Here is a 72,089-nt window from a genome sequence, read left to right on the forward strand (position 1 = left end):
AGGGCATGATGAGACAGAGGAGAGAAGGAGAGCAGGGTAGCAGGGGATCAATCAATCATCGCTCCTGTTGGTTCATATTGACTCTGCAGTCCCACTGGGCTACCATGGTCAATGTTCTTTCAGGCATTTTGCGTGGGTCGATGAAGAAGCGTGCCTGGCTTAACACTCACCTTTTATAGGGATACGTGCGTGTGTGTTTGTGTAATATATTAGATGTTTTTATGTGGAGTGTATTGACAGGTTTTCATAAATGTATTTCATGTGGAAAGTGTGGCCATTTGTGTATTATAAGTGAATACATGTTTTAGAAATTACACATAAATCTGAAGTATCAATAAGTAAGTAAAGCATCCACATAACCTTGCTACCGAGCTGCATTGTGCCCAGTGGCAGCCTCCCAAAAACCAACAGCATCAAGGCTGGCTTTAGCCCATCGACTGTGCTTGGCATTCATTGTGCCACATAAATGGCTGAGGAAAAACTGTCTACCCCACATGGTACAAAAATCTGTGTAGGCTACAGTGATGTCAATCTACAACAATGACTCAGTCATTCAGTCAGTTTGAACTACAATGATTGCAAAGATTAAAATAAAGATTTATTGTTCCATGTGGCTTGATCAGTTAATTGGATGTCAGCAGATTTAATGAACAGGGACTTCATTTTTTTAGCCATGATGGCAACACTTTTTTCAAATGACTCAAATAATGCATATTGCCTAAATTATGGTCATAGTTGTAATGGCTTGTGTCTTTTTTGTGTTTTCAAGAAGGGGTGGGTAATATGGATAAAATCTTTTATCATGGTATAAATAAATTAATATTGAGATATTGATATATATATTGTGGTACAGTCTGTTTTCTGGAAATTCAACCGAGAAACCATTTGTAAATAAAATAATAGGATGTTATTGTCAGTTTTGGGGTAATCCAATGAAATACATAAATGTATGCCAAATCTGGGTTATCATACAATATAAAAAATCCCCATCCTTCCATCTCCTAGGTGATTACACAGGTTTAATTAGTGGCTAATTGTGTTACAGGGGTGTGTAATAGTAGGATATATTGTGTAACTACAGTATTTAATTTTCATGTACGAGTGTATATGCATGTTTGCATGAAATCCACAGTATTTGTTATTTGTAGAAATTGCTTGTAAGACTGCTATTTTTTTTTAACCCATCTGGTCATCAATCATCTAAATGATGTGATGCCATGAGCATGTACAGACAGGCCAGTGATGGATGATTGACAATTGATGATTACCTGAGGTGAGGGGTGGTTCCGGTCCCAAGGGTAAACCTCTCTGGGGCTTTTACCTTGCTGGTTCAGATTGCAGGATGACTTGAGATGGACTGAGAGGAAAATAAATGTATACTTAATAAATCTAAATCAGCTGTCAAAAATGATCAACTGTGTCCATCACTATTGACTAGATACATTTGCAAACAACAACAACATTCATGGCTTTTATTCGGTCACATTATTAACTGTTAAATCTTACAGAGCATGTGGCAGTTCAGTCTTGATGTAGAAGTTAGAAACCATTCTCAACCACAGTATGGTATGATAATGCATATTTCTTCATTCTGAAAAGCCAAATACATCTTAAAAGGATATTAGCAGGGTACTGAGAAAAGGTGGTTACCTACTATTTGTATCTGAAGTTCTGTGCACGCATGAATTGGACAAAACTGACAGCCTTTGCACAATGTTCACAGTAGGTTTTCTCACATTTTAACTGAAAGCTAATTGAACACATTTTAGAGTCACTATGAATGCTGAACTTACAATGGTAAATTTATTTTCACACTGCCATTAAAACCACATTTTTGTTTTCACAGTACTCTGTCGTTAAGGTAGATTTAAGACAAATATTTACTAAAAATGTGACGAGCATAAGTACTTAAAAGATTTGCCTATATTACCTTGATTTTCCCAAAAGAAGGACCTTTACAGCTTTGATTTACTGTTAACACCGTCAGTCCTTTCAGAGCCCAGACAATCAATTTTAAAATGACAAAATGTCTTCAGTTCACAAAATCAAAAGCCAGCAGTGCAGCAAATGTTTGTAGGAAGTGGCACACTTGAGACGGGCAGACTGGAGGGTTGGTTTTACGTTCATACTCTGTAATGTGTGATTTCTTCACCACTCAATTTGCTGAGCATCTCTGACACCGTGACCCTTCTTTTATTAAGAGTCTGAGCAGTGTAAGAGGGGACAACGTTTCTTTGAGCTGGCAGGTCCACTCAATAGACTCAAGGTGATAAAACCAGTTTGAGAGAAAGTCTGAAAACAAGGCGAGAGCTGGATTGAGTTGAGTTGAGCAGTAGCGGGTGGACTGGCCAAAAAAGGCTTTCTATCTGACAGGTTATTGATTTTCTAAAAGTTCTCAAAGGGATCCTGGAAGACCTGAGCGGATCTACTCGCTCAAGCGACCTCTCCTCTCCAATCTCGCCTTCTTCCAATTTCCTCTCAACACTTGACATTGTTTGAAATCTTGGTGACATCTGAGATTCTTATAAGTGGTATTAACAAGAATAGCAAACTGGCACTGTAAGACAACACAGTTTTCTGCTAATACATCTCAATATTATTTACAATATTAAGGGGCTGTGCAGCAACAATTTTGTAACAGTTTAATACTGACCAATAAGGTACTTCTAATGTGTGCCTCCAATACATCATAATGACACTAGACAAAACTATTGTCCTCTGCATATGGAAGTGCACATGAACCATGGCACATGTGAAAGTTGTAACTACCCTCCCCTACTTTCCCAAAAAGTCAGACTACCCTGACTACCCTACCAAATGGTGAATTATATTTAACCTTTTTGGGTGTGTCTTTGTTGTGCTTCTTCAACCTTCTCCCGTTAGGCAGCTCTCGCCTTCACTCGTCTGTATTGAACCACCTTTTTTACAATGTATACAAAAAAACATACACTTCAATATTCACGCACTCAGATTCAGGACCACAGTCACAAGTATCTTCTTAATGCATTCTAAATGATCTTTTTAAATAAATTACCTTATGAAATGTGAATTGTTTTAACCAAAGTTATTACTAAATTACATTTTAATACTCCTTTTTAACTGAGTTCTCATATAACACTTAAATGAATTGTACTTTTAACATTATTCATTGTCTCAGCATGACATGAACTCACCCTTATAGTAATAAATATACAAGAAACCTTACAGCAAAAATATGTGGACTAACAGCAGCTAGCTTAAACACCAACGACAAAGTAAACACTTGTGTATGGCGGGACTCGGACATGATGGAGCCATGAGGTCTCTGGTTGCTAGCATTCTCATCTTCTCAGTTAGCACCAAACTCTTCAAACAACATACACGTTTCTCAAAAACATCTCTTTAACTCATATAACACCACAGTAATGTAACGAAGTGTCCTTTCAACATGTGTTTAGGTTTACAGCGCTATGTGAGTGGCAATTACCTTAAAAAGGGGAAAAATAACGGGAGAAGGTTGAAGAAACACACACGCCGCTCTCGCCTTCACTCATCTGTATTGAATGAGGAAGAGAAGGGCAATCCCCCTACTGGAGCCCCGAGGCATTACCAACACATCGACAAGCAATTAACCCAGACAGACAAGGATCAGCATTATCTGCATTCCACTTCTTAATATTATTCGCTGTATAGTTTTAAACAGTCACCAACTTCATATAACTCTATTATAAACATTAGCTATTATAAATGAAATGAAATTACATGTCCCAAAAATGAAATACTGTAGTACTGGAATAAACTTCAAAAGGAGATTAACCTTTCAAACAGATTACTTGGTATCAAAATAAGATATGAATGGAATCCTCAATGAAATGATCAAATACTCAGACCATAAAATCAGATTGGCTATACTAAAACTATTCAATACTATTCTATCAACTGGGACTTTTCCAGAAATCTGGAACAAAGGTTTAATAACCACAATTCATAAATCCGGAGATAAATATGACCCAAATAACTACAGAGGAATATTTGTATCCAGTAACCTGGGAAAAATATTCTGCAACATCATTAATAAACGACTTGTCAACTTTCTTGATGACCACAATATTCTGCATAAATGCCAAATTGTTTTTTTGCCTAATTGCTGCACAACGGACCATATATTTACCCTCCAGACTCTAATTGATCAAGAATCAAACATTAAGAAAAGAAAGGTATACGCCTGTTTTGTTGACTTCCAAAAAGCCTTTGATTCCATCTGGCACGAGGGCCTTTTCTATAGGCTACTTGAAAGTGGCATTGGAGGAAAAACGTATGATTTGATTAAGAACATGTATACAAAAAGTGAATGTGCGATAAAGATTGGAAACAAACAAACATCGAGTGAGGCAGGGATGCAATCTCAGTCCAATTCTCTTCAATCTATATATCAATGAATTAGCGAACCAATTAGAGAGTTCCACGGCACCTGGCCTCATCCTGAACGCCACAGAGAGGTCTGCTGTATGCAGGTGACTTAGTGTTGCTTTCACCTACTAAAGAAGGTTTGCAGCAGCACCTTAATCTCCTGCAGAGATTCTGTCAGACCTGGGCCCTAACAGTAAACACAGCAGAGACTAAGATAATGATCTTTTAGAAACAATATAGAAATCAGGTTACACACAATTTCTATTTAGATGAATTTGACAAATCAAACAAAACAATCATAGAATCTTTCCATACCGAGTTCTGTAAGAGCATCCTGCAGGTGCAGAGAAAAACACCAAATAACCTGTGCAGAGCAGAGCTCGGCCAGTCCCCCCCCTTACTAAAAATACAGAAAAGATCAATTAAATTTTACAATCACTTAAAATCTGTTAACCCCCAGACATACCATCACAAAGCCCTAACATACCAGGAGCGGAAACCAGATAAGAGTCCCCTCAGCCAGCTGGGCCTGAGGCTCTCTGCAGTAACAAGTCCCCAACAGCCTCAGGATAGCAACACCGACTCAAGCAGACCAAACCACAAAAAATATATTGAATACTGGAAAGAAACAACCAAACCAAAAGTAAATTACAATGTTATCTGGGCGGCTGTGGCTCAGGAGGTAGAGCGGGTTGGCCGTTAACCGGCGGTTCAATCCCCGGCTCCCCCGGGCTGCATGTCGAAGTGTCCTTGGGCAAGATACTGAACCCCGAATTGCCCCTGGCGGCTGTTCCGCCAGTGTATAAATGTGTGTGAATGTCAGTTTCTGTTTGAGCACTTAGGCTCAGTGTATGAATGTGTTTGACTGGTGAATGCAGATGTAGCGTAAAAGCGCTTTGAGTGGTCGGAAAGGCGCTATACAAATATGGAGCATTTACATTCTAAAAAGAGAATTCACACTGGCAAATTACCTGAGCACAATAAAATATCCTAAAACACCTAAAAAAGGTTGACAACATACAGACGAGTGAACACATAGAAAATGGTCGCCACAGACAGAGCTGGCTACCACAAGAGGAGAGACTCTGCTCCCAGTGTGACACAGGATAGGTAGAGACAGAGCTGCACTTTCTAACCTCATGCCCTAAATATAAAATACTAAGACAAAAACACTTTGCAAACATTTCCCAAATATACCCCGAATTCAAATTTTTATCAGACACACGGAAACTCCCCTATTTACTGGGAGAAATGCCCAAATGTGCTGCAATATATGTCTGCTCATGCCATGAAGTGAAGACAACCAGTGGAAACTCAGACTGATAAATAATTGTACAACTTTTCAAATTATTATTATTTTGATTGTTTGATATTTCAGTAATTGTTTTGTTTTTACATTTGATACTGATTTCTTTTTATTTATTTATTTATTTATTATTATTATTATTATTATTGTTGTTGTTGTTTTAATCAATTAATTATTTCTTTAAATTTTTTGTCTATTAATACACACACACACACACACGTTTATGGTATTATCTATTTTAATTATTTAAATTTTTTATATATTTTTATTTTTTTAACACACACACACACGCTTACTGTTTTATTTATTTTATTTTTAATATCTTTTATTTTTTTAACACACACACACAAACACACATACGCTTTAATTACTTGATGCTGTAATTACTTGTTTAATGAAATGTATGGGGTTGATTGTTCTTATGTACTTTGTATGATGCTTTGGCAATATTGTTGTTATACATTCATGCCATCCATCCATCCATCCATCGTCAACCGCTTATCCTGCGTACAGGGTCGCGGGGGGGCTGGAGCCAATCCCAGCTGACATCGGGCGCAAGGCAGGGTACACCCTGGACAGGTCACCAGTCCATCGCAGGGCACATTCATGCCAATAAAGCTAATTTGAATTGAATTGAATTGAGAAGCGTGATCCCCGTACTGGGGCCCCGAGGCATTACCAAAACATCGACAAGCAATTAACCCACACAGACAAGGATCAGCATTATCTGCATTCCACTTCTTAATATTATTCCCAGTATAGTTTTAAACAGTCACCAACTTCATATAACTCTATTATAAACATTAGCTATTATAAATGAAATGAAATTACATGTCCCAAAAATGAAATACTGTAGTACTGGAATAAACTTCAAAAGGAGATTAACCTTTCAAACAGATTACTTGGTATCAAATAAGATATGAACAATACTTTCATATACCACTTGTCACATCTTCAAGTTCTGTTTAGATCTCGGTGTATTTTGAATAGCATGTACAAAGTCATTAGATAGGAAAGGCTTGTGTAATTTCAAAGCTCGAAGGCTGCTGAGTGTGGCATCTGAAAAGATTGATGAGAATGACCATTGTTGACCTTTAGGATTTTGACAGAGTCATGAAACTTAATTTAAGAAGAACAGATATGATTCTAAACTGACACAAGCTATAGTTTGTCTTCATAGTGATGACTTAATAAGCTATTTGTAAAACATACATACATACAAACGTATACAATGAATTCCTGTTAAAATGCATTAACGCATGCATGTAAATGGGCAACAATACAGACACACTGTACATGCTGTGAGTCCTTTACAATTCTATTATAATGTTTCCTGCAGTCCCCATTGCATTTTCATAAATCCATTTTCCTCATGAGATATTTCAATTAATCTGGCAACAACATAATTATAGATGTGTTAGTGCGTGTTTTTGTGTATAAGCATGCACACTGTATATTTTACAATTTTTTAAATTAGAAACAGCAAGAAATTAAGTTTTAAGTTGATTGGCTTTTCATTTTATGTTTGAAAGGGGCTATATGTAGTTTTCAGTTGCCACTAGTGGTGCGGTTTTTAGATTGTAACTTTGTGTGTGTTTGTACGCATGTTCAAACTCATGAGCGAGCAAAATCCACTATTGAGCTTCACACAAAGTGCAGGAAACGCAGGTAAACTCCCACTGCAACATTACAGTAATATTTTTATCAGCTCGAGGTTGGGTTAAACTAGTCCATGCTCCTTATATGATTGCATTTAGCCGCGTCATCAGTGTTAGCTCCACGACTTTCAGCATCTGCTGTTGTACTGACTACACAACTTGTCGTCTTTGTCGTTGTGGCATTCACCCTACGTGAATGATCGGTGAAGGAGGGGAGGTCACACACTACAGGAGCAGACAGCAGCTCTATCACCCAACGCTGGTTTCCAAACCACGTTTAGACGTTTTGTCTAGAAACCACGTGTGAAATGTGAAACGGGAAATGAGCGATCCTGAACACGAAACAGCTGTTGTCTGTTATTATAAATATAGCAATTATAAAGACAAAGACTATGGCTGAAAGAATGGATTAGCACAAGCAGGTAGCAGGGATCGTCTGAGCTACAGAGAGAGCAGGAGGTGAGTAAAAAGTGTTTTGCGGTTAAAAACTAGCTGCCTGCTCTGCCAGCTGCCTGCTCTCATTGGCTGGATGTGGATGTCAAGTCGGCTGACTTCTCCAGATATTTGGCATGCTAGATATCTGGCAGACGTCGGCGATGTGGCAGTGATGTGTCGTGGAGCCGTTTTGATGCATCGTTGAGTAGTTCACACATAATGACTGCCGACCGCCGATCAACAGCTGATTTGCCGAGCGGCAAATCGGGCTAAAAATCATGTAGTGTGAACTAGGCTTTACGTTGCATTGTTGTATATTATGTGGGATTTACAGTGACTGAGATGGTGGTGAAGCTGTTTACCTAAGTATTGTTACATACACCGGCAGACATGGCTAACAATTGCTGACTGCTCCTGCCTTGCATCAGTATAGCTAATCTAACTTGAGCTAAATAAATAAAAGCTATAACTCTAATAACTAATAAAAGCCAACTCTGTGTCGGTTTTTATCCGCAGAAGTCTCTCCCTGGCTCAAACCTTTCTGATTTTAGCTGTTTTCACCCGACGTCAATCTCATTTGGCCTGACTAGCTCCAGGGCAGAAAACTGTTTTCTTGTTTTTTATCCATTTGTGAAGCTTGTGCTGGAGTCTGTGTTTTTCTGGGAGGTGGTAATTCTTTGGTTTTAGAGAACGCCATCTCGCTAGCTGTTATATCTTCTATCTATATGTTATATCTTATGTGAGATTACAACCCCTTCACACACAGGCCTGGAATCTGACCCATTTCATAATTCAGATCTGACCACGACGTGAAAGTGACCCGCATGCGCAAAAGAGAATTGTGACGACAGCTGCTCTAGAGTGAGGTCAGTGTTGCATGAATTATGATCTGACAGTCCAGACTAAGGTCGCATTTCAAAAAAGCAATTCCTGTCTTCCCTTATCCTAAAATATTGTATTCTTTTATATTTTTGATGGTTTTACATTAAAATAACAGACACGTAAGTAAGATTAAAGTAATGACTTTTGAAGTTTAGTTGTGGTTACTACTTTATAATATATGATAATTCATAATGTACATGCAAAACACTGAAAGTGGTTATCAGCAGGAATAGACGAAGGGAGCCATTCAATGTAAAATAAATTTTAGCTCAGTACATCCACATGATAAAATGAAGGCTGGGAATAGCAGCCACTCAAGTTTCAAAGTGTTAGTTTCAAAGTGTCAATCTCAACGCTCTTCCTCAGACAAAATCTAGAGGTTTTCTAGTGTCTCTAGAGATAAGGAGAAGTAGGAAGCGACGTCATTGTTACATCATACCCATGTCTTTTTTTTTGGCACAACTCGAGTATAGAGTAATATATAAAAGGTTTATCACTGAATACGTGAAATGTGAAGACCAGAAGGTTCTTTTTGAGACTGAGCAGTCTGTTGGCGCAACTCCCTGACCACTGAGGTACTTATTCTTGAGACCTCAGATACAAGTCCCAGCTCTTGTTTATTATTGTGCTACACTACAGTATATGATTAAACATACAATTTGTGATGAAACTCAATTTTCGAGCTGCTGAGTGGACCTTTTTAAGTCAAAAAGGTTAGCCTTCACTTGATTAATGGTGCAGTTTGGTTTCTGAACAGCTAACAGGACCAACAGAAAGTTGAAAAGTATCGGATGAAATTATGTTAAGGAAGCCTGTATAGATAGTTGGTAGCGGTATAATGTAGTTTTGAGAGTATAATGTACTTTTTATTGATGCTAAAAGTGGGTGTGCAGTGGCTTGTTTTTGAGGCTCCTGTCAAAGGCATAAATCAATAAAACATTTGTAAATTTCCCAGTTGAAAATACAGCATCCCACCCCCCACTTGAGGGAAATGCGTGATAAGAATGACACAGAGACAGAACAAGTACAATAAGTAAGATATCTACATGAGCCTACATTCTCACAATATATACATATAAAAACATGCACTCACACTATCATTCACAGGAAGCAGTGCTATGACACATATCTTCGTACTAGTAATGTTAACAAATCTTAATAATCTTAAATCTTACATACAAACACATACATGCATTACTACAACTAGTTACAACCAGCTGCAATTCAATATTGATACATTCATATATGTACTTCTGAAGTCCACTTTGTAATGCATCTTTAAAACTTTGTATGACAGGCTGTCAGGTATACAGGAATTGGTCCAATCTGTTTTTGGTTATGTATGATGACCTTTCAAGTGGATATATGTTCAGGAATTTTCCAGTCAAAGTGAAACATAATGAGTTTCAGTGTTTCCCACAGGATTTTAAGAGACTATGGTGGGTGGGCCTCGGTGCATGCTCACCCAGAAGAAAATTTTGTACATTTTAAAGTTAAATGCATTAGTTTGGTGCACAATTAAGAGGCTATCTAATAACTTTGTGAAAAGAATGTTGTGCTCTAATAAACTATTTAATCATAAACCCGTTGTAGAGCTATAAATGGTGATGAAACAGCAAAACAAATCATCAGATTTATTTAATTTAGTTTTTCCCGAAACCCCAAATCAAAGAATAGAAAACATCATAAGTAATTTCTTTAACATTTTATTGTTTTTTTTTACTTTTATTGGACACATGTAATATGTTTTATACTTTCTGTGAATATAATCCAATTAATCTTATTTTCATCCTGTATAGAAGCCTTATTTTGAAAACGATGTTGTCACATGTGTATCCCCCTCGCGCTAAATTCATTAAGTCCAACCCAGTTTGACAAATAATGTTGTATGGCGAGTACGGCGTAACATGAAGACTTCACAGCCTCTCTTCAGGTAGGACTCTCATACAACACTTGTCTGTGTAAAGAGACAAACTGACAGGATAAAGTCGCTATCCTGCCTGTCAGCTCGCTCTGGGCCATTTCACTTACCATAAAGGCTTGAATACGTGTACACTCCAAATGTAGGTGCGGCTAGCTTAATCACCTTCTCACAGACGAGTGACAGAAACAGTTAACTTTACCGTAGTTGCCTCAAAAGTAAAGTCTGGCTGAGCTCACAACAGCGCGGAGCAGTGCCCAAAAAACATAATATTAGAGGTCTGAAATGTTATTATGAGATGTGTAAAAATATTTTTGGTTCACTATGGCGGAGCAAATTAGATTGCAGTGTACCAACACATTCTCAATATGTCTTTATACTTAAAGGTTCAGTGTGTGAGACTCTATTGACAGAAATGCAATATATGATCTTTAAATATGTTTTCAGTGGTGTGTAAAGACCTTACATAATGAACCATTATGTTTTTATTACCTTAGATGATGACGTTTATAGCTACATAACCGCGGGCACCCCCTGCTGTGGAGGTCGCTGTATTTTGTTGTCATGTTTCTATCGTAGCCGTCAATGAACAAACAGTGCTACAGAGTGCGTTTCATCATCATGGCGTTCTTCTTCTGCTTGTGTAATTCTGGTAGTATAGACGCCCGTCACTACATTGAATACTTACAAAGAAGAAGAAGAGGAAATAATAATAATATTAATAATAATATACAGTCTCCGAGTAGTCTTCTGGTTTATTAGAAGTAAGAAGATAAGTGACATTTGGACAAATGAAGGAGCACACAAGTGTTATTTAGCACGAGAGCCGACAGCGTGTGGATCTTTTAACATGAAGCCAGACAGTCGGGACAGATACAAACAGCTGACGGCAGAAATCACGGATTTTGTGGATTTTCCCATATGGAAGGCTATAATGTGGGACAGATGTTTTCAAAGCGGTGCTGAAGTGGTCTGTTTTCTGCTGGACAGGTAATTAACTTAAGTTTATCAGACTTTAGCGATGCAAATGAAAACCGTTGTTTGATAGCTTTAGCTTGAAGCTGGCCATAATCACTGAGAGACGTGAGCTGTTTCCCCGGTCAATATGTGGTTGCATTAATGTCATGTCGCCTACTTATTCTTCAGCCCGTGGGTTGGCTTTGCCGGTTACCTTAGCGAGACAATCAGCTGATCAGTAATGTTAATTGGCAATAAAACCGGAACAATGGCTTAGCGCATGGAAGCTTCAGCCAGCTAAACTTTTACTGCTCTGGTAGAAAAATCATGTACGGTTAGTTGGATTGGTTTATTCTCCAGTGCTGTGCTTTGGCTTGTGGTGCAAAATATGTTGTTGGATTAGTTTCATGTAGTTACTCTCTTTCCGGCACTCTGATTTGGCTTTGTCAGTTAAGTTCATGAGACAATCAGCTGATCACTAATTGGCAATAAAATGGTAGCTTACAGCTGGAAGCTCAGATCAGACAGCTGAACCTTTACTGCCCTGGTAGAAAAAATAGGTTGTTGGATTAGTTTTATGTAGTTAATCTCTCTCCCCAGAGCTCTTTTTTGGTTTTGTTAAGTTGGTGAGACAATCAGCTGATCGCTAATTGGCAATAAAACGCAGCTTCCAGCATCAAAGCTCAGATTAGCAGGTAAACTTTTACTGCGCTGGTAGAAGAAATATGTAGTTGGATTGTAATTTCATGTAGTTATTCTCCAGCCTCTGTTATGGCTTTGTTACGTGGACAGAAATGTGCCCTTACCTTCGTGAGTCAAACAGCTGATGAATATTTTTGGCAATAAAACGGTAACAGCAGGGAAGCTCAGATCAGCAGCTAAACTTCACATTTTACTTCCCTGGTGGAAAACATGTATTTGTTTTTACTGCTAATGGTGATATATAACAGGACCGTGTGCCTGTCAAGTGACCAATAATGAATACTTTCCGAATTTGCATTAAAAAAACTTGTTTTTTTTGGATATTGCTTCCCCACTGTGCACACAAATGTGTAATTTGTACTTTCACATGCTAAATGCCCATTAAAAATGTTGCACCATTTTACCATAAGGTGAAATTACGGCAATTAATACTACTTTGTGTTTCTGTTGTATTTTTAAAAATTAAAAAATACATTTTGCTGAGATCTGCAGATCAAATTAAGCTAAGTGAGAGGGGCCTTGATCCTCATCAGCCAATGCCTTTGTAAACTTCATGTATTATGTGGTTTATAATGGACGGTGGTGCAGAAACAGTGAGGCTTACATTGTCCTGTTATCTGTCAGTGGTCTAGATACGATAGCTTTTGAGATGTTCTTCATTTACTTTGGTATGTTAGTCCAGATGAACCAATCCTCCCAAGTTGTAAAATACTGTATTACAGGAGTATGAGACATCATGTAGCACTTTTTTAATGTGGCTGTTATTTATTAATGAACAAGTAACAATAATATTAAAAAAAAACATATGGTTTTATTGGGGGTGCAATTTGCAACCCTCACCACTAGATGTCACTAAAACTTACACACTGAACCTTTAATACTTTGATAGCGGCTGGTGCCGAAACAGATCTCAGTCAGGACAGCATCACATAATCACTTCCTCTTTAGTGGTTTTGCCTACAAAATAAAAGCACATGGTTTTTTGCAGAAATGCTTTCTTTCGAGTTAAATTGAGAACTTTTACTTGAAAAGTTATGAAAGAAATTCAGAGTCTTTGGCGTGCTTAACACACCTCTGAAATAGCCATCGGAAAACATGAGATTGGATTTCCCTGACTGAGAAGCACTGGAATTTCCTCTGCCTGGAGACGCTGTGGAAATGAAAAAAAGCGTCCATAGGCTGATATATGTGGATCAGTAGCTGGGACGCATACACTTGAGCACATGCTTTATTGTGAGCATAGTTAATTTGTTGAAGAGAAAAAACTGACTGAGCTAACATAATTGCCGACCTCTGACCTTCAGCATTAATAACACTGAAACAACACAACAATGGTGTGGATACTGCTAGATTTTCAGCACTTCTTTAGAATTTAACATAAAACTCTTACAGCTCCCTTTCAACACATTTGTGTCTAACAAATGTAACCTGTGTGATGACCCAGCTCTTGCTGTTACAGAAGTGAGCAGCATAAGCACTGCCCGCGTGAGCAGCTCTGCTGTGCCCCCATGAGTGTTCCCCATTTTCAGACAGACACACACACACACAAACACACACACACAGATTCCTTCTTTTATTAGAGAGATAACCTGAAAAACATGCACCCTTTTCTTGTACCTCTGTTCATATAACTTTTGATGAGTCTGTATAAAGTAAGGTCTGTGTAAGCTTGCACTTTTGCTAATATTTTCACATCTGTGTTGTGATTTGATATAGATCGAAATGAGGATTTATTTTCTTTTGGAGTGATTGTCATTGTAGCTAACTGTATTAGGAATACTTTTTTTTCTAAAAGAGAGTATTTAAACATATTCAATAGGGGACAGGTATGTTCTAAAACATTTTATCTATCTCTACTAGCAGGCCATCTGGACAGCTTGCCTCTTTTTTTAACAGTTGTAAATGTGGTTGTTTTAGCATACTTTATGAGTATCCTATTTGATTGCTCATAAAAAGATTGTGCTAAAACATCATCCATCTCCTCTGATTAATGCTTTGTGTGGCAGACGTGCATGCATGGCGTGTGCGCACACACAACTCACTCTCACAAACACACACACGAAAATACCCTCACACTCATACACACCCGATTCTTTCCACCTCACAAAAACATGTCCTAACTCAACTTATCTCACAACTCATCCATAATCAAAACTGACACTCCTTGCCTCCACCTCCCCCATCCTCAACCCCCCACTATCCCACCTACCCCCCTTCTGCTCTCACATCCCAAAATACCAGGCTGCTGAACACCAGACTCTTCCTGTAAGCCCCAGGCCAATTAGTATGGTGTTGCAGCATTGTTATCTGCCTGTCATGGTGGGTTTCTCCTGCCTGGTCTGTGTTTGTGGCAACACAAACTGCTGCTGCTGGGCCACAGGAGGCGTGTGAGCTGGAGAGGAGATGGATGAGGAGGAGAGAAGGAAAAGAAAGGGGTGTGTGAGGAGTGGGAAAAATCATATTTAAGAAGGGGTGATTTTCGAAAATTACTCAAGTTTTTGACTTATATTGTGCACAGTGTTGTATCCAGTTGCCATACATATAATCAGAAAACACAACACCGAGGAAATGAAAAGGTTCCTTCCCAGATAAGGGGCTGAAAACAAACACCAAGCCTTTAAAATAGTGACTCTGTCATCTTCACATTACAAAAGATAGATAATCATCCTGCTGTGCGATGGTGAGGAGGAGGAGGGAGGTTAAGGTTGGGGGTTGTGGACTGAGTCAGTTTTAGTAAGAGCTTTGAACCCAGGACTGTAGTGGTTTTTAAAAAAAGGTTGCGTAAGCCTTTACCTTAGCTTCCCTATTGCTCTATGGATGCAAAGATGACCCTCACTATCTCAAAAACTGAGTAATGGGGGATTTATTAGTTAGCTGACAGAAGCATGACATTGTTATTACTCTGTTAGAAGGCTTCCACATATCTCTGTTACACTGTTGTGTGACAGACTGTTACAATGTTGTGTGTGCATTAATTGTGCTTGTCTGTGAGCCATAAATCCATTTTATGTATTTCTACCATGTTTGGATCACTCTTTTGCTCACTGAATGACAGGATGTTGCTCTGAAACAGTGGGAATTACATGTATTGCAGATTTCAGTACAATGTATTGGACATGGAGTAACTTCCAGCAAAGTTATGTCGTCAGTGTCTGAATACCAATACAGTGTTTTCCCTCGGAGACAAAACTTATACCACACTATGAGATGCTTCCCTTGTTTCATATTCTTGTGGTTGTCTTCAGAGTAGAAGTTGAAGTAAAAGTTATTACAATGGCAAACACACATGCATCATTATTATTATTGCTCCTGATCGCTGATGCCATTGGTAAGCAGTTGTGAGTTGTCAGCACAACACTCACAAGGGGTGGCTTCATCGGTAAAATAAGCTACTGAAGCTCTACCTCATGGCTGGCTCGAAGCAACTTTCTGAGCTGAGGTAAAATAGTTGAGGAGAACATTTTTACTTGGCTCTGCTGCCATTGCCACTGAACTCTTGTCTTCTCTCCTCACTGTTTGACAGCCTCTGCTTTGGCCTAGCCGGGAATAACACAAGTACTTTTGCAACAACTATGTAGCAGTTAAATAATTTGTTTGTGCTGCAGTGCACTTTCTCAATTTAAAGCTGTGTGAGACATGACATTGCTTGCTGGGGTACACTTGATTAAAGCAATGAATCAAACTGGTCAAATATGTGAAGTACAGGGACACACAGGGCTGTAGCGGAGGGTAAAGACACCAGCATGTAAATACCTTTTATTCACCTCTATGAAATTGCATTTATACCTAAATAAGCCTGTTAATTATGTTAGTTTTAATTAAAACTCCTTGTTTATATTCCCACAACATTATGCCTTTTTGTCTTTAATCCACAATTACTGTAATTAACACCATGTGAGTTTATATTACACTACTTAGTGCAGATTTTTTAAATGGATATTCCAGAGAGTGAAGGAAGAGATGGTGACTAACATGGAGAAAGTAAATAAGATACAACTGAATGACAATTTAAAGGAGGGAAGACATAGAAACTGATTCATAAGCAACTCGTGGATTCAGCTGATGAAGAGACATGGATTCTGAGAAGGTAATGACGTATGGTCTAAGTTATAGCTGTTTCTGATTCATCTTTGGTAAATATCTTTAGAGACAACTTGTACCTGTAATCCAAAGGTAAGTAACTACCAACTAAATTCAAAACACAAGATGTGAGCCATCTGTAAAACAATGGGCATATCTTTTAACTACTGTACCTTAAGGTGAACAAAAATGCTGTCAATGAATTATCAATCTAAATCGTGTGCTGTAGCAGTTGATGTAAAGAAATGGCATTTGGTTGTTATGTAAAAATGGGGAACAATGTTTACAGTATATATTATGGATGCCACATGACTTCATTCTCAGCCTTTCTTTATTGTAAAGATGAATTGCTATATATTTTGTCAATTGTAGGGCGCTAACATAACGACAGAAACATGGCAGGAGATGGCAAGAGCCAAATGAAATGCAATGCTCCTCACTTCTTGATGCCATTAATTTGCAATTAATGTTTTCCTCTTAAAATCAGTACTTGAGAATGAAAAACAATGAAAACAATGTGACCTTCGGGGCGATAGTCCTCTTTAACAAAGGTTGAATCACAAGAAAAGAAAATAATATAGCCCGACAACTCTCTAGAATGTAATTCTGGAAAAAAGTGAGTCCCACAGCTTTCACTTGAACTTTGCTTTGTTGAGAGACATTTATGCTGCTTAAATTTCACATCCAGGCATTTTTGCAACATGCACAGAGGGTAGAGAGGAAGAATACAGATGATCATATGCCAGTGCACATGGATCTGATCTGACTATCTGTTGTTGCATTTAGGACAAGTGACTGTTGAGGAAACTTTCTTTAATGTTTGGAGATGGGATGAGGGTTGATAAATGACTGCTGGGACCCTCTATTGTCATTGGTGTTATCATTAAAACCCTAACCCTTTCATCTTCTGTATTTTTCTTTTTAAGCATATCCCATGCAAACTCCAAGAGACTTTGTTAAACAGAGTCCCACGTCTTCACATCGTCACAGTCAATGCTTATCAGAATTGTAATCACCAACAATAAAGGCTGACATTAAATCAAAATCCTGCAGGACACATTGCCGCGGACAGGAGTGTTGCTCTGTTGGGATTTGGACAAGACAAGGCCTAGTTTGAGTCTGGGTAGTGGATAAAAGAACATTTGCATATATGTAATGTAGATATATCAGCTATGTCAGCCCACAGTCACAATGCGTAATCATTTGCTCAACATATATTCAGAAAATCTATTACACATTTGCCTATTTTCATAAATTGCAGCATGATCAGGTCACAGTTCTAATGAAGATGCCACAACATAATCAGTTCAACCTGGGTTCGGGACCAAAAGTTAAAGGACTGAGATAGGACAAGAAGATCTGGGCAAGGCAAGATGGAAGAAAAACTGATCTCTGCATTACCTTTTAATCCACAACCCACAAATTTCACCCAATACTATAATGTCACTATCCATATCATATAGCAACACCTGTTACTGGATTATTGGACCAGCAAACACTGAACTTTATAAAACAGAAGCTGATAAAAGTCTATGTCAAATTGTATGATGACCTGCCAGTCTGTCACCATAACTTTCCCTTTGCAACACTAAATCCTAACATACTGTATGTCCTGGTGGTGACATTCATTTCCATACTTTTCACTCCAACTTGTATTTTTTCCTGTCAGACAGAGTCACTGGTTGCCCTTTCTGGCCCTGTCCACAAATCCCTAAACTCATATACATGTGGCCTACAAATCCACAAAGGGTACTCTGCCCTCATCTACCATTCCTCTCATACCAGGGTGAGCTCCACCAAGTAAACAGAGGGCTGAGTGTTGGACTGTAATTCAGATTCAGACCTTAGACTGCTGCTCACAATTTCTGTTGGGACTGCAAGTTGCTTTCATTTGTCTGCTTGAATCCTCCGGTCCCTTCTCCCCCTCAGCTGTCTTAACATGCACCTACTCTAAAAAATTTCTTCCTGACTTCAGCATAAGTTTCAACTCCTACCACTGGTCCCTGCTTTATACTGTCCACTATTATGACTAATAGCTACAGAAACTCATTTGTGCTGATGCCTATTAGTCTCCTGAACACAAGGTTGTGAATTGGTGTTCCCCATAATGGGACCTAGGGTTGTATTGCCCACTGTTGCTTGTTATTGGAGCATTATGTGTGCATTTTTATGTGCTATGTATGTGTCCTCATGCTTGATGTTTTCAATGTGCCAAGTTCCTATGCGTTGTGTTTTTTAAATTAATGTTTTTTAGGTGCCATATGCTCTTTTTATTTTCTGTATTTTTAAGTGCTACCCTTTTGCACCTCAAATTACCCTCTTGGGCAAAAATGAACTTAATAATTTGTTCATATTGTTCTCTAAGATAAAAAGCTTTTAGCCAAAGTTCAGGCAGGGAGACAATTATTGTTCTAATTTCCTCATCACGCCTGGTCTCCACCTCTTAATTATTATCCAGTCGACTTAGTGGGTTATGTGCACAAGCTTTTCTGTCAACCAGTCGCTAGCTGAGGGGTACTTGTGCTAGATTAAATGTCAGTGTCTCTTTGCCGTCACTGCAGTTTACAATGCTATGACCTTCTACCTTGCCGCCTCCTCTTATATCAAGGGCCCATCAATAGCTCCACAAGAGGATGCTTTGATGCAAACATTGTTTTTTATTGTTATGAGTCCCAACAGATTTCTGTTTACTGTCATCTGTTGCGGTGCCATGGAAAAAGTGCATCCTAGAAGGATATGTCAGAGACGTAATGGATACAGGTGGGATCTTAGCTCTTTCAGGTAATACTGATCTTCTTCCTCTGTGCTTTCCCTGCTCATTTACTGGGCCTGCACAGCTTGCAAATCTCCTTTGGTACACCTGGTTGCTTCCCTCAGGTTATGTATTTACTCTACTACCTCTTTTCTATGGGGGCTGTTTTGTTACACACAGATGTGCTTGTGTGGTGACCAAGACTGTTGCTCCTGCCCCGCAAGACAGGTGGTTCCTTAAGGGCTCATTGCGCCTTATAAGAGCGCTACATTGCAGTTCAGTCCAGTTTGATATAGTGCTACAGGAATTCTCCGACTAAGGTTGAGCCAAAGTCAACAAAAAACTTATCTTCGCTGTATGTAAGAGAAAGTGGGGGAGCATTCAGCTTTTTAAAAAGAAGGAGTAAGAGATCCATGAATAGTAGTAAGCCTCATTACTTTGGTAAATGGGTAAATGCCCCATGGCCTGTACCTCCTACAGTATGCCAGCTGCAGGAGCAAATTGGTCTCCAGAGATTCATAGACAGCTGTGTGTGCGTGTCAGAGAGAGTGAGAGAGTGAGAGAAATAACGATTGGCACGGAAAGCAACTACAAAAGACTGGTCACATAGACAAACAAATGTATTAACTTGCTAACGACAAATCAAAGGAACACAGACTGCCTGTGTGACTCCTTTCTATCTCTATATAGAACAAACAGCAGCTTCGTCTAAAAATGTAAAAAAGTGATCAGCTCCTTTACCTTCAAACTTCTTTGAAATCCCTCAAACTTTCTGCAGCACTGTCAGGAACAGTTGTGGGGGAGGAGAAATGTAACTCTGCTGCTATTTAATTAACTTAACGTTATCAGCATTAATGTAGCAATGTTGAGTTAGTTAATGTGTTGACTTTCTCCCTTAACTTCTGCAGACACATCATACAGTAGCTATTAGATATTATGGGTCATTAAACCGTATGCTGGCTTCAGTCTTGCATACACGGCAATGCAGTGCAGTTGAAACAATATCTAAGCAGTCCCCTTTTAGCTCCATTCAACTTTGAGGGAGGTAAATACAGCAATATGAAGTGACAAGAAAGGCATTCCTGTATTATGTTAAATAGGTAATTACCTGCACCATTGTGAAAAGTGCTCAACTCTGTCAGTTTGTTTTCACCAACTTAAAGATTTTAGTTTAGAAGTTTAAAATAAAATTTTTTGTCAAGGGAGTCTGGTGGCTTTGACGAAAGCGATATAGCGACTGTTTCTGGTTAAACAAAAATGATCTTAATCTTTAAAAAAAGATCTGTCTCTCTAACAATACCTTCCGTTATGTTGCCAGGCACTTATAATAACAATCGGATCCAGTCAGTGGCAAAAACAAGCACTTTAGTGGATGTACATTGACGGGGAGCAATTGCCCACAAGGATTATTTTTCATCCCTGAGTCTCTGCTGCCAACTGTAGCTCGCTCACTCAATACTGGACCAATTTCAAAAAATGCTGTCCCAACTAGCCACATAGACACAACAATATTAGAAAATAGGCTGAAAAATACAGAAGTTACCTTTTAACATTTACAATAATGACGAGATAAATAAGTATGGTTGTAGGTTTCTTCCTCCTGGGAGCATCAATGTTCATAGCAAATTTCTGTTTTTTGGACTAGAGAGTCATTTGACAAATTGGTTCTGCCAGAGATCATTGAGTCATTAGTGGTTTTTTTGTGATAGGACAAAGAATGTGTATAATGTGCTTGCAAATTAAGCAATTAGTGTATTCAATATGCTGGTCAGACGCAAACAGACAATTGTTGCTACTACTTGGAACTTATCTACATCTCAGTTGACATGAAAAACATCTTAATAAAGATCAAACTGTCAATATTTAGTCACACTTTCTTTCCAAATGGTACTTGTAATTAGAAATCACTGTGTGGGAAAAAATATCCTAAAATATCTCCCTTTCATGGTCAAGAAGAGATTGCAAAGTGCTAAATGGTGCTTGAGTTACGCTTTTATCATTTTAATAGCTGCTTTATCTATGGCAACATCACACTGGTCATTCTGATGAGCCCCTGTGCCTACAGGCTATTATTGAAACAGCATCATTTGCATAGAAAGTTAATCCAGTCTGAATGGAACATTGTTAATTGGTCCTCTAACAATCTGACACAATGTAGCATTCATGTTGGTATCATGTTGTCAATTTCTCTTTATATTTGTAATGAAACACAGATGACAAAGTATGGACTTGGCATGCCATTGTCATTTACAAGGTTTATCTTTCACAAGCAGTAAGCACTGCCATTGTTTACTGGAGCTCTAGTTTAGATCATAGCTGTCAAAGTGTATGTTCCTGCCTCTAAGCAAATCTTTTTTATATATTATATTTGTGCTTTGTGTGCTGTATTAAGCGCTTGTTGGATTATTGCAGAGAGCACCTGGGGAAAAAAAAATTCACTTGCCCTGGTTAAATGTGTTCAGCTCAGTATTCAGCTGCTTTTTTGCTTCCCTTTTTCTACAGCCACCTCTAACTCTCATGGAGTGCTGGAGAGTTCACCATCAAGGTCAGGAAGGTACAGTCAGACTGTGCAGATATTTACAGAGACCAACAAAAAGGATGTGAGAGAGATAGGGAGAAGGAGAGAGAGAGAGAGAGCTTGAACCAAAGAGAACGTTTTTTTGTTTGTGTTTAAGGAGACCTCGGTACAGACATCATTTCCAGAAAAAAAAAAGAAACCTTTTCACTCCTGTGAGCCAGACAGATCAGACACACAAATACAAAGCAGAACCACCCAAACAGACACACCAAGTCTGGGCTTTTGTAAGCTATGAAAGGTGGAAGTAGCCACACAAAGAAACGCACAAATAAATACTTCCCCACCAGGCCTCAAACATAAACAGACACACGCACACACACACACACACACACACACACACACAAATTCTGACTTACCCATGAGGCTGAGGTAGCCTTCCCCTCCTGAAGTGTGTGTGATGAGTCGAATCATCTTGTGAAGCTGAAGGCCCCAGTCAATGGCAGGAGGCTGTGAGATCAGACAGCTCAGGTTTGTGTACATTTCTTTATCAGTCCTCCAAAAGGCTTAGGCCTACACATTATGTGGTTCGATTTCCAAGATGTCATTAATGGCAAACATTTGCTAATCTCAAAATGCTCCTTTAGTTAAATACTTATTCTATATACTGATACTGCTTCTTCATTGAATAGATGATTGAAATGTCCTATGACTAGATTAGAGGCATCTTATTAAGTGAACATTTCTGATGTTTATCTTGATGATATCTGATAATTTCTTGCGTTAATTATGATAAGTATGCTTCTAAATTTATGTAGTAATGAGGAATTTTATTATCAGGGTTATCATTTCCTCCAGTGGTGATTACATCTATCAACAGCAGTCAAGCATGAATGAATAAATGGTGTGTTTATGAACTCAGAACTTTTAGTAACTGTTGACAAATAATGTGCACTTCTTTGAAAACACCACAACTGCATATCAATCCAAGCATTGGTAAAGATAGTATAGAGCAATATAAAACGTACGTGTGTGTGTTTATTGACCATGGCTCTTGGTCTACCGTTCGTCTCCTGTTGGTGCTTTATATACAGCATGCTTTTACAGTCTATGCACAAGCTGGGGATGGGGTTGTCAAGGGTGGGAAATTAATAATTTGAGAGAAATTAAACTTTACTACAGCATTCCCCCCAAAAATAGACAGCATACAGTATTATAAATGAAGATGTATAGTCTTGACAGTGAGTTGCCTTTGTTTAAAAAACAGATCACTTTGTCTCTGTTTCTGCAACATTTCACAGGTTACCATGGCTTTATATTGCTACTATTGGTAGAAAACTGTATGTGAACTTTATTGATCTGTTGATGCTGGGGATAAAGAGTGGTTGCCTTAGGGCAGTGGTCAACAACATTTTCCAAGCCAAGATCTCAGCCACTTGTCATGTCCAAATTTAGGCCAAGGTCGATTGTTCAGAAACATAAGAAGAAAATAAAATACACCTGCCGATGTTTAAATGCTGAATAATACTGTCTCCTTTCTTCTTTTTTTTTTATACAACCCGTCCATTTGAACAATTTTAATTCAGACTATTGTATGCTTTGTCAAAGCACAGTATGAACTGAAATACCCTCACTTTCTCTCATATCAGCCCAGACATTAATGACTCTAATACATTCAATACAGTTTCATTTAACAAGGTAAAGAAAGCAACATAAATCGTCCCACTGAACCATATGCCACATGGCAACAAAGGTGAAATAAACAAGCAGTAAGGTGCTATACTGTATTTCACTCCACACTATGGAAAACGTCCCCAAAGTCAGTGTGATGGCTGTGACTGCACAGTGTATCAGTTAGTGCTCTGTAGTTGGGCTCAAAGTTAGAGACACCTAGTCTCACACAGTCAGCGGCCTGTCAGTCAGGCGGACCCTGTGCTTAGCTTTGATTATTTTGTAATGTGAAAAGGCCTTCTCAGAGAGATAAGTGGAGCCAAAGTAGACTTTTACTTTCAGTGCACAGGAGAGGACATTTTCACCTGCTCACAAATCCCCAAAAGTTGCTGTCCTTTGCCCTGGCTTGCATTTCAGTATCACTTTGTACTTCTATTGTTTCCATGTCCACTCCATTTGGTAAGGAAAATGCATCCTGCAACTTGACAGATACAGTGTCCATGTCAATGGGAAGGCATGGACTTGTAATAAAATTGACAATGTTCTCCATGACATGCATTTCCTGAAAACACCTGTCAAATTCAGCTGCCACTTTATCCAAATGGGCACAGAACTGTTTAGTTTCTCTCACATTCTGTGCCAGTCTTTCCAGGTTTAGGAAATGTGTCAGTCTCCCATTTCTCAACTCACTTTGGCTTTGCATGCACTGACATGTTAATCATGTATGTCAGCTCTTTTTATTTACCCTGCAGTTCAGAGTTGAGCTCATTCAGCTTCAGCCATCAGGTCTGTAAGAAATCCTACATCAAGAAGTCGTAGTCGTGTGACAGTTCTTTGTGCTGCTCATTCAGTGCCTCCAAAAAGGAGCAGATCTCGGCTCTGTCGGTCAATAAATCGCTGTTGCACTTTCCTGTAACTTAACCAACAAACTTCAACATGCAGGATCAAGTAACCATAAGCAGTCTTTTTGCTGGTATGAAGATAAGAATCCTTACAACTAGCGTCATTACATGTGAATAATCCTTTGCAACTTTGTTAACAAGTGTGTTGATGGATCAAACAGTGATAACTCTGGAATTCAGGAATCTTTAGGTCTTTGCAGAACAAAAGCAAAAAAATCAGAGTGTGTGCCTCACTTAGCTGGTGCGCCGTCACTTGTAATTGCCACTAATTTATGAATGGGGATGTTGTTGTCATGCACTTACCGTTTGAACTTGTAGGTGTCCTCACCTCTCGTCCTCTCCATTAATGGCAAAAGTGTGAGTCCTCAAAATCAATCAAACACCATTAGCTGTTCAGTGTCTGTCATGTCCGCAGATTTGTCAAATTGCAGTAAGAAGTATTCGCATAAATCCCTGAGCACTTTTTGAGACATGTCAACGACTATATCCGTCTGGCCACAATTTCTGGGCCAAGTGGCACACTCGCGATTGCATTTTTAATAACATCTTTGTTTTTAGTCTTTGAATAAAGTGTCAGCAGTGGCAAACATTTGCTCCTTGATTAACTCTCCATCTGTAAATGTTTTTTGTGTTTAGCCAAAAGGTTACTCACAAGAAAGGAGGCCTCTGTTGCAGCCTTTCTTTTGTCTGTGAACTCGGTAAACAGCAGCTGTTAGGCCTTCAATGCTGACTTCAACTAGGTCACTTGGAGCGCAGGGGGCTTATGGGTGGCAAGTCATCGTTAAATTTCAGGTGGTTAGTGACGTGATGAGGTTCCAATTTACCTTTTTTCTTGCCTGAGCAAGTGCTTGGTTGCAAATTAGGAAGATTGGTCTGTCGCTGACCAAAGCCAACAATGTACGTTCTCTTCCATCTTAACTTGCATGCTCGTTGCTAAGACAACTGACAGTAGCTTCACCACAGTTTCATGATCTAGCCAATCAGACAGGAGAGCAGGACAGCGTCATGTCCCAACATTTCCGGAAAAAGACATAACATGCCACAAACAATAATCTAAACATAAAACAGGACATTGTATGAGTGGGGTACAATTTAACAATTAACACAAACCGGACGATATTTAACGACTATAGAATGACACTTAAGATAGTGACAATAAACCATGAGTAAAGTGAACTAAAGTTATCACATGTCTAAATGGGGGCTACCAAAGATAACAAAAGGATATAAAACTTCCTCTTCTGACCACAACATGGGAGAGAGGACATACACGTACAAATTGTAACGTGTTCTCGCCACAAGGGCTCACTGTATTTTATGGCAAGGTATTTCATTAAATTTTGTATTGTAATAACAGAAAACAATGAGAAATGTCTGCATCTGGTATTTCATCTGGTAAACTCATACACCCTTCATGAAGAGGATTATTCAAACATCATATCATAATAATGAAGGGAGAGTGTTGCTGCAATACCTCCAGATTAATTTAGTTTATTTTCTGCAGATCCCTCCCCCAGCCTGCCCTTCTTTCTCAGGCTGTGTTTGTTCATCATCAGGGCTGAAAAAAAAGTCTAGTGGTGAAGTACGTCGGAGACACACGAGGATGTGAAAATGTGGAACTGAATCCCTGCAGAGTCAAGAGGAGTCAAACACATAAAAGGAGGAATCTAAAACTCACAAGGAGGAATGAAAGAGGTGTCTAACACACAAGGATGTGTTGAATTAAGTGATGGAATCATGGGAAACCTGGTATTAGATTGTGAGAAATGTACTGAATCTCTGTAGAGACAAAACTTATCGAGCACACAAAAAGTGAATGCATTTATAGGAGTGATGAATGATTGATAAAACACAGGTCGATGATAAGTAAATGTGTCTGGTTTCATACAAACACCAACTCAAAGTAGATGTTGTCAGAACAACCAACTGTCTCAAACATTGTCTGATTCTGGATTTGTCTTGTGGTGAGGTACTATACACCAAGATAAATTCTTCCAGTTGGCAGTGAAACCATTTTTCAGACATGAGGCAGCTGTGTAAGAGCTATAACACTGCAGAACCATGTCCGGAGCTGACCTGCTGATATACTGCATGATCTGAAGGGTGCAGGTAAGTTTGACTTTGTAATTGTAGATGGGTCGTGTTTGTTTTACTTAGACCAGGAAGAAAATGACACTCGCACAGTGCAGCTTTGTTGAGTTTAAAAGCCCAGATAGAGGGATCTGCAGCTTACTGTATCTCAGTGAGTTAGGTTGTGTCTGAGAGGTTTGCTGTGTCAGGAGTGAGTGTGACTTGAGGTGAAGAACTTTTCACTTCTTTAAACAGTCTGAATGGAAAGTTCGCGTTGGTCTGCACTAGTTTAATATGATCAGCAAGCAGGGAGCAGTTCTATAATGGGAACAATTAAGGAGCAAGATTTCCCCAAGCAGTAAACTCAACCCAGATCAATAGCCAAAGCCCAAGGTACAGCTGCCCCGTTTCTTTAATTCTCGCAGAATTCGTTGGGGTTTTTTTTCATTGGCCTTTCTGTTTGTTAACGTCTTATTGCAGAGGCCTCTTTGGACTGACTAAATTCAACACAGTTTAAGTCTGAATTTAAGTCCAACGCAAACAAATGTACATTACTGTCTTTTTGAGAATATAGTTGATTATATTAGTGTGATTATAACTGAATCATTTTAATTTGCTTTACCTTGGACTGCTGACACCAGTGGGTTTGTTGTTGTGTTTGCCAGCTGACAAGATTTTTGCAATTTGTAATGCCAAGCGGGAGATATCGGAGCCAACAAAAATTCCCACACATCCTGCTTGTAATTAGCACTAGGAGGCTGACATGCCCATTTTTTCCCAGTTGGCTGCTCATATTTATGGTAAATTCGATATGACGTGAAGGCGGTATTAACATCAGAGTGAAAATGTCAGCAGAGGCTAGTCTTATGCCAGGTCCCTTCAATTCTATTCAATTCAGTTCTTAATGGGATTTTTAGGCTGTAATTTGCTTCAGAATTCTTGAGTACTGACATACCCCTGTCAGTTATGGATATCATTTTAGTCTGCTCCTTGGGGTTTAAAAATAACTTCCCCCTTGCATCATAATATTCAAAGTTAAAAGAGAATAATTTATATGGTGTCTCTATCCAGCTTCTCCTTTAACTTTTGGCAATTACAAGTTTTAATCAATCATTACCTTTATTGTGTATAAACTTCTAAGATAAGAACAGTATATCATGTAGGTCTGTCAAAAAATGGTATTTTAAATTACTTGAGGGCAAGTGATTGAAAGTGGGTGTTATTTTTTGTCCCTCCACAGGGGTTTGATACTGTGCAACTGTCACTTAAACTTGGTGTGTGCAAGAACATTTCTGAATGCTGAACCTGTAAGTACCACGAATTCAAATACATTTAATGCTGTGATGGCAAAAATAATACAGATTACATAGCAATTAATTTAATATATACTTCAACAAGCACAACCAACAGTCCAGTGAAGCAATTTAAAGGACAAATATTTGAAAAATCTAGTCAAGTAGCTGGAACGGAGTAATGGTGGCATGTCTCTGCCTACCTCTGCAAATGATGCATTTCAGTGTTTATGCGTATTCATCTGGGTGATTTAACAGGTGTGGCCTTTGTTACAGTGCAATAGATGGTGGCCCCTCGCTCCCTCCCTTTCTCCCTCTCTCACACAATCTCCCCTCACACACACGCACACACACACGCACACACACACGCACGCACACACGCACACACACACTCACACACACAGACACACACACACACACACACACACACACACACACACACACACACACACACACACACTTTACTAGCTAGTTGTCCTTGATGTGTCTCATAAAGACAGGCTGAGGAGGCCAGGATAGTTTCAGGCAGTAAAAGCAGCCTGTGAAATCACATTGCATGTGAAGTCAGAACAGATGGCTACTGCTACGTCCTCACTGAATATGAAAGACACAATGAACATGAGCAGCACATTCTGCAGCTACGCTCCTCTGAATGAGGACATGAAATGTTGTTAAAGACAAGGTTGCATATTGAAAGCTATACTCAACAGCTGCTTATTGTGCTATAAAGTGAAACATTAGAATAACATTAAATAAATAAAAAAATGACTACACCCAGTAGGGGGCAGAATTAGTCCAGAAAAAGAAGTGGAGGGAAGAGAAAGGGATGGGTGGAAAAGAAATGTACCTGGCTACATAAAAAGGCGTTCTTAAGCAAGGAAGGAATGTCACATGATATGCTACAACACACTGTCATGATTACAGGACATATGGGTGCTATGCAGTTTGTGCAGCTTTTATCTCCAGGGTAACCTCAGAAGTTTTCTTCAGACATTCAAAAAGTGACTAAAACATGCTTCCTAATGAAGAGGTAAGGAGGGGAGATGAGGGGGAGGATGCTGTCTGTATTGTTCAATGGATCACCAGCCTAATTGCTCCTCTGGAAGGTTACGCCAAAAAAAGCAAAGGATGGAATAGCGGAAATGACACAACAAATCCACTTCACTTAATTATCTTAAGTGAATTAGCTCAGTCATCGCTATTCTGTCGCTGAATATGCATCAGGCAAATAATGGTTGTGGAGACGATGAAAGCACCTTAATGGCCCTGTCTGTTTCCAAGTGCCAGTGTCTTTCAACAGTCTCTACATGGCCACAGAAGGAGCTGCACTTAAATCCTCCAACTAAATAGGCGTACAAGTAGATCATTTCGACAAAACACAGAATCATCTGCCTTCTCTGCCTCTTTGCATATGCAAGTCTGACTAAATAATGTCTTCAGATTTCATTAAATTGAATGTAGGGAATGGGCACCAATACAGTATATAGGATTAATGAAAAAGGAGGCAATGTAATTGTCTGATCTTCAACATTCCTAATGGTAGGGTTTGAACAGTGGTAATCACAACTGTGTTTTGCTAAAGGAGGCAGTTCTTTCATACAAACGCACACACATTGGTAGTCAAAATCCATTGATTTACACCTCAAAATTAGGCGGTAAAAAGCAAAAAAAGAACAGCAATTGTGCTTTGAACACTACAGTTGTTATTTGCTATAAGAGACTTTGCTTGCCTGAGTACATTTTTGGACTTGATGAAAAGTCTACAGGAGACAGAGGCTATTAAAAAAATCAGATTTTCACTTATTTAGTAGCCATGAGCTATTTGGTGAGTGCATTTACGGCTCAAGTTTGACAGCAGGGAGATTGAGACAGGGACACAGTGGTAATGGGGGAACCTGGAATAGTACACTTGCTTTAATGAAATGTTTGTAATAACCCAATTCACATCACTGCTCTAAAGGTCTCTTACACAATGCCATTACCATCCTCTCTTGTGTTTGCTTTCCTTCTGCTGACTTTGTGTCTCATAGTTCTGCACTATACCTTGTTACCTACCCATGCCATCACAGTAATATAGGATGGAGGTGACCCTTTCAAATCTGAAGCCATCGAAGCGATATGCTTCAAAACACCACTGCAGGCTTGACAGAACGAAGCGCAACTCCCTGAAAAAAGAAAAAAAAGAGAGCGACAAGAAGACACAGAGGGGAAACATTACCTTTACACTTTGTCAGGAAGCATTCACCCGGCTAAAGTGTCCTTGAGCTAAACACTACATGCCCACCTCTCCCCCAATGTGTTGCTTTATTGTAGACAATCCATGTTGCCATTTACCCTAGAGGAAAAATAATTAACTAATAATTAACTAATAAACTATGCAAGTATTATAATTAGATAGCAATGGCATAAGATATTTTTGCTTATTCAGTAAGTTGCCTACCTTGACACCTTTCCATTGTGGAAAGTCACCATGTGACCATTTTAGAAACATATGGGCATCATTACTGTAAAAGCAACTAAATCCTTTTGGGATATGGATCCTAAAGTCCACATGTGTTTTTTTTTTGTATGTTTGTTTGATTTTTGCTGGTGAGAGTGTTTTTATGCAGTTTATGCATTTTGGTTTCAGTTGTTCTTTCTTATTAGCTGTGAACCTGAAAATGAAACTGGCACAATGTATCAACAAACAGATAAGCTTGTTTTGATGGAGCTAAACAGTAGCAGGATTGTTACTTTGAGATGGGAAGCGCGGACACAAAGTACATACTGTACATACTATGCTGTGTTCACTCTGGATTGACTTTTAATTTTTTACATTTCCTTGCTTTAAACCCCCACTGAAGTTGGAGGACATCACACTTAACAGTCTGAATCAACCCTAGAAATCTAAGAGTTGTGGATCTCTATAAATAAATAATGTAAAATTACTAAGAGTACAGTCTAGTCACAGCAAGAAGGTCGCTGGGGTTCAAACCCCAGTTGCCCCGGGCCTTTCTGTGTGGAGTTTGCATGTTCTCCCCGTGTCTGCGTGGGTTCTCTCCGGGTGCTCCGGCTTTCTGCCACCATCCAAAGACATTCGGCCTAGGTTGATTGGTGACCCTAAATTCACCCTTAGGTGTGAGTGTGACTGGTTGTTTGTCTATGTGTGGCCCTGCAATGGACTAGCAACCTGTCCAGGGTGTACCTTGCCTTTCGCCCGATGTCAGCTGGGATAGGCTCTAACCCCCTCGCAACCCTGTATGCAGGATAAGCGGTTGATGATGGATGGCTGGATGGATGGATAGAGAGTACAGTCTAGACATGCTTTATATGAAAAGTGCAATGAGATAACTGTTGTTGTGTATTGGCACTATATAAATAAAATTGAATTGAACTATTCATTGGTTCATCTTGCCTTAATTCATGCATGGCCTAATCACAACTAATAGTTTTACACCACTTGGTTCTATGTAGATAAAATCAGCAGTAGTCATTTTAATGTCACACAGCGAGAAGGTAATTTAACTAGAATATTTATTTGAATCAAATATAGGGCTGATCACACTATGCTACCTTTCTATCTCTGTCACTCTTGAAGCTGCGAACTACTGTGAACCCCAAAAGAAGAAGGCATGCGCATGTGATTTAGATGGTGGCCTTGCTGCAAAGTGTCTTCAAGTTCCTCTTGTTTACAAAACCTTTTTGTGTGAGAAATATCTATCAACCAGTATATTACACTGCAGCTACAAGACAAACACTGATATGCATGCCCACAAACACACACACAAATATAGAGAGAGAAAGACAGACAGAAAGAGAGAGAGGCACCAAAGGCTCATTTCACAGACTTGCTACTGCCTGTTGGGATTCAATTAAAGAAACTTAAATGATACTGAGATGACTTCTTCATAGCCTAAAAGGCTGAGCTTTACACATCTCTTCTTCCTTATTATATTTCATTACAGTAATACCTCATTGCCTGAAGAGGGTGGACGCGGCGGCACAAAGCAACAACGGAAACAGAAAGTGTGTGTGTGTGTGTGTGTGTGTGTGTGTGTGTGTGTATGAGTGTGTGTGTTGGGAGTGGGATTGGACAAATGTGCTGAAAATGAATGTTGGAGGGGATGAATAACTAGCTAGTAAACAAAAAGACTTGAAGTAAGTTGCTGGTTGCATCATGAGCCACTCATGCTTCCTTGAGGCAACTGAGCCTGCCATCATTGCAAAAATACAGAGGAAAGAAGGTAAAATATCAAAGGCAAACATGAGTACAGGCTCATTCTCAGCTTTCCTTTGTCTCTTTCTCTCTCTCATCATGACAAAAAAGCTCCTGGAATTAAACTGTGAAAAAGACATACCATCTCAGTCACATTGTTAGGGACATGAAAATCTCTTTCACCCTCCACAGAATAAGCATCCCCTCCTGGCTGGATACGCTGCCAAAAAGAAACGAACCAACAACAATTCAATAAAACAATATTACCATAAAACTTCAATTAATAGCCGAGTCCCAAATAGCTGCCTATCGCTTTTTATGGCCTGGTGTGGGAACACATTTTGACAAATAAACGCAGATCTCCATTAAACACCTGGTCTGGTTTTTATGTAAGTTTTTTGGATGTATAAACCTTTTAAACCCCGCGGGGTCGCCCGCTTTAGCTGCTTCTAAGCTGCTTAGATTGTTAATACAAATATTAATGTTTAAATGTATGATCAGTATGTCAGTAGAGAGATGCTACATTGTTAGATCGGTTAGATTCTTCACAATTCAATAGTTCAGTTCATTTAATGGAAACAACAAGCCCCAAAGTCTAATTCTTACAGATTTACTGGTGTAATCGGCATGATCAGACCGTTCTCATCTCAGGGTGTCCAATATCGAGTCTTTCAGAAAAAGTGACAAAGTTATTATAATATAATATAATTATTTAACGCTAAGGTACCCTTTAGCGTCTGTCACATTCATGTTACATACACTAAGACAATAATTTTTAATCCAATTTAGGTTAGTTCGGTAACATTTATCCGGATCAGTGTCCTTCAATCGCTCTCCTCCTCAGCGTCATACGTGCATCCAGTTCATGTAGTGATTTCGACATTTCTTCTAATTTCATTGTCAGACCAGTGGTTACTCTCAGCAGCTCACCAGACTGCGCCCCGATGGTGTCAGTCCTCCCCTGCGCTTCCACAGACCGGTCTGAGATCTTACGAAACAGTTCACCGTTCTGATCAGCCCTTTGATGTAAAACCTTCAGCTTTTCGTTCACCCCATTTAAGCACTCTTAAAGTTCCCCAGACAGCTTTTGGGTAAATTTGCTGGCGGCTGTCTTACCAATTTTACGATATATTAGGGAGATTCCAAGCCCGATAATCAGGAAGCCCACTAACAAAATTCCAATTATCCATAAATCTTCAATGTCCTCCACAGATAAAACATCCAAGCAAACCGTTTACCAGGTCTCCCACGAGTCGTGAGCGTAGCCTGCAGCGAATGTTCCACTTGGACAGTTCGGCTCACCCGGTGAAGCACGTTTCTGGGTGAAAATCTTGTCAATAGCGCTGAGTGACCAGTTGATTAATTCCATTTTGATGGTTTGACGACTGCTCTCTACAGTAGCAGGAAGTAGAATCAAGACGCACTAAGATGTGAACGCGTTGGCATGGTACAAGACATGGGGAAAAAAAGAAGTGCCTACTCAGTTACCTTTTAAGCGCTTGTTAAGTCTGAATATAGGCTTTTTATATTCCTTTAGTCTATAAGGGTCCACTGATCAAAAGGATCAAAACAGCTTTTCATAAAAATTGATCCAAGTTATGACTCCTGTCATGTGAAGTCCATCGCTCTCTGTCTGCTAACTTCTACCACACCTCTTTCATCCTGCAAGGTGTCGTTAAGTTGCTGCCTTCAAAATAAAAGCGCATAAGCTGTCTGTCAGAGCTGGGTCAAATGAATGACGTGTATTTGATCCATCCATCGTCAACCGCTCATCCTGCGTACAGGGTCGCTGGGGGTTGGGGCCAATTCCTGCTGACATCGGGCGAAAGGATGGGCACACCCTGGTCCATCACAGGGCCACACATAGACAAACAACATCACGCTCACACCTAAGGACAATTCAGGGTCACCAATTGGGAGGAAGCTGGAGACGCAAACTCCACACAGAAAGGCCGGGGCAACCGGGGTTTGAACCCGCAACCTTTTTTCTTTGAGGCAACAGTGCTAACCGTGCCATCCCGTGTAATGTTCTGTTTGAAATAAATAAACTGTTTCATAGTAGCCTATTTCAGTTTTGTGCAAGAGGAATTAAATGCCTGTCCCATATGGACACCTGTCCCAAATATAGCTTAGCCAGGGTCAATTCAGTGATTTTAGCAAATAAAAGCTTGGGCTATTAATAAGTTAATTAAAAAGTTTTACGGTAAATACTTTGGTACATCGCAGTTTTCTGTTATTGGAACCCTGGAGAAGGAGGGTGTCTTTTCATTTAATGTCAGACTATCTCTCTATTAGTGAATGGTGAGAGCAGAGAGATGAGATGAAGTCATGAAAGGAAGACAGCTTTATAACTACACTGCTACTTATCGCTCCCATCAACCCCCCACCCCACCACCCTTGATTCCCCTGGTTGTTTTGTAATGAAGTTATCCCACAGCAGAGTTCTTCTTAGCCCAAGCTGTCTTAAGACAGAGGAGGGATGGAGGGAGCAACAGAATCACAGAGAGGAATCAGTATCAAAGACAACAATGAGAAAAAAGCCTGGGAAGAAGTGATGGGGGCGGGAATAAGGGAGGAGAAAGTGATTGAAGTAGAGATGTGACAATGCGCAAGAATTTAAAAGACACACTCAAGCTGCAATCCCAGTTATATTATAACTAATGCTTAACAGTGCATTACATAGCAAATACATATATGGAAAAATAGACAGTTTCACACAATTATTGGCATCGATATGAACATTATTTGACATTAACATGGAAATGTATGAAACAGGGTGTTCAGAAATGTGATCACATCATTTCCTCTACAGGATACATGTGTTTTGCACATTGTGCTTTTTTTATTGAATTCATAGCACTGTCTTTTAACACACAGACATGCAAAAAAGAGAGCATTTGTGGAGTAGTGTGAGGTTAAACAAATGGTGATGGGTGTGATTAATGATGAATGTAACACTAATAAAATGACAGCATCTTTGTGGAGTATTGGAGGAAGGTGATCTCAGCAGAAAGAGATCCACATGTTGTAGAAATTTACATTTTCATCTTGAAATTGCACTTTACAGTTAAGGCAGTGTTAACTAGTATGCAGTATATTTAAGTACTATTTGCCATACCAGTGATCATTTAGGAAGTACAGTAATCAAATGGAAGATACAGTCCACTGAGCCCACACATTTTGGCCATAATGTCAATTTACCATCACTGGAATTTTAAAAGGTTAATCAGACATCCATCATCATAGGGAAAATGAGGAACCTTGCTTCATCTATTACCACATGGTCTAACTCAGTTTTTTGACATGTGAGGCAGGTGACGTGAGCAGCAGAGTGTCATTAATTCTGCACTCAGTGACAAGTCAATCACAAAACCATGAAGGACTTACACACTTTGTTAGATCAGGAAGTGACAGCAGTTGTAGGGGTAATCAAGAAGTCTGCCAGTCAATATGAAACGGATACACAAATACAGTAGTGAAAGAAGTGAAGACTGCCATGAGTAAAAAAAGACAGGTACTCAGGTATTTTTTAAAAATATGGTACAAAATCACAATTCCAAAATTGTGGGGTTTTTTTGAATGAAAAATAAGATATTCAGTGATCTTTTGTAGGATATTCTGGAAATGTTTATTAGAGATAATCTAGGCCTACCTAATCCTTTTACTCATTTTTACACACTTGCTCCAAGCCAATTGGCGTGGTGACTAGCTGGTTGGGGTGCTGGCTAACAGGCAGAAGCCCAAACTCAAAGATGGAGCTGACCTCGTATGTATGTAGGGGCGGCTGTGGCTCAGGCGGTAGAGCGGGTTGGCTGTTAATCGGAAGGTCGGCGGTTCGATCCCTGGCTCCCTGGTTGCGTGTCGAAGTGTCCTTGGGCAAGATACTGAACCCCGATTTGCCCCTGGCGGCTATTCCGCCAGTGTATGATGAATGAGTGTGAATGTTAGTTTCTGTTTGAGCACTTAGGCTCAGTGTATGAATGTGTGTGACTGGTGAATGCAGATGTAGTGTAAAAGCGCTTTGAGTGGTCGAAAAGACTAGAAAGGCGCTATACAAGTACAGAGCATTTACATTTACCTCTTAGGTGGTAGTGGGTGACCAGCTTATGGGCACCCATGGCCTTTTTTGACTTCACATCTTCACTCAGAATTCTGCTATGTAGGGACGGATGCTCCTTCCCTTCTTCCGCCGCTCAAATCTTGCCAAAGTGGCTTCAAGTGGCTGTCTAAATAGGCCCACAGGAGAGACCAACTCATCCAAGTAAGTGACTTTGTCCCTATCCAATGTTGTGCCACCACTGTGCATCCCCCTGCTGAGGGAGACTGCTGGACTGCAGGGCATGTGGAGAATGTAATCAGTAGCGATCCTGACCTCATCGAGCAGGGCAGCCAAGGGACTCTCAGGGGGCATCTGTTCCCCAAAATCTACAATAGCTTGATATATGTGGAAGAACTTTGGTTATGTGAGAAAACTTATTCTTCTTTAACCTCCTACACCTCATGGGCAAAGTTATGGTTGTCATTCGATGAAGCACCAGAGAAGTTGGAGGAAAGCTCCAGAGAGAAAAGAGCTCAGTAAGTCACATAATGCCTGATTTATAGAGACTCTTTTTCCTCATTGTTGCCTACATTTATTGCAGTGTTGGCTTTTCTTGAAATAAGGTTAAGTCTAAATTTGTTGAGGGCTATGCTGTTACCATACGCACTGGCTATTCTTCTTCCCTGATTCTGGCTCTTCTGTACTCTCTCTCTTTTCTCTATTTTGAGGTGGTTGTACCAAAGTACAACCACCAGAACCTCAGAATTGAGCTCCAGTTAAAATCCTGCCATCCTTCTGCCATTCATCCTTAAGCTCAGTGCCATAAAAATTCAGGAATTAAAATAAAAATAACAAAGGAATTTTAAACAATCAGTTTTCAAAATGCACTATACATAAACGAATCGATGTTCCCCCACCCCTACTAAAATACATGTTGTCCACTGGTTTTCATAAAGTGGAGTTAAGCGCGCGCACACACACATACACACACACACACACACACACACACACACACACATACACACACACACACACACACACACACACACACACACACAAATACACGTAGTGTGAGCAGTCAGAAGTGATTAAAGTCTCCCTAATTGCACTCTAAAAGCAGTGCATTGCTTTGCCACAAAGCCTTTTTACTGTTATTGCTGAAGAAGCAAGTTCTGCCCCAAGGTGTTTGATTCCCTCTCCATTTTTATGCTTGCCTTTAAAACGCAATGAACAGTTGTACAAAACTGTTGGTTTTAAGGCAGTTCTGTGAAACAATGCAATTACTGCTAATGCAGTTTTGTATCCAACAATAACAACACCTTATCACAACATAGACAAAATCTAAGCTGGCAGCTTACAATTTATAACTTCTGGATAAAACAAGGACAAATTCAAAGTAAAGTAGAAAGTCAGAAAGTTGAAGTCAAAATACAAGGAAAAGTGCCAAGTAGGTAAAAGAAACAACTAACATGTAATTTATTGTGTTCTATTACTTTGGTTCTCACAAAATATGAATTACCATTGATTGTTCAAGGCATGGTGGACAAGAAGTTGTCAAGACTTTGCACAAAACACACACTCACAGATGCAACAAACTTCTACACATGGTATCTGCACATACACGCACACAGATACAAATAATTACTCAAACCTCTGTCCATGGAACAAAAAAAACTACACAGAAGCAGAAAAGTGAGAATGCAGAATCATTGCATTTATTTGTCGCTCTCTCTTTAAGGTAGTGAAAAGCTGATGGTTGCTACAGTGATGCTACAATGGGTGGAAATTGAAGGAAATGGCTGCTTTAAATTGTATAATGAGTGTGAGGTGATGGGATCATGATCATTGTAAAGACACCAGACCGCGCTTGATTTCCACTCTAGGAGCTTATCACTTCAAGTCATGCCATTTACTGTGGTAGCAAAATCCATCCACTCACATCAGAACTGCTCACAATGATGGACACACAGAGGGGAGAGACAGACAGACAGGCAGAGACTGACAAAGAGAGAGCGAGAGACTGTGAATGTGTATGTGTACTTGGGCTGCAGTTGACTACTAGTCGTAAGTTCAAGCTATTAGCCGACTTGTCGACGGACGTTTATGATATTTATATATTAATTATTTAAATATAGATTTTTGGGGCATTGGAAAATAGTTTGAGTTCCGGGGCTGAGAAAGAATCAGTGTAAAGTATCAGTGTAAACACTGCGGTACATTACAGAGAAATGCAAAGCCGAAAACTGATCCTATAAAATCAAAATTTTACAAATACATGCACAAAGCAAGTTGCCATTTAAGGACAATTATTTCAACACAGCATAACATCACACAAGTCTCATTGTTAAAAAACGTCCTATCACAAGAAAAAATACTAGCAGACTTATCAACACGATGGATGATGCAATGCTACTTACAAATGAACTCTGCTGGGTTCCTCGCCCCGGGTCCGAAAATCTTTTCCTCCTGACAGCCCAAAGTTCCTGTGCTAGTGGTGTAAACAAACACTAGCATTCCCCGGTGCTCCAATCTCCACGTCCAGGTAAAGTCAGCTCATAAGACCATTTGTGAATATTGGGTATAGTATAGACTGTATATGCATTGAGAATTCACCCTCACATTCTAACACTCACATAAGCTTGCACAAATACACAATTTTTTCTCAACTCCAACTCCCATTGTTTCGTGTCGACCTTCATTGTGACGAATCAACAAAGCTGTTGCAATGAAGGTTGTATAAGCTTTGAGGCTAATTCACATTTCCAGTGGATTCATTTTCACCAAAGCTACCCTGTTGTTTGATCTACCAATTTGACATGGCCATGATAGTCAGAGAAATTAATTTTAAACTGACTAATACTCAATACTCTTGTTTACCTTCTGCATCTAGCTATTTTTTGGCAAGTGTGATTTTGAATTTTGAACACCGTGTGATAGACACTGAAAGAGACAAGAAGAGATGGAGATGGAGCTCGAGTAAGTACATTGAGAAAGAGTGAGTGAATAAGAGATTAAAACTGATTCTAAGTGAATGATAGTGAAATAAAAATAGACAGAATAATAGAAATCAGCCAAAGATAGAAATTGAGAGTGAATAGGTAGACAGTCAAAGATTGGCAGACTAAGATATAGGTTTATAATGAAACGATAGGAGGCAAAGGAAGATGTACGAAGAGTATGAGAGAAATGAGACAGAGAACAATAAGGACAGAATGCTATGAGCATATGTGAGAAAAAAGAGCGAAAACAGAAATGGGAAGGAAACAGAGAGGCAACAAATACATGAGGCACCCTCCCTCCCCTGTCGGGTGAAGAGACCAGTGTAAATGAGATCGACTCATTTCCAACACATAGACACATCCACCCACCCCCATCTGTCTTTGACAAACATGCCCTCATACACACACAAGCACATGCGCACACATGAATGCACCAGTAACAGCAACAGCAAGCAGAGATGAAAGGAATCAATAGATTATAAGCAGACATCTGAAGAGTCCAGTCTACTCCCGGGAGGATCAACCATAATTGGTCCAGACAAACAGCCAAAGGACAACAACAATAACAAAGCCTCCATGCACACCGAATGCAGCAATTAATAAATCAGAACAGGAATAGCAAATTAACTCAATGAACAAATATCGACAGGGCTTTGAACACATCTCCATTATTCCTGGCCTGTTGTTGTGGTCTGCTGGTTTCAGAGACCATGTTTGCACCAACATTTGCATATCTAAATGAGAATGAGTGGCCATTGCATCCGCATGTATGCCAGGCTAGGTTTTGGCATTTGGTGTGTTTTTGCTGGTTTGTAACCAGTTAGAAGTCGGTTGATTACCAATCCCGTAGTTTAGCTTTCATATCAGGTTGGAGGGTGGTGATTGAATGAAAAACTGTGGGACTGTGGAAGAATACTTAAACGTGGGGTTTAACTCTGTCCAGAGTTATTCACACCAGACCCTGTATGTCACTGCTTATGTGTACCAGTGCGTGTGTGGGTGTCACCTGTGGTAAATGAGGAGATGGAGACCCCACTGTGCCCCTCTGGATCCAGGGTGGATGAAACAAGTATCTGGTCCATCTAATTGATTTAGTCCGTGAGCAGTGTTACTGGAGGCGTGAGGAACACTTCCAACTGCACAGTGGTCCCTTAAGGTAGGGTAGCTCAATCAATGCCATTAGATCTTCATGAGCACCAAAACAACTTAATTAAGAAATGTGAAAGAAAATCAGAGGGTGCTGGTGTGTGTGTGTGTGTGTGTGTGTGTGTGTCAAAGTTGTTCTGTTTCAGTTTTTCAGGAGATCACAAACGTCCAGTATCCAGTTCTCATAATACATCCATGACTTAAATCAGGAAACAAAAAAAGTGTCTCCCTGCAAGAACATCATAACCTTGGGATTTAGCCAAGGTTAGCAAACATTGCCTCAAAAATTAATTAAAAGTTAATTGTATTGCTTAACAATTCAACTTTTCATTTGTATGAGGGCTAATTTTTAATTCAAATGTAAATCAGTTCGAAACTCGTTTTTAAACTAAACTGTTTTTTAAACTAACATTTAGTGTCATTGTGAACAGTGAGGAGGTGACAGAGGAATAGAAAAGAGAACTATGAACAGCAGAGATAATCAAAGACCATAACAAGAAGACAGAGAGCAACGTTTAAACAAGCATATTGCGTGTCCACAAAGTCAGTGCTTCTTCATTTTCAATGAAACTGCTCAAGGCTGTGCTTTGATATGCCATTACAGTTTAGACTCTTCTGTTTTTGCCCCCCTTTCAGTCTGTATAAGAGAGCTGTTCACATTTTACAGATGATTTACTGGAATGTCCTAAACTGAGGGAAGGAACCCCTCAGTCATTTAGATACCGACAGTGGCATGACTCCAAAGAGATGGACTTGGAGTCTTGTAACCACAGGTATTTTACCACAACAGGATAATCACAGTTCTCTATGAAGTGCTTTTTCTTGAACTTCTTTAATCAGGAGCATTGTGTATTGATAATGTAGTTTATGTGTGCTAATTTTGAAAAACATGACATATTGCCACAAACCAAACATACTCATCAAAGCCCCACAGAAATACACTGACATATAAAAATACTGTAAATAGAGTTTATAGTGGGTCCCAAAACTGACAGAAGATATATTAATATACTTTCGAAGATGTCATTTTCATTTCAATCCAACGGCTACAATGGAGTGTGGGCACACAAACTCATAATGTGTTTTTAATGATTTATGCATCACACTGATTGTGAAATTACACTGAGTTAAATCCCAACTACTATCTCAATATAGTGATGACGACTGGTTTTAAAGATTGCTGAGAGTTTGCACCAGCCTACACAAAATGTGGCAGGTCACCATAAACTGGTATGATACCTTGTAGCTCTGTCTGAGACACTCAATTGGACCATATATTGCATATATATATATATGTTTTTTGTTTTTTTTGTTTTTTTTGACTGAACAGGCTCTGCTCCCCAATGTCTCCACACAGCAGAATAGGATTCATACAAGAGAGTAACATTATATTGAAATAAGGGATACACCAAATTGAATAGAAGGAGGTTCAGTTGCAGCAGTGTTATTGGTAACTGATTAGTTAGAATTTGATTGTGATCAACTGAAACCAGCAAGACCAGATGAACCAAAAAAGTACTCCATCTTTGAACATCTACAATTTTATGAGTTATTCTATGATAAGTGGGCATATTCCATTTGCTGATGAAAATCATGTGATATGATCAAGAACTTATAAATAGACTTTGTGGTAACATTACAGTAGTTTAGATAATCATGTTTTACCTTATGACTGAAAATTGGAAGAAATTCTGGTGTTCCTCTAGCTTGTTGATGATTGGAAATATGAACACAGTTTGCCACCCACGACTGTAATGTGTAAATTATTCATTAAATGTGTGATGTAGAGTTCTTTCACAGTTTCCTCTAGAGTCTTCACCATCGTCAGTCTACTTATGTACCACCATGCACCACGGTGAATCAATTAAATGAGAGAAAGACAAAAGGGCAAACTGGTGCCTTTTCAGTTCCATGTCACTTGTGTGTTAAGTGCTAGAGCATCATAAAATTGTTGAAACAGTTGTGTAGCTCAATTTTTTTGGATTTGTTTAACCTTTATTTAGAAAGGTGATCCAGGGATCCCACACATTTTTAATGAATGTGAAAAAAATTTCCTTACCTTTCCATAATATTTGATCCCAATTCCATTGAAGAACATGATAAACTTCTATGTAAGGGCTGAAAACAAGTATAATATAATTATTATTGTAATTGTAAAACCAAAATGTCATAGTGAATTTTGAAAACCTGGGAGATTTGAGTGTTTAACAGATATTTATCAGGACTCGGGACACCCTCCTTGAAACCGGGACAATCCCAGACACAATTGCAGCACAGTCAATTTAATTAACAGATGGGCTGTGTTTCCTGTAAGTTGTAGTCAGTGTTTCCAGGTCCCTCTTGCTCAGTATGTGGAAACATTGTCTCTAAGGGACTTTCCTACACTGAGTAGTACTGTCACTAGTTGTAAACCTTTAAAACTTGTTTTTTAAAGATGCATTACTGTTATACATCTGATTTTTTATTTATGGTACACCTATTAAACAGCTTCAATTTGCTATTCACATTCACATTTGTGTGTTCTCCTTTTGTCTGCATGGTTTTCCGGGTGGTCCTGCCTCCTGCCTTGCAGGATAATTTGTGTCTCTAAATTGCCCATAGGGGTGAGTGTGAGTCTTCCCCAAGCTACACTGTATGGAAAGCCAGTCCATTAATAAGCTTTTTCTCTTTATTTGTGGCTGCTGCTTAGATATTGTAATTATTTTGTAAAGACAGTCTTTCTGGGCCCCAATGTATGACAAGACCTATAGTTCCAAATCTGACCACTACATCACTGCAGATTGCACAAAATGTTGAGAGCGAGGGAGTGTCCTGCTGAGCCTAACTGCTATTTACAGATACAATATAAGGAGCACCTGTATAATCGAACGCATCCGCTCTCCACGGACAGCTGGGTGTTAGACGCAGTAGCTGTGTCAAACATGAAGACTGACACAATGACAGCAGCTGAGTTAAAGCTGGCAACTCATCTAGCTGCAGGCATCGACATAGACATTGTGGCCTCTCTGTCTCACTTATTCTGCTTCAAAGAGGATGCAGTGGGAGCCATACATGGGAACTACAGCATTGATTTTAGACGAGGGGAGCTGAATGATCTGTGGTCCTGAGAGGTCCAGTCTGGATCATATCAGCCAGGGGTGGTGCCTCAATGTCTCAAGAGTGGATCGGGCCTCTGGGCTCTTAATCAGACAGCTCAGGAGAAAACTTTGGCAGTCTGGACGGACAAACAGAAATCAAGTTTTAATACAAACACTGTGTTCTATGTGTGTTTCTGTGTGTGCCTGATTGTACTGTGTGCATGTGTGTGTTTATGAATTACAGAAGGAAAGACAGTCACTGATGTCAGGGTTTCTATAGATGATCTCAGTGCTGTTGCTGAAGGGAAGATATCCATGCAGTATCGCAAACAGCACTACACCGAGTTGCCACACTGTAGTCGGTTCTGCCCAGTACCACCCATCCAGGAACCACTCAGGGGTGGTGTACACATAGGTTCCTACAATACACACAGCCACACAGGGACAAAGTTAAATGGTGAGGGATGGAGGGAGAGGACACAGCTGACAAAGATACTTGATTGGTTCAGACAATAGGGCTAAAAGAAAGAGAGCCTACCTTGTTTTGTAGTGTACATCCGCTCTGTCAAAAATGCGCCACAGCCAAAGTCAATAAGCCTGACACGTGGGACATCAGGGCCGGTTTGAATAAGAATGTTGTCCAGCTTGATGTCCCTGTGGAACACACCCCTAGAGTGAACCTCAATTAGACCATCCACCAGCTGTTTTGCAATGGTCTGAGAGAGAGAGAAAGAGACATGTAGACCGTGTGGCATGGTGGGTGGGACACATACAGAAATACATAGACATGCCACCAGCAACTTACTTTAGCCTCCTGCTCCTGCAAGGTGGGCCCTCTAGAGTTCATATAATCTATAAGGTCCAAGCAGGGGACTGGTCTCTCTAGGATGAGAATCAGTTCATCATCCAGGTCAAACCAGTCCAGCAGGGTTACGGCTACACTGGTCCCTGCTCCTATTGGTTTGACTTTCAGCAGCAGTGCCACCTCCAAAGGGATCATGCTAGTTTCCCCATCCAGAAGCTTTATATAAAGAGCGACAGAGAGTAAAAAATAAATAATGAAACCTTCATGTATACATATATATAAAAACTAAACAAATTCTCCCTCTTAAGATTGTGTGATGTACAAGAGCAACTGTGCATATGTTCCCTTTGTACTTAAAATTTAAAATAAGAAATGTTGAGAAATTTTACCCTGATGATTTAATGATGTAAATCATTTAGATATTTGTTTGCATTAGGACAAAGAAGAAATCACTTACCATTGATGTGCGCTTAATGTTAATCTGGAGTACATGTTTTATGGCCACCTACAAGACAGTAACAGACATGTGGTTAGCTTATACTACTTACTTGAACTATAGATAATGTGTGTGTGTAGGGTGTATGTGGTGTGTGTATGGTGTATGGCATGTGTGTGAGTCTTACAGGCAGATTGTCGTCTTTGCGGTTCCCAGCAAAGACTGATCCGAAGCCTCCTTCAACCAGCAGTTCCCCCTCCTCGTATTTACCCTCAAAGGCAGCTGCAGAAAAAAAATACAAACACAAACACTTAGATTATACTTGTTTGCAAATTTCATTGATTACACTTATTTAAACTAACCCCTAATAATAACTTGTATTTACAAAATAGAAGAAGTCCTATTTCCAACACAAATCCAAATTAAAAATAAAAGTTTGAGGTTTTGGACATTTGGACATTTTGGATTAGCTTAGCTCAGCATAAAAACTGGAAACAGGAAACAACTTGCCTGAATCTGTCCAAAAATACAAAATCCACTTACCGTACCTTATCTGTAACGCTCACTAATTAACAAGTTTGTTGGTTTAAAAAAAAGTGTAAAAATGACTGTTTCCCCCCATTTCCAGTCTTTATGCTTACCTAAGAGTCCGCATGCTGTAGTCGTTTTTTTAACAGACAGATATGAGGGTGGCATCACTTTCTAGCAAGAAAGCATACACATATATGTATTCACAAAATGCTGAACTGCTTATTTTAAGGGGCATTACAGTGATTAAATATTTTATTTTGTTATTTTGTCAAACTTTGCAGGACTCGGTCCAGATCCACAGTTGAAGTTATACAGCAGTCCTCACAGGCTAAATGGTACTCCTCATGAAGAGCAAACTCAAGTATTTCTATCCCATCTAACCTCTGCTGTCATGGGTGGCAGAGTTTGCTGACAAGGAGGTTCCAGGTTTGTCAATAGAGGAGGCCTCAGTGGTGGCCTGGTGGCTGGGGGTCTTTCTGCTCCTCTTCCTGGTTCCCTCTGTCTCCTTAGACTTCCTCTTTCTGATGATGGTGAGTGTGCATGTCCCACCATCCTCAGTTGAAGAAGAAGGTCTGAAGGTCTCGATGTGGTCCTCAGCAGAGGTACAGGTCCTTCTTCTTCCCTTCATTTGCCCCTCTTCACTCTCATCAGAGGTAGACTTACTTTTGATTCTGGTCTTTATCTCACCAAACACAGCTCCATCACTGGGTCTGGAGAGGCCTGGGGTTTCTCCTGAGCCAGAGTGACAATCAGCTGGATGATTGTGAGAAGTGTCAGGAGTTAATACCAAACTGTGCACATTTGTATTCAGACTAAGACCCATTCATATGTGGACCACTCAGACCTTTTAAACAATTTCTATCATGTGAATATTTTATTAAATTCATTCGGACCAAATGAAATGTTTGGCTTAAAAAGCTTACCAACAGTAAGTGCCAGCATTAGTAATCATTGACCAACAAGCTACATCATCATGTGGATTAACAAGTAGGAGACACTGCAATTTTTGCTCGAATTTTGTCCCACTACTCACTCAGCTGTCTCCTGGAGGCCCGAACCTGAACAGTGCCTGTTGTTGGCCACGATTTGGAATCCATGACCCTCAAACGGTAATGGTTCATCGTTGAAATGACGAAAACTTGGAGGTGTCTTGTCTGCTGTAACCCTAACCCTCTGAAGAACTGGTAAAGAACTGAGTATTATGACAACAAAGTGATGACCTCACAAAATTCTACTGTGTCAAGTTCTACTTATTAGAATGCAGAATATCAAGTCAAATCTAAACCAATATATATATAAAATCAAAAATAAAGACATTTCATGCTTTCAGGGTACCTGAAACAGAAACAACAACAACAGATTGGGATTCTTCATTCTTCATTCATATTTAAAACATGGTCGGGGGCCGACTCTCATGATCTGTCTTCCAACATACAAAAAAACAATAAACCAGTTTAACAGTGTTAGTATAATTTGCTAAAAATCAGCCCTTGTTCCATCTTTTGCAGCATGTGCAAACAGGTTGTGCTTTTCTGAACTGGTGCACCAATCCTAACATGTTATTTGACATCTGATGAGACTTGTCTCAAGGTCATTTAGCTCGCTATTTACAATTCCAATCCAAGTCATCAGAGCCATCCCAAGATTAGCACTCATTCATAGCATATGCCGTTGATTAGCCCATCAGTACTCTCCTAATTCCATTTATTTACATTACTTCACGTCTGGTAGCATAGGACCTTCAAATGGAAGAGGAAATGGGACAGGAACAACTGCGTAGAACACTTAGTATTGCTTGACTTTGCTGGAGGGCCACTGTAGCAGGTCCCCTCTAACAGCAGTTTTTTTTTACTTTGCACAATGTCATTATCTGAACTCCAACACGCTTCATAGCTTCGGAGAATGGTTGTATTATTTGGTGTTATAAGTTGCAAACAAGTTTAAAGGTTATATACATGTACCTGCATTTGTTTTAGAAAAAAATTATATTGTGATATATTCAATTTAAAATGTGTATTTGTTATTGTAGAGTGAAGCTTTAATGTTCCTGAAGGACAATTTGGCTTGCAAACAGCAGTCAGTAGTAGTCAATATCAAATACAACAATTAATAAAAACGTCAATCCATGCAATATATACATACAAACACAAAAAAACACAGTACACAGGTTAGAGTCAACATACCTGTAGTCATTGTCACGAAAAATAGATAAGAAAACACCCTATCACACCCACAGCTACATTATATTTTATTTGAAAAGCCAGTTGCTGATGGAATTAAATACTTAATGTATCTGTTTGTGTCACTTCTGGGGAGGTGAAACCTTCACATTGATGGAAGCAAATTAAACTCACTATATAAAAGGCCCAATAATTATGACCTGAGCTTTCTGTGTGGCTCTGACTTGACACGTGGCAAAGATAATTTAAATTACATCTTTGAATTTGGCACACATTCACAAATCTTAAAACTGACTCACTAAAAGAAGTATAGAACACTTTCAACAGATACTTTTAACTACTATCAACATTATAACATTATGACCTTGCATGAGAAACACAATGTTTGGCTTGCCTTTTATGTTCAAATTCAAATTCAAAGGGCTTTAATGTAGTCGGAAACACTTTACATTGCCAAAGCAAGTGTAAAATAAAACAACATCAACAACAAAATTGATTTTGCTGTTAGAAATATATACTGTATACAGATCAGTAAAAAAAATACTTAAAATAAAAAAAGATTTTTTTGTCTTGCAGTGAAAAAATACAAAAGAATTAAAAAAATAAATTTAAATGTATTTTTTATTATCAAAAATTAATACATTTTATTTCTAAATCAAATGAGTGTTGGCATCAAAGTTTATCATCCAGGATAGTTCCCAAGTATTTGTATTGCTCGACTTACTTGCCTAGCACAGATTTTCTGGAGTTGCGGTTTTTCTCTTCTTGACAAGGCTGAAGGATTTACGTTCTGTGGCTACATCAATCTATATCTAACAGCCCCTCTAGCTTGTCATGGAACTCAGAGTATTCATGATTAAAATCATGTGCATCAAACCTTGGATAAAACTTATTTAACTTTTCTGCCAATTTAGTCTCTGACATTTCAGAACACTCCACATTTCACTTTTCATTTTACGTTCCTGCCATAGATTTGACGCCTCTCCAGGCTGCACGAGTTACTATTTCTCAGTTCACCCTCCACTTTAGTTTAGCAAATGCTATCTCCATCATAACATACTCCTGGACCTCCTGGAGTGCTGCCCCTCAGATAAAAGGTTTGTTTCTTCTGATTCAATAGTTGTTCAAGGAAATTGCGAGGAATTACCATATTTTCAAAGAAACTAATGTAACATGATATAGTGTCAGTAAATTTGTCCAAATCTGCAGAGGATTTTTAAAAATACGTCCCAGTTCAGACATTCAACACAGCAATTAAGTTCCTAAATAGAGTCTTCAGAAACAGGATCATAATTGTATGAATCATTATTTAAATGCATATTCAACCATGTGACTGTAAACATAAAAAACAAATATTTTAACGGAATTTAACAATTGTTGTGGAGCACAACATTCATAAAATTGCAAAATTGCGTAATTTGCTTCAAAAGCAAGTGCCCGCAGTGCCTGCTACTGGGCTATATAACATTGGAATCCCAGCCATTTATCAAGACAGCGGCGTAATGATTTACTGCAACAACACAACTCTTCAGCAAGCAAGCAGTGAGATGAAGCAAAAAGTACATGTAAGTATGGATATCGTGGCAGAAGCTACGGAGAGATCGAAGAAGACGTTGTCAGTGGAAGCAAGGAAGAGAATAAGAGAAAGTGCAGAGCAAGAGACCAGTGCCCGTATTTATCAAGCTTGTCAGAATTACTCATAAGAACACTGCTAAGAACTGACTTAAGAGTAAAAACATTCTTCGCTCAAAGCTGTGCTTAAAAGTTAGTTATCAATTATCATAGTCCTAATTTGAGTGAAGTGTAGGACTAAATCTTAAGTGTCAGTCTTAGTGCTGATTTACGACACTTTGCTGTGCCGCAAACAGGATTTTGGACAGGACCAATCACTAAATAGATTTCCTTCTTTAAGAATATTCTCAGATAAATTCACAGTGAATGGTGAAATTCCTATGAGGAGTTTATATTCAAAACACATTTAACAATAAAGAATTTTCAAGATAATACATTATGATATAGGCCTACACATTAAGGAAGTCGATGAAACGCGTGACAATGTGTGGAGCTGTAGCCTAAGTGCTATAATTGTTTCCATGATTATTTGGCTTATTGATGGTTGTGACGGCCAAAATCATTTTTGCGTTTGTCCTGTGGCAAATAAACAAAGCGTCATCTCCACCTTCAATTTAACTGAAAACGCATTACTGCGTAAAGTCAGTGGTGAGATGACGTCCCTCACAAACTCGCTCACAAAGTTCATACCTTTGCTGTTCGACCCCGTCTTATTAACTTGCGCGTCGTCAGAATTCTTCATCTCCTCTCCGCAAGTCTGTCTCCACAGTGCCATCACAAGCCCTACTGGCAACTCCTAACCACTTGAGAGACCTCTCAAGGTCTCTCAGAAATTTGATAACTTGCTTTTATTCTTAAGTTTAAAAGTAGGAGTAAATTTCATGAATTCTCAGCACTTAAGACTAAAATGGCATTTTGAGAAGCTTGATAAATACTGGCCCAGGTAGTAAGTTAGCCAACAAAGCTAGACAGCAACTGATGCAGCTGGTGGAGAGCAGTGCTGATGTCGAGCTGGAGCCGGGCGAGCAGGCAAGATAACTGGGCTCAGCAGCCTCTATGGGCATAATTCCATAAGCATAATGTTAGCTATCGGCAGAGGTGAAGAAACCAAAGAGGAAGTTGACAGAGTAAGGTAAGAAGAGAAAAAGAGAGTGACCAAGCAAGAGGCTCCCGGACATTGGCACAAGCTTTGTGAGATAAAAGGCTGCAAGACAGACACCGAGCTGGCATTCTTTCTGTGTACACAGCTGGCTAGTAAGTAATATTGCTATGTCTTTTGTTGTCACACTTCCTTTGTGTTTGGCTGTGTTAGCAAAATCGTCGACTTGCTAGTTTTGATCATAAGTAATATAATCATAACAAATGCATAAACAGACAGAGGTGAATTACAATAGGAAATTACTGTAGACACACTCTGCCCATGCACTCAATGTGCATGAAAATGTGCTTTAGGAGTCTCTTGCTAGTTACTCTTTTATCCCTAACCCTGTCTATGCCAGCTTTAATACTTAAACTATTCTGATCTTAACCAGGGTTAAATGCATCACAACTTTCCGCGTGCTGATGCCTCAATGCATGTACCTGGTGTCCTATTTTTTTGCCCCTGCCCTTCAGACAGCCTGACTTAAAACTAACGGAATTCCTCTGGAGGCTTTTTGAGCATGATGCTGAACCTCTCCTTGATCGAGCTCACTCTATACTCACACTGAACCCTCACATGGATTTAAAAAACACACATATTACAGCTATTACATAGATAATACAGGAGGCCATACACATTCTCACGACGAATTTATAAAACAATCTTCCAGTTACATGTTTTTATGGACTTGCTGCCACACCAATTTAATTTGTAGTCTCAGATGATTCAGGACTTGGAACACATAACCGTTGCTGTTTTGGATGACATGAATACTATTTAATGGCTGGAAAGTTTAGTATTTCCTACATACAGGTTTTCTCCTGTGTGCATGGTAAATGCTCAAAGACAACATGTGACCTTTGTTTCGATTCACTCTAGAAATGATCTGAAGGTCAGAAAGGCTAATCACAGAGACTAACTGAGACCATTACAATGATCCCGAAATATTACTTTGACGCTGTGTGAGTATAGGGTTTATAAACCTTGTCATTACAGCTTTGATATTTGCTGTGATTTGTCCGGTCGGGATAATAGTAATACAGCCTATGTAATGGAAAAGCTATAAAACCGCTGATCCTTTTAACCTTTCCTATCTCTGGCAGATGACATTGATCAAAGGAAAAGACCAGGTGCGTATGCATTTGAAAAGAAACAGGTTGAGAAACATTAATATAGACAGAGCTATTTACTCATTACCCACCAGGGCTAAGACATTGCAAGTCATTTCAAGTCAACTGCCCTTAATACCTCCTTTTTCCTGTCTGCTCCATTCCTCCACTTTCCCTGGTACACTGGCTCACTCTCCTGTCTCCCCTTCCCTCTCACCACCTTACTGTCTATTCACTCTTTTCTTAGGGAGATGTTTAAAGAACTCCTCTGAAATACTAAGCAGCCCAAGAGAAATTCATTGCCACATTTGCTTTTATGCTCTTTATTAGGCCTAGTCCTTAAGATGTTTTTTAATGTTGCATGATGGTTTGGATATAACTCATTACCGTTCTATTCTTTTTTTGTTGTTGTGTTAAACAATAGTGTGAAAACGACTATATGCATAAAACGCATAAAAGGCTATATATTGTACATATTAAATTTAACATTAGGTACTATTCATTTAAATTAATAATAGTATATATTACAATAATGTGTAATATTTTTCACAATAGTTCATGAAAATCACAAATGCAGCCAGCCAGTCGTTGTCACCACAGAGAGCACAGTGTACTAGTGATGGGAATTACGCCTCTTTAGAGGGAGCCAAATTTCATGGCTCCATTCCTTTCCAAAGGCTGGCCCTTTTAGCTCCCAAATGGCTCTTCATTTAGAATCACTTCTGCTGGTCATAGCCTAAGTTACATACTTATTTGTTGCAAAAGATAAATATGCAATTTTCTTCATCTGCAATACAATGAAACATTCTGTGATATTGATGGTTAAAAATTGGGATATGTCAAGAATAACCTTTGTTGTTTGTAACAAAAATAACACCTGACTTTTGAAATAGTATGGTTAATAAATAATTATGCAACTCTAAACAGACACATACTGTATATTTCAATTAAATTGTTATTATATAGGCTAATATAAAACGAAAAAAAGTATTTCTGCTCTGTTAAAAAGTGTAATTTGTTTATTGTCTTGTATTTCTTTCTTCGCAGGGTTCGGAAGGGAGGGGGTGATACGGGGGCCACTGGCTCAGACTGAGCCACACTCTTCCAGCCATTCCAGCCATGATTTGTGATTGAGGTAGCGTTAAATGACTTGCCCATGGAGATTCAGCTTACGTTCTAGTTTGCCAAGATGCTGTTGTTGTGATGTTAGTCATAGTAGCAGGAGAGTATCGCTGTGTGGAGCATGGAGCACTGGTGTTCTGGTTCTCAAAAAAACCCCACACAGTGTTGATACAGAACTAAAGACAGATAAAATACAGTCTGCATTATTATCTCTAATTCCTCATTTTTATTATTCTCATCAATTTTAAAGTTTCAACTTACTCTTATTTAGCAAATATCTCCTTTCCTCTTGCTCATGTTGACTGTGAATGATGTAATCTGCATCCAATAAAGCAGTAGTCATACACTGTTGTTGGGGAATTGGGAATTTTTGGGAATTCCAGAGTTAAAACAATTGTGAAAGGACTCACAAAAGACCTCCTATAAAATACTAAATTCTATATACATGTACAAATGTATCTCTACAATAACTAATCCCCAATTTCACTGTTTATGCCTAAGCACCAGTGGTAGCTGACAATTACAAAAAATATGAAATTACATAGTTATAATGAAATGATAGGGTGGGCTCTCAGCTAGCTAACATCAGATAGCTAATTTTAAGTAAAAGAAATGCTAATTACGAATCTCTGAAGGTAGGAAAGTTAAGTGCATTAAAGCAGCCAAATAGTTAGCTACTGACATTAACCTGCTGCGCCTCCATTAGCGTGTGATGCACCGGACTGGAGCAGCTGCGCTGCGAGTGACGCAGACAGACAAGACGTTCTACTAACATTAATGTTAGGAAATGGTATGGTCCATTTTAGGGGTGTCTGAAGTCGTATTTCAAGATTCTTGAATATAAGGCATGAGTACGGGAAATATATTGTAATATTTACAAATACAGGTATGAAAGACCCCCCTGAACTGTTCGTTTTGCCTATTTTGGGGGGGTCCAAGCCTTAACTTGGGAGGTCAGACCCCCCCCCAATCCTCCCCGTAATTCGAACCATGTACTCCACCTTTAACAGTTACCTGACAATGTTTCGCTCCATAATAGATCTGTCTTTTTTATGGGTTTTTCTTTTTTTTTCTTGCCGAGTACTGTATAGTATAGTCATTCCTTGCATAGTCATGTGTGTTCACGTTTACTAACAACTCTATCCTGCTTAATGGGATGGTGATAAGGGTGCAGACACCAGTTTTGAGTGTTTGTGTATTTTTGAGTTTAAATGTGAGTTTTGGTTATTTTGAATTAAACTGAACATCCATTCTCTCACCTCAAGCTCTCTCCAGAGATGAATTTGTTTTTTTCCCTTCCCATTACTATTATGTATTTTCTAAGGGCTTTTTCTGTTTCAGGATTAACAGCAAATGTGTTTACAGTTAGATTAGCTATCCTGTCACATTTGCTCTCTGTGATTTAGTGGCTTAGTCTGTGAGTGTGTGTGTGTGTGTGTGTGTGTGTGTGTGTGTGTGTGTGTGTGTGTGTGTACGTAATGGGCTGTTGGGTGTGTTTGTTCTTAGGAGAGGGTTAAGGTGATTTAGTGGCAGTCGAGTAGAATGCAGACCAGCCAGGGCAAGCAGGAGCTCAGACAATTCTGTAGTGGTGACACAAAACGATAACCATTTAGTTATTGTCATGTCCCTTGGTGTTGCACTGCTTTTCAAAAGAACTACAACAAATTTGACACAGCTTTGGCTTTTGAGTCTGCACACGCAAGGGGAATGAGCAAAGGAAGGAGTAAAGCTCCCAATTTTCCTGGAAGAGGAGTACGGGGCAGAGGAGAGAGGCTGGCGCGATTGAGAGATAACAGCAGTGGCCCTGAGTTAATTGGCAATTAGAGAGCTGCCAGCATTATTTTTAAAGGCTATAATTAGGTAATTGCGTGTGTTTGTGCTTGTGCCAGGTCTGTGTCCATGACATGTTCAAATGCAGGAGGTCAGTTTTCAGTTTCTTACATGACCCTGTTTGTTTTCCTTTATCTGTGTACCCAAATGGTTCTCTTGTTTTATTTTTTCACTTGCACCATCTTTGTCTGTCATGGTAGAACAGAAATGCAGGTAAACTGCGTTCAAGCAGTAGGGTGGTTACACCACCAACTATAAAAATATGTTGTAAAAAATATATGTGTTAGTGGGATACACTATTTCCTCACTTTCCGTGCATGTGTTTTACATGGATGACATGATTGCCAAAACTGCCGTAGCAGTTATGCCTGATAATACACATTTACTGCATACTGTTGTGCACTGGATGGAGAGGTTAGCAGAAAGAACATGTGAGTGTCCACTTCATGCATGTAGTGCGTGTCTATATATGCATGTGTGTAAGTGGCTGACAATTTTTCCTGATTGCAGCAGGTCTTTTTTTTTTTTTTTTTACCTTCCCTTGACGTGCTGAGAGAGGGATGAAGAAAGAGGAGGCGATAGGGGAAAGAAGGGTAGAGAGAGCGAGGTGCCTCCACTTTGAAATCCATCTTTCCAAGGATGGATTCCCTACTGAGACCCTCAGGCTTTGTCCTCCTTTCAGCCTCTTTTGTGCGTGCTTGTGTGTGTTTCTGTGTGTATGTCAGGTAGACAGTCAGTGGTTTTTAGTCCTGCTATCAGCCCCTGGTGTCAGTCTAGTCTCATATGAACGTCCCCGCCCTATACTCCCTCTACTCCTTGCATACTGTCAGAGGGCCCCTCAGGACAGTTCATGAACCTCTCAGCATGAACCTTTTTTTTAGTACCGAGCTAGAAGCCACAGCTTAGTCTGCGCCAAAAATGGACTAGCTGCCTCCAACAAAAGCACAGCTGCCACGTCCTAATTTCAAGAATGAATCCACTAGTCTAGCCAGAGATGAAAAAAGCACGTCATGGACATTGTATTTGTGATAAGCTTACTGTATCCACCTCTGTCTTTTCTTTCACCAAAGATACGCACTTACACATATTCTCCCAGGCACATAATGTAACGGCATCTGCTGCAACGCAATGTTTTGGCAGTTGGGTGCCATGACAATGTTGGTGTTTATTTTAACATTTAATGCCTCAGTTCTCCTTGGTGCACTTGTCTGCTTTCATTTCATTGACACTTTAGAGGCCTTTATGACAGCTGACACAGTAATTGCTGGGAGGATATATGTAATAATACACTGAACAGGTAGTCGCTCTCTTCTAGTTTGGCAGCTTTTCATATTCACCACCTTAACGAAACTTCCCACAGATGTGTGACATTATGAAAGGCTTAATGTTCAACTGTCATGCTATTTCTCGGCTTATCTTATTTCAAAGAGTGCTATTTCAGAGTAGTTTCAGAATTCTAAGGTCTGGTTAATGTAATAGCAGCTACTACTGACTACTCCTCTGATAAATGAAAGGATTTTCCTGTGTATTTTTCCTCTTATCTACAAAAATCCTGCTGCACTGAACTGTTTTGACCCATCTTACCACTGCTATGTGGAGATAAAGTGTCTCATGTTATATCCTTGAAATGTCCCTCAAATTCATGGAAATAAATGACCATTAATCCTCACAACTCGCTAAATCCAAGTCTAATCATGCAAAATTAAGTCTTCCTCTGAAAAACAAGCCACATGTTCAGCATTTAGAGACAAACAATGACAGCTTACACTGATCAGAATTCCCATTTTTAATTGATTTTGCTTTTAAATTTTGCAGTCAAGTATCTTCACTGATATTTTGGGTTCATCTGAATCAGATATGTCCCAGGCCTGCAGGTCATTTGGGGCTATTGGGAGTCCAAAGACCTCCTTGCTTGGGGAACCTTTGGCATTCAAGCTAGAATCTCCAACATCACATAAATACTGTGTAAAACATACTTTTATAGTCTTGTTTTGAGCATTACTGTAAAGCTGATGATAAATGGGGCAACATTTTGAGCAATGTTACTGGCAATCATGCTGGTGGCAAGTCTGTTTTGAATGGATAGCAGCGGGACGATGGGACGGGGTGGGGCGGTGGCGGGGCGGACCATTGACGGCAACATTGCTCTAAAAGTTATTCCGTGTATCATCAGCTTGATTGTAATGTGGTTGCCTGGTTCTTTTGTATTATTTTCTATTTTTATTCTTTTGTACTTCAGTTCAATTTCTTATTTATTACATATAATGTTTTGTCTCTCTTTTATAGTGTATCTATAATATAATATAATATATAATATAATCTATAAAGCAGTGTGAAAATACACACATACACACACACGCAAGCATGATGCAAAGACATGCTATTAGCACATGAACAAGACTTTAATCTATACTGTATTATTAGTGTGCAAGGTAACAAGAAGAGAAGGACAGAAAAAACTGTTCACCTCTAAAGCCTCAGATGCCGAGTTCACTGAGAATATTGAATTTTTCTATTTCACTTTACAGCTTTATTCATGTTTTCCGTAGCACCTGACTTTCCACAGTATCCCCTTACACGGCCTTACATTGAGTCAATTTGTAAAGCATAAACATTTGGAAGTGCAGAAAAAAACCAGAGAGTTTAAGATCCTTTGAAGTGGTCGACAGTTGGGTAGTAAAGATTCCCAATCCTCTGCTTTAACTTCAGGAAACTATTCTCTAACTTCACTTCGCCTTCCTTTCCACAGACTATTTTGTCAGCGAGTTTGAAAAGAAGTTTGATGACATCCCAAGCACTTATTCCCAACCATGACCCTTTTCCACTCTCCCACAAACCTTTGTAACCTAACTGATTATTCTCCTCTCACTCCGGGATCTTCAGGCGAGGTTTTGACACCGGTGTCCTCCAGCTAACCTTACCAGAGACTTGATTGTACTCTACAGAGCTTCTAGTTCAAATCCATGTCTCTTCTCAGCTGTACTGCAATGCAACGGTTGCTTTGCCTCCCCCGATTCTCCCTTCTTGTATCTGATCTTCTAGTAGCTTCCATCATCTGCTCCTAGCACCTGGAAACTGTCCACATTCAATACGATGTGAATACAGGGTGATATATTATTGATCATGCAGGGAACACAAACAGGTCAGAGTGCAGCAGGACACAGAGCACAAAGTTGGAGGGGATTTCATACCTTTTTAAAGGGTACTTGAGTAAAATGGAAAGTGGGTTTTAGGTCAGGGTAGTCTCTCTCTCTCTCTCTCTCTTTTTTACCATTCTGTAGCCCTAAATCCTCAGATGTGTCCTACAAGGCAACATAGCCTCTCATGTTCAGGGCACAGTCCAGTTCTACACCCTGAACATGCCAGTTTGAGTTCGGAGTCCCCAAAATGCCACAGTGGGAACTTTTCCTCTAGAAACACCTTTATGTACCCTCACAATAAATTTGTATTATCTTGTGCTACTCATTTTCTTGGAGCTCTGGTGGTGCGAAAACAGTGATGGGCTTGCTTCTTTGATGGTCTGACAACGTACAAAGCCTACACATATGCACTTACATGTCAAGTAATATGATAGAATGCAAGTTTGTGCAATATGCTGTGGTTCTTAAAGTTAAACCCTCTACTCTTTAGTCATGGGTTATCTTACACGCTGTTTGACTGGATTTATCTGGGGCTTTTGGAAACTTTGGTTTGCTTGAGGTGGAGCTGTCCAGCTCGCTGTGGTGCTGATTACTGCTCACGTCCTATCTATGTTTAATTTAGAGGAAGCACAAGTCTAAATTCAATGCCAGCTTTTCTTTTTCTGCAGCATAGTTGTAGCACATGAGAAAGTGACAGTATAAAAATGCATATTGGGTTTTTTAATAATAGATTGTGCCTTGCTATATTGTTATCTGAGAGAAAGATAATACAGCTCTGTAAGCTTGTTAACACCTGTCAGCAGAACAGCACTAATGTAAAACCTTTCATTGTGAGTGAAATTTAACACATTAAAATAAACATGGATACTACTTTTAATCTTCTCTTTAATAATCTACCTTTGATTTATTTTTCATGTAATTATTTTATTATATTTGGTGGCAGTGTAACTGCCATTTTTACTTTGCAACTTCTGTCCCAGGCAGTACACTATAATGGCTGCCATTTTCACAGTTATCCGCGCTGACTGACATTTTTTCCTTTTGTAGGATGTACAGCTTGAAACTAATTAATCCAGCTTAACAATAATGCACTAAATTTACATACCTTCTGCCCAAAATATATGAATCACTTTGATCAATTCGGAATTACCAATGGAATTACCATCTACTAGAGAAAAGCCTTGAGGCAGAAGAGGCCATGTACAGCGTCTTTCCTCCCATCCCTTTGAATCTCACGCCTTGCAGAAATGTGAAGATATGGTGTCAGCAATTTTAGAGCTGTAATTGCTTGCACAGCTCTTGCTGTTTGTTTTTGCAAGATGCAGTTTTCCGTTGGGTATCAGTTTACAAGAAAAATCTATTAAAGCGCAGTGTTAGACCTACTGCCAAAGATAGAATAACTATTGCCACAGTATGTAATTCCTGTGTATTTTTAGGATTATGATTCAACTTTTCAAACGTATAATATAGAGACTAGCAAAAGCATAGTAAACAATATTGTGATAAATAATTCTCTTATATGGATTGTTTACCAACAATGACCAAAAGATGAGTTTTGGGAACAAATTAAAAACATTCTACTCAAAAATTCATCATTCCCAAATTTTACAGAAATAAATGTGCTCTACTGCACCACTGTGTGCTACTTAGTGAGTTTGTGTCTTTTCTGTCAGTTTTCTTGTAATGATGCCCCCCACCCCCACACACCCTCAATATATATACAGAAAACTGCTCACCCACATCCTTAACGCATGGGAAGACATTGACGTTGAAGTTCTTGCTGGTGGCAATGTTTGCCTCAGGACTGGCAGGAAAATCTATGAGGCCCACGTTGGCCTCATAGATTTTCCTGGGATTTTCAGGGACAGAAGGTGCTTTGGATGTGTGTGCTCACGATTTAGGTGGGGAGAGTGGGAAAGGCTATTAAACATTCAGAACCCATGACTCAGAGTTTGCAAAGAGGGCAGGCACGAACAGGAGGGCAAAAATGAAGAATCTAGCCTCACTAAACCATCATAGGCCTACTAAGCTGAACAACCTGTATATACAAGCACAGAAAACCCTGGAAAATGGTAAAAACATCTTTGGTTTGGTTTGTTTGTCTTTCGCAGCCCCCTGAAGACAATGTGTTACACACCTGCAGCAACCTTACATCATTCAAACTGCATCATGAGTCAGGCTGGAGAGAAAGCACCGAGACAATAAGGTATTATCTAGCTACAGGAGAAAGAATGTGAAGAAGGGTTGAAGTTGGGTTAGAGTGTGGAAAAAAAATTGGCACAGTGTAGGGAGTGAGGTTAGCTGGAGGATTAAAAAAAAGGCACCTGAGGGGGGGAAAAGTTCAGGTTAGAGTGAAAAAGAGGAGATACAGGAGACATTAAGAAGGAGAGATGGTAGGAAGCATCAGTGGTTAGCGATACTCAAGGTATGTGTGCCTTCAGACATAACATCACACTTTTAAGTTGTGCATAAAGCTCAGTATCTTCAAATCTTGGACTTCAGTTAGTTTAGATTCTTAAAAAACTGCATTTAAAAGTTTCAATTATAATAATATCAGTCCTGGTAATCAAAGATGATGAAATTAACACACAAAAATCAATATACAGAAATAAAGATACTGTATCTGTAAAAATGTTCCTGTACCCTTTAATTCCGCATCATCATGACCACAATGAGCTTTCCATTTTATGTTGTCCAGATTTTCATTGAGGCAGAACACATACAGAAAGAATCTTCTTGTATCATTGTGTTTTGTCATTTTTGTCAGACACCATTTGATCAAATTAGGTGACTCATGTTGGTCTATGCCCACACACTTGCCACCAAGAGAAACAGCAGTGCATACACAGTATGTGTCTGTATAAAGGACATAGTTGAAGAGAGATAAAAAAAAGAAACTTAGACAGAAAAAAAATGTGTGAAAGTGAGTGGCAGTGGAGACTGTTTTGTTAATGTGGCCAAGTGAAAAAAATAAGCTCTCCGGAGACATATTTAACAAGGGGAATACTAAGGTCCAACATCTGTCTCCTCTCTGCCACCTGCAAGCCCAGGCAAACATACACAGTACGTATGCAGCCAAACATTGGATAGCTACCAAGAACTGTTTGGAGAAGGTCCCAGAGTGTTGGAGTCATCTGCCTTGTTAACATATTTGGCCTTGGTAGAGGAACAGAGCTGCTCTTCCCTCTGTATGGTCAACATGGAGAGAGAATAAGTAATTCAGGCTTTTACAAGAGATCTTAGACAAAGCATCAGATCATTCAGTCAAAGAGATTTATCATATTAAAGGAGTAGTGTTTCAGAGGCTATAAGGCATGCAATGCTCTAATCTGCTGTTTGTGTACTCAATTACATTGGAGAAAATCCACATGCATCATCAGAACACCAAGTCAGAGAAATACTTTGCCTTTTGAGTATTCCTAGAGTCAAAACAGGCAAAGCAGACATACAGACAAAATAATCAACAACTGAAATCACAAGATACTGTCATAAAACAGCAGCAGAATGGAGTTAACTTAAATGCAAATTTTCAATTTCAATCTAATCTAATTGACAGAGGCTTTCCTGTTTATATAATCAACAATGCCACAAAAGTTAAAAATAAAAATAAATAATGGAAGAGAAATTCATTAGGTTGGTAAAGTCCCATTTGTCTCCATTAGTCTGTCTTTCTAATGCAATAATTGAACCTTATGAGAGGCCATCACCTTCTTGCTTTACTCACACATTTTAAATGTTGCGAGCTGCTAATGTGGGAACTGAGTGGGCTCCAAAAAGTTGTGGTCACATCTGGTGCCTTTAAAAATAAGCTCTCTGAATTTGCCCCAGTTGGAAATTGCTTAAAAATCTTGCAAGCAGCATGGGAATGATTCATCATTTCTTACCCAAGGCTTCCACCACAAAAGAAATGGCATTTTTCTATTCACTTCATGATTTGAAGTGACAGTCACCATGTCCCCTCAGCATGGCTCTCTGAATCCCTGGCTAACTCTGAGGTGGCTGTCTGTCTGATTGGCCAGCCAAAGTATCGAGGAGAGTGGGCCAGAGGCAGAGCAGGGAGGCAAAGATAACAGGCTTATCACCAGGTGAGAAACAGTGAGACCAGGAGGCCTTTTTTCCCCAGACACTGGGCAAATTGGCAGCTTATTTACTGAAATTGTCCTGTACTGTACCCGGCACTTTTTACATCATATGGTGATTTTCAACATTTTAATCTTAACTTTAAATTTACTGTGACATGTATTCCAAAAATCCCATGTAAATGCTGATTTAAATGTTGTGAACAGGCTACATGAATAAAATAATAAAATTGTTGTAAGAGCTTGTTCATGCATCGAGAAATCGCTCAACAAATTTGGCAGTTATTATAGGTAAGGGAGTTTCTGGTGTTTAGCTGTACACAACTGATAAGTATTGAAGTCAGTTTTCATTGGAGTCAGTTTTTTCCAGTCATTATCATCTGCTGTCATTTCAGATACCTGCCATTCCCCACCTGCCATGTGGTATGTCTCACGATTAAGTCACAGCAAGAATTTTTGACTCTATAATCACCTCATCTGACACAGTGACCATCTTAACATAAAGAAATATTGTGTAGCATGTAGTAAAATTCCACCCAGTCTAATCGGGCCAGCTTTCATTGCTGTTTCTTGCCTTCCTGTTTCTGACCATAGCATGTTCCTGGTTTTGTCTGCGCACCCTTGCCTGCTTAGTTTGACTAATGGCCTGTTGCTGAACTCTAGTTTGAACTCTTACGCTTTCAACTGCTCTTCCTCTGAGTCTTGTGAGACCAGATCTGTGTGCAGAACCATTACAGAAGGGCTATTAGTAGAAGTAGAGTAGCACACAAACATGCAGTCCTAAAAACTGCTGACACAAACATAATTGTTAAATAAATGTTCTTGTTGTATGTAATTTATGCAATGCAAGGACAAAGTGAATACTAAAATATAATTTAACAGACTATTAGTCTTAGGGGATTTCAATACTTCAGCCAAAAATACACTCAACATTGTCCTTTTTCAGTATGTATCCTGTTTAAAGCATGCTCCTGTAGACAGTGAGCCACATAATACGTATAACATTTTTTTCAAGGACAGAGGTTCAGTAAAAAATTGATCATTGATGATGCCTAGGTTAAGCCTTCATGCCTGCATTTTGACATGTAAACTAAGCATTCTGGTTTACTCTGAGAAGGAAATAAAGTTATTTTTGAACTGTTCCTCATTGTTATCATCTAGCTTCCGATCCGAAGACTTGATGGGTGCCACATTGCATTTACTTAACTTACTATTCAGTGTTTCCCCTAGGATGGAGTTGTAATAACGGAGGTGATGCATTTTTTTGGTGTGGTCGCAAAGCGCAACCTTCTTTATATCTGGATCTAAAACACCAATATAACATGTGTCACACATTGCAAACAAATTTGGGTGGGGGTTTGGGTTCCTCCCTCAAGAAAATGTTAAAATATGCAATTTCACTCCATTTTGGACCATTGTTCCCCTTTGAGGGAACTCGAACTACGTCGGTGACGACACTATGGGAACGCCTCTGGGCGTGGCAGGGCTGAAATCATGAATGAAACTACTCCAATCCTATTGGCTTTGCTAGAACGGTAGCGTGTGACGGCGTAACTGGAGGTGTATATAAGCACACCGGCACACCGCACACATTAGCTTTTTTCTATTCAGCAGGCACTCTGGCATGTTTGAGACTACTCAGAAGAAAGCAACCACAAGAAGATCTAGTTACCTGGAAGGAGAAGCAGAGGAGATGGCTGGTGAGCAGTTCAGGCAGTGTGTCTTTCCATGCCCGCGCTACATCACGGCTGGGGACACTCATGCCCGTGTGTTTCCTGTCTGGGGATGCCGCATGCCCAGGCAGCTATAGAGCCCAAAAGCATTTGTTGTACCACACTGTAAAAATGAAAACTTGAAATTGTTCATCTTGATTAGATTTTAGATTAAACTGAAAAAATCACATTTCTTGTATAAAGTTGGTCTCAATGCAAAATTTATGGTGGCACAAGTTTGAAATTGTAGTTGGAGCTGAGCCAACTCAAGTGGTGCTAAGCATGGGGTTTCCTAAGCAGTACTGCCGGGGTTTTCATCCACATTTCAGTGTTGGACATACCAGCACAGCTCTCCTGTTTTCTTCAAGAGAAACTGAAGTAAAAAAGGTGAGTATTTTGCCTGAATATGAATATAGTACTGAAAGTCTGGCTTTGCAGTAATCACATGTTTATTTCTTTTGTTTAATCATGTGCTTGATGCTACACTGTAGCTTGCTTGCTAACTAAGTAGTCAGCTAATGTTAGCATGGTAAACAATGGTTTGATAAATTCCGCAGAGTCGCTATGCATGGTTCAGAAGTGCATTGGGCGCGTCAACAACAAAACAGCTGATTGTCAGAGCTCAGAGAACTTTGACCCACTATTTGTTTATGCATTACATCAAAATAAATACTGCTAACTAGTGTAATTTATTTTTTTTGGCCATATAACGTTACCCTACAGGGTTTCCCATAAATGTATATAAGTGTGCCCCACCCACCATGTCATTTTGTCAAGGCATTTGCTAGTTATTTTATACACTCTTTAGAACTGATTAGGTACACGTAGACAAAACTAATGCAAGGCAATACAATGGCTCTGCATTAAAACCTTACTTTGATAGGTATTGTGGTGGTAAGTTTATTGAATCTGTTTGACAGAGGTATTAAATTATTTTAATGGTCAATTTGAAGGCTGTTTATGGTGCTAGTTAACCACGGGGTTATACTGAGAGGTGTTCTTAACATTTTGTCAACTGTGCTTTTTTTTATATATGTATAGGATGGACTAAATATTTGGAACACTTCTCAGTATAAATTATACCATGACTCAAAAAGACTCATGAAGGAAGGATTTATTTCAGAGCTGTATTACACTGAATTAGTGTACCGAATAAACTGACAACTGTGCGAGTGTATACCTTTTTTTTATACAGTCCATGGTGTATACCTGCACATGCCCCCACACAGTGTTCAAAACATTCTCTCCAAATGCTAAATTCTTACAGCTGTTGTCTTGTGAAGCTGGTGCTGCTCCATGGTCAGTCTCACCGGGAAAGGTGTACTGAGGTTCCACCAACCACAACCCTCTCTCTCATGTGCTAGATAGGTATGTTCACATGTGGAGTCGCTATGTTTATTTCCAATTTTCAGAGCCAAGGCTGTGAATTTTTTTCCATGAAAAACACAGAACAGACAGCTAGCAGACTGTAAGTTGATGTACAGAAAAAATGTATTGAATTAAAAATTGTAAATGAGAAATAAACAAACCTTTTGTTGACTTCAGGGAATATCTCCTCGCAGTCCGCGAGTCAGTAGCCAGTGAGTGCGAGAGAGCAGTGCATGGGAACGTGCTACACACTGGAGAAGGTAAGGTGTGTGTTTGCCTTGCTGCAGAGTTTAAATTTCAAATCACAATTTAAGGAAATACAGTATATACACAGCCTAAATAGAAGGCAGTGTGGTCGTGCACAGTACACTGTTAAAGTGTGTGAGAATATTTTGTTGTATAGATCCATTAAAAGTAAATTTACAAATTTCTCATCGTCCTTGCAGTTATCCTATGTGGGTTCTGCAGTTTTCTCAGCTCAAGTCAACAAGATCTATTGAGCTGTAGACTACGACAAGGAAGAGGAGCTCACTGGCCCTGTGTAGCATTAAAATCACACCTTACATTACCGGACTGTAAGAAGACATCAACCTTTTTCTGTGAGTAATGTGAATTTGGAGAAACTTGGACTGAGCGCAGTTTTTTCTGTCACCTGGGACATCATTTAAAAAATCAGCAGACTGCGCATTGCCCTGAATTGCTGAAAATGAAAACTGTGCCTTCAACACTTATATCATTGACCAGCCATCAAATGACTTTAATGAGGTAGAGGAAAAAGTGGTTCAATTAACAACGGTAGATAAGAGTATGTAGCTGAGACTCTGGAACATAAAATTGCATCTCTTTTTGATGGTGATAAATGTTGAAATTGGTTGTCAGATGTACATGTACACTATTTTAAATGCCTGTTTTAAAAGTTTACACTGGACTTGCATGATTCCATCTTGAATGATACAGTTATATGTTTCTTTAATGTTTGTTGAAAATAAACATAGAAATTGAAGTGGCTTTGTTTGTGGAAATTGGTGTTTTTTTTCAAAACTTAGGGATTTGAGTTGGCCTCAAAACTCAAAAATCTAGCGCAGTAGTTGCCTTGAAATTTTGAGTTTTTATACAAATGAAAAGTTTCATCCATCATCAACCACTTATCCTGCGTTCAGGGTCGTGGGGGGCTGGAGCCAATCCCAGCTGACATCGGGCGAAAGGCGGGGTACACCCTGGACAGGTCGCCAGTCCATCGCAGGGCTGAGAGAAGTTATCTGAACAAAACATAATTAGGTGGCACAACTAAACTTGAAAACTTAGGAATTTGAGCTGTCCTCAAAACTCAAAAATCTAGTGCAGTAAGTTGCCTTGAAGTTTTCAGAGCCTTTTCATTTTTACAGTACATGTTTGTTTTTGCTGTAAAGTTGGGCATTTTAACATGGACATCTATGGGGATTGACTCCCCTTTGGAGCCCAGCCTCAAGTAGCCATTTGATGAACTGCAGTTTTTGGCACTTGTGCTTTGGCTTCATATTTCAGCCCTGGACATAGCAGCTTGGTGGTAGGTTTACATGTGTTTCCTATATACCTATGTGGATATGGGTATAATCATGATATACATTGTTATGTTCAGTTCAAGAATTTTGTGTTGAAATTTAGGTGGTGGTGTCCCCACTTTTTCCTCAACCTGCTTTGTCTACTTCTTCCTCAGCTAGTTTGTGATTTCTTATGTTTCCCAGAGTTACGGTTGAAAGCTTAGACAAGGAGGGTGACCTTGTTGCTTTCAATCTAAGCTGTGTATGTGGGCATGTAATGTATCCAGCTAACTAGTGTGTGAACAAAATGTAACATGTCCTTTGGCTGCATTTCATTATGTTATGTTTGAGAATTTCTGTCTCACCTTTTTATGGATCTCTCTCAGAGTTGTCAGTGCAACATGGTGGTCTAGAAAGATATTCTGCTTCTCCTGCTGCAGAGTTTGATTTTTGATGTCATCACTTATATTTTAGAACAGGTTAAGAATTGTGTGTTTGAAATATGTTGATGGTTAGCAATCTTTGTTTGACGTGTTCTCTGATTCACAGTAATCAAAGAAAAACACACCCCCAAACATAAATGTCAGCCCAGAAATGCAAGGCGTTGAGATGCGATGGGATTAGATTTTTCCACTTAGGAGATAAGTAAAAAAGATGGCAACTGTGATAGCGATGTACACATGATGATTTTGGACAAGGGTATATTTCCTTGTGAAGATTAGATAGCACCACCCTCGTGTACAGTAAAGGTCAACAGCTGTATAAGTTCAGATAAAAACGATCAGAGAAATGACCGATCAGGAAGAATCAGCGTCTTCCTTGTGATGCTGAACATACTGAAACAGGTCGTTACAACACATACACAACAACATCAACAAAGGTGTCTGGATTTTATTCAGATCAAGGCTTTTAACTCTAAAACTGTCACTATTACTTCAACTATTACTGTCACTTATTTCAAAACTAAAACTGGAACCTTTTCCCATGAACCTGCTTTGTAGTAAATGATTATCATTGAAATTTAGACATTCAACAAATTCAAAGATTAAAAGACCAGCAAACCTTTTTTTAAGTTCAAAAGATATTTGTGTTGTTAGCACAGATACTAAATACATGCACACACTACACATGTACAACACTGAATTAATCAAGGGAACATTTAACTGTAACTGTGACTATTTCATTCAAAGAGTCATCAGGACTGTTGAGGACTGTTACAAAGAAGAGCTTTCTCCTGATGGCAAAAGAGTTTTTGACTGAAGAAAGATGCCTTACTTTCCCAATGATAAGTAATCACAATTCACAGACTACAATGCCTTAAGAAGTAAGGTACTTGATGAAGACCAAATGACCCAGTTACAATTTTGAGAAGGACAGATCCTGATATTGATGATGGAAGCTTCACCCTTGGGAGTAATGATGTAATCTGGAACAGAAAGGCCTTCAAATGAAGACTGGCTGGGCAGACAAATAGGGCTTCATACTTCTTTGTACTGTCCTTTTTTTGACAGCAGTATAAGACAAATCGAAGAGTATAAGCCAAAAGGAGAGGGAGTGATGGACAACTGCTTGGAGTGATACATTCCTGAGTTGTTCACAAAACATTTTAATAATTCATTTTCTTTCCCACAGGCAGGCCCAATCCCTGGCCTACAGACAGTTAGTACACTGTTGGTGCTGCTTTGGATGATGCAACAGAGTGATTTTGCTCTCTTGTGCAATACTGAAAGTCCAGTAGGAGTAATTGATGAAGATAACGAATACACCTTTTTCACAGATGCCTTGAGCATCTGGAGTCAGATGCATAAAACTCTGTGTAGGCTCACGACTAAAACTGTGTGTACGCACAGAAATATGCATATGCATCCTTTCTGATGGATTTGCAGGTGTGCATAGTTCTGTTCTATAAATCTCAGTCATTGTGGAAATGGCACCAATGGCTAACGATTTTCGCGCAAAATGCAAATGTGGTGATGGAGCACTGGATAAGAGATATGCATTTGGTGTGAGAGACCCGGGTTCAAATCCACTATGAGACACCAATGTGTTCCTGAGCAAGACACTTGGCCCCTTGTTGCTCCAGAGGTGTGCGACCTCTGACATATATAGCAATTGTAAATCGCTTTGGATAAAAGCGTCAGCTAAATGAGTAAATATAATGAAATCCATGATCCTAGTATTTTGTCACCATTTGCATGCTACACACCTCTGTGAAACTAGGAGGCTCAGCTAGAAGCTGATACCAACCATTTTCATCTATACCAAACACATATCAAACACCAAGCATCTAAATGAACTTATATCACAACATAAATGACTCTGTAATCACTGTACATGGCTGAAGTTATTGCCATCCAGATATCTGTCATCTCAACCTACACCACAGTCCGACCACTCTAAAGAAAGCTCATCTCCAGCTCTGATCAGCTGTGTAACTCATATCACTCAAATCACCAACTCACAGAGTTATTAGCCAGATAATAATCACAACAAATGCACCAATATAGTACATATACAGTTACAACCGCTGACTTTTGCCATTTTCTCTGTTTTCAGTCCAAAACCAGCTGTTTTCAATGTGTGAAAAGATCACCAGGGCTGACATTTTGGTATTGCGCAATAGCTGAGCTGTTAGGTTTCGTTTCTCTTGTCAAAATGAAGGAGAGAAGAAGAGTTGCTTTGGAACAGACTGTCTTTATCGTCGTCTACTGGCTGACTCGTATGAGCTACACAGACATCCAATATACCAAACGATTTGTCTGCTTAAGACAAAGAAAAAGTGCCCACTTACAGACCTGTAGCCCCAGGATGTAGCTGTTCTCAAGTTGTGGGCCTGTAAAGCATGGGAGTGTTTTCGGTCATACGAATGTTGATCAATATTCACTGTTTTTATAAATATTTCAATGTTTTGGAAGCTTCATGTTATTTGGAACATGGTTGTATGGACAGAAATAGTGTTTTGAAGAAAACTCCCAATAAAAGTGAACATATAAACAGTAAATATGGCCAAAACATGGCATTCACCTGGTATGTTTTTAAAAAATTGTGTAATAACTGTTGTATATTAGTTTCTTTTCATCAAATTTACAGTTACAATTGTATTCCTGGTGTATTAGAAGACATTCAGTTGCATTATAATCTACAGGATGATGGTTTTGATTGTGATGTTGCTATTAAAATATAGATTTTATACCAGGCGAGGATGAAAATATAATATTTTCCTTTAGTGCATCTCCATTTACTCTTTAATAGAAAAATAAATAGGTTTATTTACAGTTGATTCATATTCCTTAGTTTCTTAGTATATGGATCTAGGCCTAGTGGTTGAGGAGTTATTACGGATTCATTTTGGGTATGATATTTTAGGCGTTTTTCCTGGAAATAGGTGTCTAGTAGTACAGTTTCCAGTTGGTTAAACTCACACAGTTTGCCATAAAAAGTACAAACACCCTTAAACACCTGCTTGTGTATTGATACTTGTGCCAGCTCCGCAATTCATTAGAGCTGTCAGTGAGATGAAAGGTAAGACTGCAATTTCACAGATTGTGGCACATCAGCGAGGTTCTCCAACAGTAACAGAACAACTGTCATAACGTGCAACCATCACACACCTGTGGCTATTTATAGCACACATACTACTGGTTAATCACATGTACATAAACCATTATTACCGTGATATCTCAATCATCATTACTAAACATCATAACAATAATCACTGATTAACTAACTGTGCTCATATTAAAACAGACTTTAGAAAGTGCTTCAAAATTCAGGATAACATGAAAATATCATTAATACAGTAAAATAATGACTCAAATGTAAGTAAAGAGACCGATAAAATGCATCACTCATAAATCATTTATTATTATGTTTATAAATGTGCCTTTGAGGGACACTTTACAGAAAGCTGTACACGAATGTAAAAAACAATCTAAATAATGTTTTACAATAAGTTTACGTCTCTGACCTTATATTTCATGTCCTCCTCATCGTATCACCCACAACTATCTCTAGAAAACTGTGTCTGCAGTATGCAACATGCGCACATTCGTCTTTTATAATTACCAGTTTACTTTAAAGTCATTAAATAGCAGGCATTGCCAGTGAAACCTGTATGTATAAATTTTGTTATGTGGTTTTCAAACATTTATGAATTGAATTAGTGGAGGAATATTTTGTTTGTCCATGGCCTCTCAAATAACACATAAAAGAGTTTTTTGATCTGATGCCCCTATAGGCAGGTGACATTATTTGGCTGTGCCCTCCACAACCATTATAAATCACTAATGAAGAAAAAAGAATTATGATGTGATAATACTAAGGTTAAGGTTTGGTTAGGTTAAGGCACAAAAATGACTTTGTTAGGAAAGGGTCATGGTTGGGGTTTGGGTAAATAAATACATTTTAGTTAAGATTAGGGAAATCTCAGAACTCATTGGCAATCCTCTGATAATGATATAGCCTCTGCTGGGAGCTGCTAATGTTCTGGGGCTTCTGGTGTGGCTTCTGCTTGCACGTGTCATTGTTTGCAGTCCTATTAACAATCAGCTATCATCTCAAAACGATTGGAATGCAGATATATAAATTCCAAATAATACATCCCATATGTAAAAAATCAAATAAAAACACAATCTTTAGGGTTTGGAGATTGATAAAAAGCTATAAATTTAACAGACAATAGCAGATGGGTTCCGAGATTGCATTATGGCCAATGTGTTCTGCTTTTGCTCTCCACACAGACTGTTTACCTGCATGCAACAAAATCCCACTCTAACGTGATTGGTCAATACTACTTGGACAAACAAACTATAAACACAAATCAGAATGTGTGTGATACCAAAAGCTTGCATTCATATGCAGATATCTGTTTATAGAGATTAAGGTTAGGAAAACATCACATTGTTGGGATAAAATTGAATGATTAAAATAATAACTTCTTAGTTAAGATTAGGGAATGATCGTGACCATGGTTTTAATGTTTACAGTCAGTAGGAAGCGGGAAACCAACAACAATCTGTGTCAAACTCAGGTGTTTTGCCGACTCATCTACACCAACCTCCTATCTTGTGACTCTACAAAGTCACACTATTTTCTACAGCCACTATTGGGCTTTGTCAGTTGAATGTAAACATATGTCATAATTGGGCAATGGCTGAGATGACTGATGGTGTTGTTTTTCTTTGGAGGACTCATGCTGCTGCTACGCTGCTGCTGCTACATTATCATCACTTCCCACTATTCGAGTGATGAGGTCAGAGTCTAGACCCGAAATATCAATACTGTTCATATTCTGCATTTACTGAGTAAAATAATCCAATCCAAGTCTGTTTGTTTACTGAAATCAGTACAAACAAAGATACTGTCGCCTTAATTGGCTCAGTTGTATGTCATTGTTTGCTTTTGAGTTGGCAAATCACATTGTATTTATCACTGAAGTGGAATAAAGTGGATTGAAATGCAGTAAAAAAACAGAGTTTAGCAATATGATTTTATTTCCTAGGGCCTTCACTCAACTGCATAGAACCTCAACCTATATTAAACATACATAGAAATGCATAAAATGTACACGTACACGCATAAAACAGAAGCTCATACTGGATAGATAATTCATGAAATCAATTATGCAATTCAGTGCACACCTAGCTGCAGCCACTTGGACAATCTGTATCACTCCATGCAGGCACTCAGTGGATCATTGTGTATTATATGGATGGATATTCAGAATCTGGTCAAGCAATGAGGTCTTCTCCACTGTAGTCTCTTCTTGCCAGTCACTTCACTACATTTCCTCTCCTTTTGAATTCTGGTAAATTTTGTCAGTAAACTTGCAAGTCCCAATGTCCACTGAAAGGTCTGTGAATCTGCACCTCCTGCACCAAGGAGGCGTGTGCACAGCCAGAAGATTGATGTACTGTATAGAAGTTAGGCAGACAGTCAGGGAATGGATTAAAGAGAGGAGTGTGAGTTTTTTGTGTCATAAAAAGAAGGTTTAAAAGCGAGTGAAAAGAATCACAATCGTAATCAAAGATGATGGATCAGCAATCAAGGTTGTTAACATCAAACACAGCCAAATATTCAAACCACAAACCCCTTATCTTTGTTAAGCTTTGCAACATACCGTGCTTTCCTCTGAGCATTTCTCTTGAGACTGGTAAACAGGATATGTCCACTCACTCAGCACAATACACGACACTAATTTCTGGGAAATGTAAAAACCATGGTTGTGAAAACACGTGGGCACCTGGGGCAGTGCGTACTGGACTAAGTTGCATCAGGTTATCTCACAGTTGAATGCTGTGCTACCATTTGGGTGCATTCATGTTTCCAGAACAGCCTCGGGGTAAAGGATTCCCATACTGACACAGTCTACTGATGGCTCCTTTGGTGTTATCAAACCAGTTCAAATTTCTTCCTTTCATCTAGACATAAGAGTCTTTGCTTGAGCACAGAAATAAATGTCTTCTTGCTGTGGTGCTAAGAAAAGAATGCAGCTAAAGACAAATAAAAGGTTGCTGCATAAAATGTAAAAAATAAATAAATAACAAAGTAGCAAACA

General features: G+C 39.2%; 1 protein-coding gene and 1 long non-coding RNA gene across 9 annotated transcripts in view; both read right to left on the minus strand.

The window, feature by feature from the left end:
* Positions 1-3,529, minus strand: part of LOC123963280 — a 7,526-nt gene extending 3,997 nt beyond the window's left edge. Inside the window, exons 1-4 of one of the 2 annotated variants that reach the window (XR_006823147.1) lie at positions 3,467-3,529; positions 2,837-2,918; positions 1,507-1,591; positions 1,269-1,357 (exon numbers count right to left, since the gene is read on the minus strand). This is a non-coding gene — a long non-coding RNA (uncharacterized LOC123963280). The remainder of the gene's footprint in view (positions 1-1,268; positions 1,358-1,506; positions 1,592-2,836; positions 2,919-3,466) is intronic. The other variant, XR_006823146.1, reaches the window with a different exon arrangement.
* A 38,360-nt stretch (positions 3,530-41,889) lies between these two features.
* LOC123963996 (serine/threonine-protein kinase pim-2-like) lies at positions 41,890-45,941 on the minus strand. Of its 7 annotated transcripts, none has more exons than XR_006823306.1 (9): positions 45,794-45,941; positions 45,142-45,513; positions 44,417-44,511; positions 44,251-44,298; positions 43,794-44,009; positions 43,527-43,704; positions 43,231-43,407; positions 42,767-43,125; positions 41,890-42,029 (listed from the first exon to the last, which is right to left on the minus strand). XR_006823306.1 is itself a non-coding variant. In XM_046041147.1 (9 exons), exons 2-9 carry the CDS (start codon positions 45,310-45,312, stop codon positions 43,034-43,036), a joined length of 1,035 nt encoding a protein of 344 aa, XP_045897103.1. In that variant the 5' UTR covers positions 45,313-45,513; positions 45,794-45,941; the 3' UTR covers positions 42,566-43,033. The 7 variants fall into 7 exon arrangements, 6 of the variants coding, with proteins under 6 accessions (XP_045897103.1, XP_045897102.1, XP_045897100.1 ...); XM_046041147.1 differs by lacking the exon at positions 41,890-42,029 and adding an exon at positions 44,871-44,933 and having other exon boundaries at positions 42,566-43,125; positions 45,147-45,513; XM_046041146.1 differs by lacking the exon at positions 41,890-42,029 and adding an exon at positions 44,871-44,931 and having other exon boundaries at positions 42,566-43,125.
* Between the last annotated feature and the right edge of the window lie 26,148 nt (positions 45,942-72,089).

Source organism: Micropterus dolomieu, linkage group LG23 (genome assembly GCF_021292245.1).
Source record: "Micropterus dolomieu isolate WLL.071019.BEF.003 ecotype Adirondacks linkage group LG23, ASM2129224v1, whole genome shotgun sequence".
Taxonomy (NCBI): Eukaryota; Metazoa; Chordata; class Actinopteri; order Centrarchiformes; family Centrarchidae; genus Micropterus; species Micropterus dolomieu.

Bases quoted from the DNA above. Each gene is read 5' to 3' on its own strand.
- LOC123963996 (XM_046041142.1), bottom strand. From the start codon at position 45,881: ATGAACCATTACCGTTTGAGGGTCATGGATTCCAAATCGTGGCCAACA. The intron at 44,512-45,141 runs GTTAGATGGGAT...TTTTTTCTGCAG, and splicing joins TGCCACCCATGACAGCAGAG to CTGCCTTTGAGGGTAAATAC. The intron at 44,299-44,416 runs GTAAGACTCACA...ACTGTCTTGTAG, and splicing joins GCAAAGACGACAATCTGCCT to GTGGCCATAAAACATGTACT.